At 39.1% G+C, this 72,089-nt stretch overlaps 1 long non-coding RNA gene across 2 annotated transcripts; it reads right to left on the reverse strand.

The window, feature by feature from the left end:
• Positions 1–21,947: 21,947 nt before the first annotated feature.
• Positions 21,948–56,098, reverse strand: LOC128141293 (uncharacterized). Of its 2 annotated transcripts, none has more exons than XR_008234944.1 (4): positions 55,975–56,098; positions 43,092–43,159; positions 26,274–26,338; positions 21,948–22,232 (listed from the first exon to the last, which is right to left on the reverse strand). It is a non-coding gene; the product is annotated as an uncharacterized LOC128141293 (long non-coding RNA). The 2 variants fall into 2 exon arrangements; XR_008234945.1 differs by having other exon boundaries at positions 55,961–56,089.
• Between the last annotated feature and the right edge of the window lie 15,991 nt (positions 56,099–72,089).

Raw genomic sequence — 72,089 nt, forward strand, 5'->3', positions numbered from 1 at the left:
TAGTATTTGTTCCATTCCCGTTTCCTGGCATATAGCCCTTTTGTAAGGACTTCAGAGGCTAGTGTCTGTGCTAAAAAAGGCCATTTTATGTTTGCAATATGATCTTTCTGCCTAGAGTCATGCTAAGAAGGGGAATGATATATGCTGCAAAATTCTAACAGTGACACTTGGTTTTATTCTTCTCCGTACCTATGTAGCTTTGAGGGTTTTGCTCTGCTTATCTTCTTTGGAGGAACTCCCAATATATTTCCCCAAGGCAACCTAGGAGACCTGACATCTAAGTGGTAGAGCAAAGATACCAAAGTAGGAAGAAAAGAGGAAGGATGAGACTGTGTGAAAACATAATTAAATTATTAAGAGCAGATCCTCTTCTTATATAATGGCAAAATTCCCACTGAAGCTTTTAGAACTGCATTTTTTTCCAGTTTGTTCCTTTTTGTTCAAAAGTATTTGCTCATTAACTCACAGACTTATAGCACTTGTTCCGCACCATACTAATGGAGAGTAAGAAATTATGAAACATTTTTCTTTATAAGTTATGTAATGGTCTCTACTGTGGACATTCACATCCTGGAGTGCAATATTAAATTAGCATGAACAATCAAAGAGCAATCAGCTGGATTATTGCTTAGTTTACACAAAGGTTTTTTATTCATTCAGTGCAGAATGTCTTAGTCTGTACTTTTTAAACTAATACAGTTTCATTCGTTTCTCTTTACTGTACTCTCTTTCATGCATGTCCTAAAAATCCTCCTGCCATAGTGCAAACAGAAATCTTAATTTATAAACCATTATTTATTTCCAGCACTTATATAAAACAAAGATGTTCTTTTGTAAGCTGCAGAGTCCTTTATCAGGATGAATGACAGCAGATTTGAAAAGAGCGGAACCTATCTTTGTTTGCCTGTCCGTAGCTGAAGTAATGGCATAGAGCACTAAACCAACGTCTCTTAAGAGACCAAATAAATTTTCTTTCAGGATTAATGGTCCACTGCTAGTGTGAAGAAGATTAAAACTAGAAGCAAAGAGACAAGAGAGTCCAGGGTATCCCCACGGTTCATTTCTATGGAACTTGTTAGTGAGCAGAGCCAAAAAGTCAAGCATTTGGGTAAACGGTTCAACATGAAATTACTTACTGAATGCTATCAGACGTTATGGTCAAATACATCTGCTGCACAGTTAGGCAGTAGATACAGTGATTTAGCACTGCATACAAATCGTTGGGATTCTGTGTGTTGGTACCAACTGAAAGGCTGGCAGCCATAAGATTGCCAGTCACCAAGTGTCACTTCTTCATTTACATCACATTGCTATTCAGACAGTGGCAAGCAACCCCAAAAGTGAATTTATTACTGCGAGAAAGTCAATATTTTACAATAACTGTAGGAATTCTGGAGCAGTAATTTAAAAGACTACTCTGTGCAAACCATTTACTACTTTATACACATGTATATTGCTATTCATTGCCACGGATACCTACAATCAGAGTAATTCTGTGAAGCTTCTTAATTTTAAACACTTGATCTTTTACAAAGTAAACTGCCAGTGTTTAGTTTAGCTAGTAAAACTGAGTTGCTAGAGACCTTCTTGACTTTCCTAGAACAATTATTTACTGTACATGGTTCATTTGTCTCTCTCTTTTTAATTTTCTTGAAACAACATTTCATTAGGGTTCTTTGCCCTGAAATGTGCCATCAAGCAGTCAAATCAAACCATCCTATTTTCTTTTGAAATATCAGTCTTGCAAAGAAATATCTTTCTGAAAAATACAAGCAAGTTAAGCCAACAGAATGAAAAGGAAGGAATGCTCAGATTTTTTTCCAGTTTCTTTGTAATACATGAAACACCAACTGAACTTAAAATTTCAGTATCCTGTCAGTACTTTCTAATTATCAAAACCGAGAAACACTCTACTAAACACAAACAAATAAATTATATAAAATACTCCCTTTATCGACACTGTTTTTCTTTGGAAGTACAGAATTCCCTAGACTTGGCAAATATGTGGCTGATACTTGGCTTTCCTGTAATTCAAACATTACCAGATCACATGACTACAGCACTTTACCTACATTGAGTTGTCCTTATTTATGCAATTTGTCTCATACTATGGATGGACTGAGTCTTCTACTTGTCCTTCATATACATATCAATCAGATTTTTTTTTATAAATTGGTGACAGTGTATGGTATTTGGGAAAAAAATCTTCATCAAAGCCACAAATCTATCCAGCAACATTTGAATTCTATCCCATAGACATATTTCCTACCTGACACTACTTTTTGTCTCCATCTCAAAGTACATTTCATTAGATGTTTCTGCAGCTGCAATATAGAAGCAGTAAAAGACAGCAATAAGCCTTGTTTTCATTAAAGTTCTGCAATTTGTGAGAGGGTACATTCATTTCGTACAGAGAAGGGAGCATTTCTCAGCAACTAATAATGGTAGCTCACAAGTCTGATTATGTCAGTGCTGGCTCCTAGGAAAGACCAACTGATATAATTGATCTTGTAACATTTAAAGGCTCTTCACTTCAAGCGTATTTTATTGCTGCCTGGCTACAATTATGTTGACCAGAAGTGAGGCCAGCGCTGGGGTTCAGAACTCAGAGGAAAATCAGTTCAGCATGTAACCACTTCACTCCTAATGGCAGAAGTTGCATGGGAAATTAATTTTCAGGATCACATTAAGTCAGACTGCAGAAACTATTGTGGGATTCACTTGGATAAAATTGCTCTAGCTGCTGGAAAGATGAGTGTCAGTAATGATATTTATTAAACAAAATGAGTAACGTTTGGAAGCCATGGAAACCAGAGGCCTAAAAATGGGTAGATGCACTACTAGTGCAAGAGGGCACCAAGAGCTTTTAAGACGATCAAAGGATCTAAAGTACAAGGGCATATTAGATAAATTCATAAGCATTTTTATCCACCTTCTATCTCATAGAAGATAGCAAAGTAAAATTAACACAGAAAATACCAGAATGCATAATCAAGGAAATAAACCTCCAATCCTGTTGGAGGAGAACTTTTCCATCCTTTGAATATCAGCTTCAGTTAAGATTCCATTCTTTATATGATTGAAAGACCAATTTATTATCTAGAGAGACTGCAATATGGAGTAAAAAAAAACCAAACCAAACCAAAACAAAAAAGGCATGAAAATATCCTGGCTAGAATTAAAATTTGTGAAAAATGCAGAGAAGAAATATACAGAGGCAGTTCATAGAGGTGTTAACCATCTAAGTAAAACAAAAGATATTTGACAGAAATCAAATTAGAGAAGATAATGGAATAAAAAAGATTTACAAAGACACGTGGCTCTGAATGACAGGGGGTTGGTTTTCTTTTGTTTTTCTCCGGAAGACTGCTATACTCTAAATCTTCCAAAAACTCATATCCATATTTATCTTTATAACATATTATTAGTTCAATTGAGTAGTGGAACTATTTACATTGTGCAAAGTTAAGCCTTTAAGACTACAAGTGAGAGAGAGGTAAAAGAAGGAAGAGATACAAAAAAGCCCAGTAGTTATGTTTTCTAAAAGGACAATAAAGACCACTGCTTTTGAAATGCAGCAAAATATTTTTATTTTCAATTCTGCTTAAGTAATTCTTTAATAAAAGAAGAAAAAACGTTATATCACCATTCATATCTATTGTACAATGCAAAAGGAACAAATGAAAAAATGCATGCACACAGCTCTTTTTAAAGCAATGGTCCAGTTGTTCAGCATATCTTAACTTGGAAATGAGATCTCAGTTTCTTTCACAGAGCATTTTGCATTGCTTTATGGGCAATACAGCACTTACTACACTCAAACTACTGTATTATTAGTCATATTATCTGTAGGGACAGCGGTGACATGTACTTTGCCTTAAAAACATGTGTTTAAATGCAACTTTATGAATTGATATGACTTCAGAAAATAAGGAGCTAACAGATTTTGAAAGGCAATTAGTCTATTCAGGTCTCCTCTGCAGCAAAAGAGCAAAAAAGATAATGTTACTTCCAGCAGGAGCACTCAAAGTTAAAATGCCATCTACCTATGTTTCATCTGAGGCCATATTACAATATAAGGTGCAAATACTGTGAGAGTTAATCAAGCATACCTAGTATCTAATGCAGCTGACAGCTCTCTAAGATAATAGAAGTGGTTCATTTTACCCATTAGTGGGAACATCGTAAGGGTGAAAATGTCCTTTAATAGTCAACTTCCATAAATAGGCCATCTGTTTTCCATTAGATCAATATGAATCAGTACTGAAATAAAGCCAGACTCTTCCATTTGTTAACAGGAACATCCTTTACTATCCCTAGAATTACTTAGTTAGTTCACCTTTAAAAACTCAGAGCCACATTTATGTGGCATATTCCCTTTCCTGGAACACCTGTATTGTGTAGCATATCCATATATTACTGCACTGTAAACAGCTCTGTTCTAAACAGACACAAAAATTAATATATAAGTGTGCATGCAGGTAGGGAAGAAAGCAGCACCTTCAGCTGAGATGTCCAAAACTTGGTGGAAAAAAATAAGAAGCAAAAAGAAAAAAGGACATTCTGAATGGTACGATCACACCTCTCTCAAATTCTCACCTCCAGGATTTTCTCCCAGCTCCTAAAAGTCTTTTAATTATTTGGATGGGCAGGAATGGAGAAGACATTTCTCTTTTCTTCCATGTCTTTCACACGATGGCAACGTTAAGACGGCACCATTTAGAAGAGACACCAGTCCCATTCCAGTTCAGCTCTTGCAGTCAGAGTTGGGTGGATCTGCTTCCACTGTACAGAGGTGACTGTGCCCACATGGTGCCACAGATTTGCAGTATTATTTCTCCTTGGTTCACTCCAGGGAATCTGTAGTATTGTCTCCATGAAGAATGTTCTGAATAAATCTGTCCATATTATCAAGTGTCTCCTTGCACCCTGAAAACTCAGGCAGGTTTAAGGGCAATAGCTGTAAAAACATCTTAATAATATAAAAGACATAATCCATTTTTTACTTTGTTTAAGTCTCTATGTGAAGTATTTTTTAAAAGCTTTCTGCTTTGTTAATTGATACAGGATCAGAACAGGTGTTCTTTTCATTGTAATGGTGTTTTTTTGCCTGCATACATTACATAATTATTTTGTGCTCAGAAAAAAAGAAAACTCTAAGTCAAACTGATGCAATGCTTTCCATGATTAGTGGGGAACTAATTATATAAAGGTTACATGTCACCAACCCTTTCCATTCTTCTGTGATGTTCTCGTAAAATAAAGCCATTATACTAATCAGGTCAGGGGTTTATGATTATTTTTTATTTATTTCCCTAATGTTATCTCTTCAATGAATTCAACAGGTCCACTGAACAATTGTTTTTTGTAAAAACTGGATCCCTGCAAGCTAGGTAGAGAAATATATATATATTTCTCATGTATATATATGTGCATATATACATGTGTATAAATATATATATATATATATATATATGGCCACAAAGTGTAAGTAACTAAAAGTAGGACAAAAACAGAAAAGAGGAGATGCAGGTGATAAGAATGGAAGAAGTAAAAGTGAATGTGTCCTTCATTATTAGTGAAGAGATATTCATGAACACAGTCCTTTTTCCCTGAAGGAGGACAACCCTTATGAAGTAATGCAAAAAGTAACTAATTTTGTCATTTGTTGTAGCCACAAGCCACCAGTATGTCCTCCAATATCCTTTTCCGCTGGCCAAGCTGCAGAGGCTTAATCTGATTCATTCTGTGGTAACTTTCCAGACTGGCATCTGCCTCTGTGACAATGACGCCTGATTATTGTCACTCTCTGCTCTCAAGCTTGCAGCTGTTACTGTTGCTGTAACACGATTATTAAGTGGTTTAGGCAAACCTGATGCTAATGCCTGCATCCTTTGGTCTTACTACTTTTTGTCTGAAGATTACTTCAGATGTGTTAATGTAAAATCAAAGCCCATGCTGCAGCACTCTGGGAAACCTGTGCTGTGCAGAATAAGGAAGAGTTTGTCTTTCCTTCCATCTCTAAAGTAGACAAACTCTGCTTTTTCTGATTTGCCTCCCTCCCCACCCTGGCTTCCTTCTTGGACCATTTTGGATGAGGCAGCCCTTAGATACAGCATGCAGGTTTAAACATTGTCTGACAGGAAGCAGCTGAAGTCATTATTATACACCCCTTCCAATTTATATTTCAATATGGAACTGATAAACTTCATGGGGCAGCTCTTCAGCTGATGTAAGTCATCATTGCATCTTTAGCTTCAATGAACCTTTTTAATTTTACAGTAAAGGAGATGGCTCTTCTGCTGTTTACCATATTTAGTACTGCTATTCAGCAACTCAAGTACTGCTTTTGAAGCTCTGATTGAAATTACTGTTCATTACAGTCTCTGCTATTTTTTTAAATACAATCATCCACATAAAATGCACAAACATCTTATCTCTTCCGATATTATTGCATTTTAAGTTTTTTCTCCAGTAAGACTCCGTATGACATGATTCATCTCATTCCACATTTTAGCTATTTGCTTGGCCAGTGCTCTTAACTATTCTGCATTTCACAGCACAGTATTCTCCATTTTTTTGAGGAACCTTTGCCTCTTTTTCATTCCTGTCATTTTTAACCTCAGGAAGATCAATTCAGAAATATTGAGTTATACCCATCTACCTTTTAGATAAAACTGATATTTTCTCTAGATTGCTGCCATTTAGTGTGAGAACCGCCTCTGCTAACTTTGCCAACCAAAGTTTAGATGTCCAGTCTAATTAAGTCATCCAACTCCCCCTGTGACCTATGGAAGTAGATAAGTTGAAAGTTGACATAAATCACCTTTCAGGGCCATCAACTCCTCCCCATTGATTATACAGGACAAAGAGATCTAGGCAAAGGCACCATTTTAAAAACCAGCAAGGGAATGGAGTGAAAGTCTCCTCTGTTGCCCAGCAGTGCACTGGTCAGCGTATTTAATCAGGAGGGTTTTGTTCTCACCTTTCCAAAACCACTCAGCTGAAGTACGTCTTTTGCACCAAAGACATTAATGTAAATTGGAGGAGGTGGCACACACTGCCTCATTTAACAGCCCTAATCACTCAGTCACTGAGTCATTCTCATTTTTGTTAGCCCAGTCTTATGGAGTACTTAAATGTGTCAAGCAAAATGAAAGAACTTGTCCTGTTAGTAGAGCAGATTTTGACCTTTGTCACTGCTCCATTGGCTCCAGCTGCCTCAAGGAGCACTTGACGACAAATCTGTGTCATCTGTCACGACAGCTGCATCCACTGTGACATGGGAAGAACCCAAGATGACATTTTGTGAATCAAGCATTTTTCTAAACTGAGGCCACATGGCTAATTCCCACTCGAAGGACAGGCAAAAGAGTCAGTCCACTTCGGTCACCACGGTGTAACTGACCACGTGAAGATCATCCATTCCACCAGCTTTCTCACTCGAAAAAAAAAGAGCAAGCAGCTCCTCAGGACCTCAAACCCTGAAGTGAGCGCTGGTACCACCTCAGCCCTGTGTCCAGAGGGAAGATCTCAATCATTGCATTCTGCATGGAACAAGAAGCACAGTTTGTACAACTTTGGCCAAATTATATTATTTTTATTTTACAGTGCATGTCGCAGTACATCACACACAGAAGCCAAATTCCTCTGATTTTTAAACTTTCCTTTTTAGTAAGATTGCCAACTCTGCATGCAGCTAGACTCACAAACAAAATTCAGGTCAAGCCTCCATAATAAACAACATTAAACGCAATTGAATTCTTAAGAAAATTGATTCAGTGGCTGCTCGCACAGTCGACCCATTGATTAGCAACATCATTTTTCTAATTTTACTTTTTACATGCTTTCAGATTGCCTTTATCCACTGCAAAATACTTGTGCCAAATGAGTGCAGATTTTGATAGACAGTAGAAACTCTGTGATACAATAGATATTATTATTTTAATAAACTAGTCTTTTTCAAAGCAAACAAAATCTCCAAGTTCTTTTTGACAAATGAAAAAAAGTCTATGCAAAAAGGAAATTCAGAGCACCGCAGCTCAAGGCCTAGCCTCACTTAATAAAAACTCAGCACCATTACCACAGAATAGGCTCAGAACTGTCAATTTAATTCACTTTCTCTCTCTTTTCTAGAGCAATATGTTTATCAAGTAGGAGGAACAAAATACAGCTAAATTTGTTAATTCATGGAGAGGGCACAGAGAATGCAGAAGGCCTTGGTAGAAAGGGTAAAGCCTTAGAACAGTTCTTGGCCTAGTTGTTTAATCTATTACTTAATTCTGGCCATATATAATCTAAAATTTTTATATGCTTAATTTAAATAATTTAATGTAATCTATTCTGTACTTCTTATAGCCTATAAAGATAAGTATGGGAAATACAAACCCGGAAACTGTTAGATTAAATTCTGCAAATACAATTTGTCTGCTAATGATACCAGATGCCTCACATTTGTCTAACATCTCTTCTTAGATAACCACCACACGTTTAATCTCCTATGGCCATAGACACAGCTTTAGGGCAAAAAAAATTAAAGGTTCAATCTAGTTTTCATGTAATTAAATAACAAAATCCTTGTACATATCAAACAGAACAGAAGATCCTAGTCCTGAAAGGACAATTATCCTGCTTACTGTGGTCCTACTTACCTTGTCATGGTATGATAGGAATTACTCCTATCCCTCGGGTGAGCTGAATTTGCCATGACAAGATAGAAAGTTTGTATCAATTACACAATTAACTCCATACAGTGCATTACAGGATCAAGGCTTCAGTATTTTAGGGTGTAGGACAGGTAGGCATTACTCTTTTTAAACATGCAGCACAAGCATTTCTGACCTCAAGAATTTTTCATCCAGATGGAAGATAGAAAGTAAAGAGAGCGCTGGTGGACTCCAGAAAAATTTGGCTTTACTCTGCCACAAATTCTAGCTTTAGACAGCAAATTATGAGATGACAGCTCTCCAAATTCTGAATGCAAGGACTCTTTTTCTACCAAGACACTTTTTAGATACTTCCTAGTCTTGCTCGCATCAATGATACCTGACAAGTTACTTCTTTAGCTCCATACAAGGCAGGACCTCTGCTACTTTCTGCTTTGTCCTCACTCACCTCTGTTCCAAGAAATAGCAACACAAGCTCATGATAGTTTCTCAGAAAAGAGGAAGGAGGCAATTTGTGCCTACAACCCATTTCCTAGCTGGCCTTGCTCTCAGTCTGAAATTACTTAGCTATGCATCTGAAAACTACTTCAGCAGCATCCTGGGCAGGTACTGGAACAGTAAGAAAGCTCAGAGACCCTCAAGTTGGTCTTCAGCCAACGGACATTGTTATGACCACTTTTTGACAGATCTCATGAAATATAATACTTCCAATTATTTTGTGCCTTCTGTGTCTGAAGAGAGAAATTCAGAACAAATATGAAGGAAAGAGTGCCACCTGCTGTGACACCCATAATATTCCCTCCAGTACTCAAGTCAGGGAGAAGTCCAGAAGTTGAAATGCAAGCAGGATTAATTGTTCAATAGTTAACAATAATTAGATCACAGAGGAAATTATCACTTGTAAATTTATTGTGGAGGTACTTTTTGATTATGTTAAAGGGGTTTTTTTATTACATTTACATTGAGATATTAGATATGGTCCTGTTTTCCATCACACTGTAGTACACATGTCTTTGTTATGCTACTTGCTTTATTTTGGCAGACACTGAAACTAAACTCTTTCTGATGTGGCATCTATGTAGTGTGGCATACAATATGCATGTCCCTGTGTTTTGATCCTTCTTTAACTTTCTGCTGTCACAAAGACATTGTACGTATTTAGAGATTTTTCTTCTACACTATTAGTTCTGTCTTCTTGACAGAAAATTGATTTTTCTCATCCTAATACATGAACCAGAATAAATCTCTTGCCCTATTGCTCAAGAGCTTACACTACCATCAACCACAGCTTTAGAGCATGTCATTAGAGACAGAGACATTAGAATAACCATGAGCAGTCTGAAGCAGTTTCTTTATTATAGAATAAAAAAAAACCCTAGTTTTCTGCTGATAACAAGTTACAGACATCCATTCTTTGCTGCATTTACTGCATACTGTCCAAAGAAGTAAAAATGCTTTTTGCTCTTTGGAAATAATATTCAGAAATATATCTTACTGTAAATGGCATCCCATCATGCTCATCCTGAGGCAGGATGGAAACCCACATTTATTTCTGCATTCACTTCTTTTGAAGATACTTCAAAGTGCAATACTTAAAAATGACTGCTTGCATGGTGAGTTTTTACCCTAAGTTTACAGAGATAAATGCTGTTGTGACCTCATCACACCATCATCATGACCTATGATCCATTACTTTACGGAAGACATACAGTGACTTACACAGAGTATGCTGGTGGCTTCAGATAACTTGTTGCAAGAGAAGTGTCCACACCACATATCTACAAACTAGATCTATTATTTTATTGATCTGTCCCTAGGAAACTATTCCAAGACTGAATTTGATTACTGTTGAGCTCTCTTTCTCTGCAAGTGGACACACAAGTCGGGTATATAAGACATACATGCGTGGTGATGCGTGGTGTTGCACGACCTGGACTACCTATGCTACAGTGTGCAAGGCTACTGGGGGCTTTAGCCCACTTAAACTCCCACAGTAAATCTATTTCTGTACAAAGAGAAACTTGTAAGGGTTGCTGCTTCTGACACTGCTGTCGTGGAAATGAATGTATGTGAAAGACACTGTCTCTAATAATATCAAGTCATGCATGTCATGATGTCAGGGCTTTTGCTTATTTTTTAAATGTAAATTTTATGTAGTGAGCCAGAGTGATTACCAAGGCCTCACTTTCTGAGGCAAAGGAACATTTTATGTTGCTCCTGTAACTCACAGCTGACTTAAAATTCATTGCAGCATCCACTATGGGTAAAAAAATGAAGTGACAGACTAAACACCACCAACATTGGTACTGTAACTTCTACCCGTCAAAGGCAACAAGGGAGAAGAAAGATGTTTTTACTCTTACAGTGGTCTCTAGATTTTTCTAATTTATACACAGACCAGAGAATCAGCCAGAGAAGAACTTCAAAAGACGAGTTGAAACCCCTTTTCCTAACCATAATGAGCTTTTCTTTGACCAAACCAAAGAATCAGGATCAATTCTGCAAAACAACTTATATTCCCCCCAATTATATGAAGGTTGGATACATTTCACAAAAGTTAATAATGTGCCTTTTGTAATACATCCTTTCCCAAATCCATTGGCAGTTAAGGTAAATTCTTATATTTGTGGAATTTTCTGTAATGTTTTTAAAAGTATAATATTTCAAACTAAATTGATTTGACTAACAAGCTTTATAATTAGTTTATTTTGTAAGTGATAGGATTGCTAGAACTTCATAAATTAAAAATTAATTGGTACTAATGTCTAATATGACATAAACCAAACCTACAAAATTTGGATTGCCTTAGTATTAGTATGTTTGGCCTTAGAGTAATGGGTTGGTTTTAAAAAAATATTATTTTAAACTATTCTTGTAGTTTTCTATCTAATCAAGAGCGGCTTCTTTAGAAAATACTAACTTACAATATAAATAAGCTGATTTTACATCATTTCTTCTTCCCCTCTTTCAAGCATCAAATTTTGGTTTATTCCACAAAATTGATCTATTCTTGAGCATAAATCTCTTTCTTCGTTCTTCACAATCCCAAGCCCACAGTAGATCTCTATTAATCTCTCTTTTTGTTGTATACAAAATTACTTAGGGTATCTAAAGCAATCAAGAAGAAAACAATGTTGATTCACTCAATAGGGGCAGTTTCATAGCTATTTTCCTTGCTTTTAATTACTAACTAGGGAGGATTCTTTGCTTTAGTATTGCTGCCTATGCCTGATTTTATCTACCTAGCATAATTATTCCACTGATATACATTAGTATGGTATAACAGCCTGTGTTTAGTGACTGAAAAGATCTGCAAGCTAGAAGACACTTTGGTGAGATCAGTCTGATTCTACACTTTGAAGATGGTTATGGGGAATGGGGTAGGGATCCACAAAGCATAGCACAATATTTTTTCTGTAGTTTTTTTCAACAAAGAAAATTTTGAAATGAAATTAGACGCATCTTCATAATGAAAAAAAAAAAAAGAAAAAAAAAAGAAAAATAAAAGAAAGAAAAAAAAAAAAAGATAAGCCAGTATATTGATCCTTCACTTGATGCTAATACATGGGGAAGAGTGAAATTCTACAACCAACCACAGTTCTCATAGCTGTGCCCAGCTGAAACCTTACTGATCTCAGAGGAGCTCCACTCCAAGTATGTAGCTGAAGAATCATAACCACTGAATGCAGTTTAGATCCATTTACAGGTGCACACTCAGATAAACCTTTACCACATTTCACACTAGTACCTAAAATAGTTTTGAATTATAAAAATAACTCAGCCTGGTAAGTTAATGTCACATATTAAGAAGGTTATTAAGTTAGAAGGTAGCACTATTTACAGGTATTCTCCCAGATATCAAAGCAATATAAAATACTAACCACATTTTTTCAACTCTTTTATGTTGTCAATTATTTTAATATGTTTACTCCTGAAACCACTGACTATAATATCCAGTTTTCTAAATGGACAATGAAGTTCATTTTCCTCCTGTAAAGACTATCCAAATAGGATTTACCTTCCTCTAGAGAACTGGTACAAACCTTATGAAAATTCCAATGTTTTCCTTGACCCCAGACATGCATGGGATTTTAATTTGAGTTATTTATACATTGTTCCATTTTCCTAGTATAACACAAACCAGAAATTCCACATTTAAGTCATACTGCGTATCCATATAGGCAGAATTACAATGTATTTGTAGATTCAGAGTTCTGCTGAAGATTTTATTGCTCAGAATACTTGCTACACAGTTTAAGTTTCAGACAGTTTAAGTTTCAGACGACCAAGAACTGCACAACTGCATAACTGACACGTGAATGATCCCAATGAGATGTACTTACATAAATCAAGACAGCAAACAAGGTCCCATTTTCAAACTTGGGTGCTTAAAACAATGAAGAACTGCTTTAAACAACATTTATTCAGTAGCATTTCTAAAAATCAGACCTTGTAGCATAAGTCTTCATAAGCATTCATGGTTGAATTTTGCTAAATTTTGTTTCAATGCTCTAAGACATTCTAATTTGAATGTTTTGGCTTATGTTATTCCTTTTCTGACTGTGAAGATAACCTCTGTGCATAAATGCTATTGAAGCAACTCTGAAGCTCTGAAGTTTTAAAAAGATAAGCTACACGGGTATTTTACAACTGCTGTGTCTGTAGGAACACCAACCCACTGTGCTTTGAAAGTTCACTTAATTTAAAGTTCACGTGATCTAAAAGGATACTTTGTCCAAGTGAATTTCAAGTTTTAAAGACACAAGTACCCACTAACTTACTTGCTTCTAAGAAGCTAGAAAGGCAGTACTTTCTACTTGCTTCGGATGAAGGCGTGCAGCCCATCACACACCGAGGCACAGAAGTGCCACCTGACTTTACAGGCTGCTCTGCCCCACACATTCACCGGCGCAGGATTTGCCTCACCTACCTCTAGATATGCATGTGTCTGCATGTGAGCTACGTACTGTAGTCTCCCTTTATTGTCAATGGAAAGAATCAAAGACTCTTTAGGACATGACTAACCTTCTAAAGTAGATGACCGAAATAGGTCAGATAAACCATGGCCTAAAAGTCTGTTTCTTGCCTCTGGTGGGTGACTGCCTCAGTTGTAGTTATCTACTGTTTAGGTATCTATATTTGATGAGACTAATCCCACCCGTAACAGCAATTAGTGTTTGACCTTTAGGTATTGTGCATTCTGGTGCACTGTGTAATTGTAAAGGACATGGCTGCAGCTTCCTTTTAATAAGGCAGTAAGACTATTCTTAATTACTCTGGGTGCTAAGTGCCTTTTCTGAGGAAGAGGATAGACTAGGAGCCAGTGGAGAAGAGAAGAGAAGCAGAGTGATGCAAAAAGTTTAGAGATACTAGAGAGGTATGCACCTTATCTGGGCATAAAATCAAACAGTAATAAAGACTAATTTAATCACTTGCCTTAGCTGATGAACATCTGGATGAAACCTTGAAGGCTAAAAGGCAGTGCATGCCCTTTCTGAACTGATCTGTAAAGCCATTACTGTCTTCTCAGGCATGTATCTCTTACAGGTCCTCTTCAACCACAACACGTCAGATGTCACTCAAGCAGGATACTTCTAGATGTAAAAGAGAAAGAATTCTTGGCAGTGCACTCTCAGTGAAGTCTCCTTAACCTGAAATAGCCCAAATCTAATGCCCTTGAGGGCATGCTGTAAGAGATATCTTTTTCAGAGAGCTGCTGAAGCGGCAAACTTGAGCCAGGGGTGATATATAGTGAAAATGGAGAAACTTTCATCTTCATTATTTATCTGCTAAATGGTGATTGAATATTATGAGATGCTGTAGATGGCTATTAATTTCAACACACTGATTGGTTCTTTTTTTTTTAAATACTTATCAAGAACATCTAATGTGTTAAATGGAAGTCTTTTGTCACTTTACAATTTAAAATCAGCGATAAATATGGCCCCTCCTGGAAGACTATGGCTGCAATGTTGGTACAGGAAAACAAATTATATACCTCTAATATGACAAAAATGCGTTACTAACATATTATACAGCCTAACGTGGCAAGCTAACAGATGTTTTTACTATCCATTTAATTTTCTGTTCTCCACCTATCTTTTGATCCTGCAAATACTTCCATGTATACTTAACCACTCAAAGACTCTTCCTAAGCATTAAAGCTATGTTTATTTTACTAAACTGAGAAACAGTCCCAAGTTCCCTCGTGCAAGTGTACAATTTAGCCCTCCTCAAACTCCCTATCTGGAGAGGAGAGGAGGGCAGTAACATGAGCACTGTCTTCTCCACGCTTGAGCACGCACGTGCACGCACACACCCGCGTGCACACACACACACAGAGTGGCTTCCACGGGAAGAAAACCCGCACGGCACGGTCACTGCGCACTCTGCCCATGTGCCGTGGACACGAGGGCACCCGGCAGCTGAGGGTGTTCTCAGCCTGAAACTGTTTGCGTGACCAGAGCTGAGCACATACATTTTCAGTGCGGACTGCAGTGAACTGGAGGTTTAGCTGGTGAACGCTAGGCTGTTAAAATCCATAGAGCCATTAGTATATTTTCCTACATTTACCCTAAGGCAAATTTCACATGGGGATCACAATTTTCCTTCTATTGGTAGAGTTAGTGCCTAACACATTGTGCGCTACTGTAAGTGAATAATTACACAACTTTCAACCGCAGATACCCAGAAAGTTGCTGCCTAAAAAGGAATGTGGATCTGTAGACAGGTCTTAATCATGGTTCTCTGTTTCACTCCAACATCTTTGAAAACAATTCACTTGTTTGTTAAAAAAATGAATTTGTACAGTCAAAATGCTATTTCAAGTATTCTGTCCTTCTAATTAGCTATTCTTTCTTCTAAAGTAAAATCTGTGAAAAACAAGACCTCATTCAGGTAGGACTTGTCACCGTGATTCTGTGGTGTCTCCATTCCTGCCGGCATACTGAACTAAGAGGCGTCAGGCTGAGGCATCTATACACTTACTCCTGTAGGTCTGCAGATTGCTGTACCTGTGTTTCGGGTTTGTGTGGCGGGGGTTTTGTGTTGCGGGTGAGGGTCCGCAGGGCCGGCTCCTGTGAGAAAACCTTCCAGAATTTTCCCCAGCTCCAAGCCAGACCCGCCGCTGGCCCAGGCCGAGCCCCTCAGCGACGGCGGCAGCGCCTCTGGGAGAACAGATTTCAGAAGGGGAAACCTGCGGTGAGTAGATTAAGATGTGAGAGGAACCCCTCTGCGGGTACCGAGGCCAGGGAAGGAGGAGGAGCGGGGGAGGCCGCGGTGAGGCGGCAGGCTGTCCCCCCCAGCCCATGGAGGGGAGCGGGGGAGCGGAGGGCGCCCAAAATGGCCGCGCCTCCGTGGCTGAGGCAGTCTGTGACTGAAGGACTGCGCCCTGTCTGCGGAAGGGACCCGCGCTGGAGCAGTGGGTGAAGGGCTGCCTCCCGCGGGAGGGACGGACCCCCCGGCGGAGCAGGGGCCGAGCGCGGAGTCCTCCTCCCCCTGAGGAGGAAGGAGCGGCAGAGACCAGGGGTGAGGAACCGACCCCAGCCCCCGTCCCCTGCTCCCCTGGGGAGAGAGAACCGGGAGTGGGGCTGAGGCGGGAGGGCGGGGGGGAAGCTGCTCTCAGGTTGGGGTTTACTTCCCAACAGCCTTGGTTTGGTTTGACTGGTAGCAAATTAAATTGATTTTGTTCCTTCCCCAAGCTGAGCCTGTCTTTTGCCCGTGACCATAAGCGGTGAGTGATCCCTCCCTGTCCTTGTCTCAGCCTAGCAGCTTTTCTTTGTATTTTCTCCTCCTCATCCCACCGGGGCCGGGGGGAAAGAATGAGCGAGCGGCTTCATGGTGTTTTGTTGCTGTCTGGGCTTAAATCATGACAACCTTCTGCATTAAGCGTCATGTGGTTTTACGGGTCTGTTCATGTGCAAGGGCCTGGAGGAGGGCAAAAAGAGAGGAGAAGCAGACAAAGCAGAAACAAACAGAAAGCATTTAAACAATACTAAGTTAATATTAGAAGTTAGTATAAAATTGTAAACTCCTCCAAATGGTAGAATTTGACCCCCAATAAAATCAATAGGGAGGGGTGTGTGTGTTTGTTTTCTTGCTAAGATTGTTTGTTGCTAAGATTTTGTGGTTGGTTGGTTGTTACTAAGATTTTATCTGGAGCTTCATTTGGACCCATTTCTACAAAGGCACCGTTGAAAAGTGGAGAGAGATTCATTCAGAAATAACAAGAATATTCAAGTTAACTGCTTCAAAATAACACATTAACGGGAACAAAAGAAAAACTTTGTTTTCTTTAATATTGCAAAACTACTGAGCTATTTTTGCTGGAATTTTCCAAAATGATTCATCTTAGAGTAGACATCTGGCATGGGGGATATCAGCCTGAACAGCTTAAATATGGCAATTATAAGGAACTCAAAACAGGGTCTCAAAGGGAAAAGTTTTGGTCAACCTTAGCTAAAAGCATTTAGTGGAACTAAAATAATAAGAATCTGTAAAATTAAAATCTGTATAGCATATAGTTGAATAGACCTGTATGGTTTCCTCAAGGCCTATTCATGTGTACATAATTAGAGTACTTGGTTAGAAAACTGCCTTTGAAAAAAATCTTTAAGCAAAAGACTTAAAAAAAAAACAGTGAAAGCTGTCACTTTTTAGAGCACAGCATATCTGCTCCTTCTAAATTTATTTTCAGAGTTCAAAAGACAATCATTGACTAATTATCTGCCAAATGCAGTACTATTATTTGAATTGTAGGCATCTTTACTTAGTTGAAAAACACTTTTATTTCCTTAATGGCTTCTCTAAACTTCATTATTTTGTGCCATTTTGTAATACACTACATAAAAGCTCTTGGATACAATAAGAAAAAAGAATTTTCCATTTATCTTGGGAGTCAAAGGCATTTTAAACTTTAGCACAGGAATGCTATAGGATGATTTTTTAATGGAGGGAATTTCTCTTTGAGTTTTTAATAACTGAAAGTACTAAGAGTAAGGCTTTGGAACCATTAATGCACATCATTTTCAAGTCAATCTGAACCTTTTTCATTGAGCTATTTCCAAAATCTCTTCATTGGGACACAGAGATACCTTCTGGGCATTTAGGTCATGTGTCTTTGAACAATTCACCTGGTAAGAAGTATCAAAATTAGTGTGATCTCACTTCATGAACGTTACTGTTCTTTTTCAAAACCTTCATGAAAATAAACAGTTGGTTTTGTAAACTTGAAAGATTTGCAGCTACAAGCATTCATCAGTTCCTGTGTGCCTCCTCCTGTCATTCTAATCATGTATATAGATATGCTTTGGGAATTTCTAGATCTTTTCTGAAACAGTAGCTACTTTAACCAACACATCACCTTTTACCCATGCTAACTTCATGTTTCTTAGAAAAATATGAACCTATTGAACAGCTGATGCTTATTTTGATATCCAGTTCTTGTAGGCTGGAAATAATGCCTGTATTTGTGAGACCCAGAAGACTTGTTTGGAATGATAATCTGTCAATTTGATATACAGCTCTGTAGCAGAAGCTGGTTACTTCTAGTATCCAGGATAATCTTTTCACTCACAAAATATTGAGAGAGACTAAAAAGCCCCAGCAGCACTATCATCTTAAGCAGAAGAACATTACTAAAATAATGACTTACTTGTCTACCTGTGAGGTCTCTAGGCAAAAATCAGTACCTTTTTCTTTTTTTTACACTGGAATAGGAAGAAAGGTTATGAAAAGTGAGTTGTGTTGCCTTGGTTTGATTTGGTTTTACCAGGTAGATGCTTATGAAATATTTCCGCTATGAAATAATAACCTAAATGTCTCTCACAAATCCTCAGCACTTTTGCTCAGCTGGTATTAAGGCTCTTGAACTGAAAGAAATAGGATGACTGCTTCTCCCAATTTAAAAAGGGGAAACATCACCAGAATAAGCTATTTACTAGGGCTACAGTGAACCAGCACACTATACTGTGTAGGAAATGAATTTTAATTTTCACAAAATAGCTTAATAGGTTGGTTTGCTCAGCCAAGTAATTCTCCTGGTTAATAGTTTTTCAGGAGATTTTGCAATTACAGATGTATTGGAATTTATATTCTGCAATAAAAACACAAATGTTTTTTAATTCAAGACCTGGTTAAAGCAATTTTGGTACAGGTGTAACTATTGCAGCATTTTTCCAGTGATTAAGGTGTTAGGTGGATCCCTTAAGATTTAAAATGGATCCAAAATATTCAAGATAAGATTCCACAAGAAAAGTCTTAGGTTTTTTCCATCTTAATCCATTGATATTTAAATACTAGAAGTACATTATATTTTCAAGGTGCTATTAAATCATCTGTGAAACCTCCTCATGGAAAGCTTTACAGAATCTCAACTACTGAAAACTAGGAAATAATTGTTGTTCCAAACTTTCATTTTTATATGAATATAAAGGCAAAGCATTGATTATTAATTATTTTTAGACACCAAGATATCTGAACATGTTTCATACTGGCATGTGGATTTTTGAATGCTTTCTTAATTTCCTAAAGCTTTCTTAATAACTTCAAGCGTGGGGAAACTTTTCTCTCTCCCAGGGATACAATTATATAATCACAGTGTGTGCTTTTACTTCCATCTTCAAATGCTCTTTTGGGTTTATATTCAGACTTCATCTCATCCTAAAGTAGATGTCTAAAGTGGGCCAGGAAAACATTAAATGTGCCTAAGGTGATTAGCTCAGATGTGGACTTCTGTGTTATAGGTGTTTAAAGTTAGATGAGACAAATACTTCTCTGAAACAGGCTTACTAGGTTCTCATATCCTATTAAGAGGAAGCAATTTTTCCTGTAATTTACTGCTGCATAAACAATTACAGAATTCATTCTTCTGACCATTGTGATACAACAGAGTATATATAGAGATCATGTGCATAACACCATATGTTGGTTTTCCACAGTAAAATGAAAGCATCCAAGATGTTTTCATTTTATGTGTTAAATTAGGGCCTTGAATTTTTTTTTTCTTTCATCTGTGTTTTGCTGACAGTGATGTCAATAGTATTTTGGAATGTAAGGTTTGTTTAAGCAAGGAATGATACCTGCATTTCACAAGAATTCAAGCTATACGCAAAGCTGTTCCAGGAAAATAGCCTTTAAAAACAGCACAAACTGGCAAAACTTTTCTTGCATTTGCTAAAACTTTTAATATGCCTTCATTTTCCTAGCCTCTTCTCCCCTCCCATACATTTCTGATTAAATGTAAACCATTCAGTAATTATAAATGGCTTTGATGTCAGGTGTTCTCTGTTCATACATTTCTTCGTAAATTTGCTGAACTGGGCACATTTGGGATATTAATGCCTATTTTCTTTCCATGTACATGAAACGAGTGGCCTTTTTTCCTACCAGTTTCTTTAATATTGTTTGCTTCAAAAGAATGAGCTTAGCTTTCTCAATATTATTAAATTTTGAATACTATCCACCTTTATAACATTTTTTCCTCATATGCTGTCATTTTCACTTGTAGAAAGTCTCAAACAATATATCACTGTTTTCCCATTTCAGTAGCACAGTAAAATTTCAGTCAATCTGTTTGCATGAATTATTGCTTACCAAGGGAACAGAAAATCAGTCACTTACTAACTCCTGAAATCACTCAGGTTATGTAATACAATTTTATTTTAACTAAGAGACGTGGAGTGTTTCAAGACACAGATGCCCTAACAAAAATGTCTCTAAACTTTTGCAAGGTTTTGTAATTTCCCCAGTGGTCATTACAATAACCTTGTTTGACTTTAGTTAATGCACTTCACATCAGGTTTCAATTTCTCTGCCAGCGCAATGGCAATAACAATGCCTCCTTTCCCTTGTAAAGTATTCTGGGAGCAACATGTTAGAAGTCAGTCAAGAAACAATAACCAACAGCAATAAATTATTATCAAAAGTAATAGCTGTCCTCCACATAAATTGATGTAAAAACTCAAAATATGATTAATCTTTTTCACTACAAAAATAATTTTGCAGAAGTCTTAATTTGGAAATTTTAAATTGTTTTGTTCCTGTTTGGCAAGAAGTTTTCTCCCCCAGAACTGCTATAGCACCTGTTAGGAACTGTTATTCAGGTATCTTGGCTATTTAATGATGTCCCTCTTAAGACAGTTTTATTGGCCAGGATTACATTTCCCTGAACAGTATGCTCATAATTCATCACAACAGTTCAACCTAAAGCTTCTCAGGTATATCTATAGCGAAAGGCCTCCAGCTCATCAGCAGGGGCAACAACAAGCAGACCCTTCATCTCCTACCCCAAAACTGTTTGAGGTCTACTAGTCAATATTGCTTACTAAGACACAGCCTGAAATGAAGAACTCTATTCATTACTTCCTCCAATATAAACTGAAAAAAGCTGTTTAGGAAATTGTATTTTTATAATGCTGCCCTGACTTCCTTTGGCACTTTTGAGTCCAAGTCAATGAAAGGGCTACCAAAAATCCACAACAAAAATTGTTATCAGAATTCTCTGACTCAATTCACAATTTACATAGTCCTAGCTCAGAGCACTTTTAAAATGTTAGATACTTTGGGAGAATTAAGTGGAGGAATATCTTGTTGGTGATCCCTGGTATCTTAATTGTAAGTGAAGAATTAGCTGCCTATTACTGTCGTGTTTTGCCCAGAATGGCAGAAGTTTGGCTTCTACAAAGCTTTCCTACAGGAAGTCTCCTCTTTTTCTTAAGTGATGCTCAGACAGGACTTTTTGTATCTAAAATGACACAGCTAAAATGACAGGCATACATCCTAAATTTAGGCATCTAACAGGTGCCTAAGGGTGCCAACTCATCTGCTGCATTTAGAGTACTTTAAAAGCTATCCATCTAAATCAGCCATTATATCAGGGGATGGGGAGGAGATTCTGAAGTGATGCATCTAAAACTATCATCTTAAACATTTATCTTAAGGAGGGGTGTAACTAGCCTAGTCTGAGGCCAGCTGGATTGTACCTAAAATTAGGTGCTTAGCTGCTCCAGTTCAGGCATTCTGAGTCATCCTCTGAATCACCCTGTTCTTCAACATTGGACATATACAGTGTATAGAGAAAAAAAACTTAAAATGAAATAAATGTTCAGCTTTTAAATACTTGCAGTCATGGCAAATATATCCACATCTGAGTAATCTTGTGTAGGTGGCATTTAGTCACTTTCCCAGAGAGGCCATGGCTTTGATGCTATCACCAAGGAAGCACATGACTCTGAGAGCAGAGGAAATGAGATGCTTCATCCCATATATTTGAGGTTCCTTATAGCTTTGCACCTTCCCGACAAAGGACGTTTCAGAGGAGGATTCAGCCTGGCAGTCATACCTGTGATTCCAGGGCTACAATGACAAGGAACAATCCACAGAAATGGGCACGACTAGCTGTACGGATTCACTGTGACTGCTCAGAGTGGTCCTGTAGGCACTGACTCTCACACTGTTTGTATAAGATCAGTGGTGGATGGCATAATTGCATTTTTTTTCCCATATTTTCAGTGTTGCTGGCTTCATTTTATCATTTCAGAAAACATAAGTTCTGGTCGTTGTTCACATCTGCAACAAAGAAGGAATAAACCTCAATCAAAAATGGTATCAACGTCTGAAATACCTAGTTAGTGAGGTTTCCTTATGTGGGATAATAGAAAAAAAAATCTTTTTGATTATTACTGTGTTAGTAATCCATTCTGAAGAACGTGACACTCTCTTTAGCACCATCACTTCAGAGAGACTGTGAACTGAGTATGCTACAGAGTATTACTTATTTTTTCTTGTCTTCAAGTGGTATCTCTAATATGACAAGAACTGCCTCCTGATAAAATCCACAGAACCAAATTCAAATGAATCATTATGGAAAGAACGACTTTCTATTTAGATTGGCCAAAGTTCATAAACATTGAAGCTGTTTGAAACATAGCCAGGCATTAATTAAAAAAAAGTCTGTAACAGTGAGTCAATTAAGATAAAAGATCAATACAATTTGAATGTTAAATATGTATGTAAGTGTGATTGCATGGCTGTATTGAATGTAATTGTTATTAATAAGTTAGATCTTTTATAATAAATGCCATATGTAGTTAATTACTAACTGAAATCACAAAACTTGGAATGGTAATATTAGATTGACAATTCCATTAACCTCAGCAGGTCTCTCACTTACGTGGGTGCACGGTGTACCCAGGGGCAAACGTATATACAGTCTTTTGTTCTCTCCCACAATATCAATTGGAGGAAAACCAGAAACTATTAAAAAAACCCAAAACAGTCTTCTTGTGCACAGAAGAGAACTATTTAAAGAGAAGAATGGCTCTGTACTCATTAGGCATAAAAACAGATTTCAGATAAGGATTTTTGAACATTGCCAGATGATGACGTATCTGTGTCTAGGACAGCGTTGAAGTCCCACATTTGCTCAGAAAGAATGGGTAGAAAGACCAGGGTGAATTTCAGTAGTGTATCTTTCAGTTTCAGTTTAAAGGTGTTTGGAAAATACTTCATGTTATGAACAATGAAAATCAAAGGTATCAAAGTGTTTTAATACACTAGGTCTTTTTTTCATCCCCCGGGAGACTAACATTCACTTCTGATTTATGATACACATTAAATTAGTTTGGTAGTAGTCTCCATTTATTCCCTTGTCTATATGTGTCTGGATCCCAAAACCACTAAGTAATTTTGTGTGATTGGCAAGCTTTGCTCAGGAGAAGCTCTGGACAGGGAAAGGGTGTTGCAGGTCACTACTGACCTGAACTTAGCAGAACTTAATAGAGAAAGCTCATAGTGTTTGCCTGTACTTAGCATGAGTCTAAGGAGAAAAACTAGTGACCGACCAGAAGCCCCTGAATTCACCGTAGATATTATTGACCATAACTCACTGTATTTTCCCTATTTTTAAAGTCTTTTGGTATTCCAGCTGATTTCATTAAACTCATGCTAACATAATAAGAGCAAATTTCTTTAAGACACATTCATAAAAGCAGCATACTTCTGCTCTTTTTTTAGGTTTGTTACTTTTGCTACTGGCACGAAGTGTGTTCTGCTATCCATAAAACACATGCAGCTGATGTCACCTAGTGTTGTAGCAAGATTGTTTTGTTATTTTTATTCTTGATTGTACCTATTGTACCTTTATTTTATTTGTAGTCTTCCAAGGTCTATTTCATTTTCCAGTACTGGGAAAGTATGCTTTGTGGTTTTGTGAGTTTTCCCTTGCAGGCTTACGGCAGAAATAGCTTAGGAGAGCAGAGTTTTCCATCATCCACCTTGCCTGATAACTGAGACATTTTGGAGTAGTTTCTCTTGACTGAAACTTTCAAGTTCAAGTAAGTTTAGTTATTAACTATTCACTAGTTGGTAAAGTTCAACCACTCTTTGTGGACAGCATTTCTTTTTAACTGAACAACCCCAGCGAAAATCAGGAACTCACAGATACTAAAGAACTTGGCCTGGTTCTAATGTTGTATATGTCTTGTTCATCTTTCAGAAAAGGTTTGTCCATTTTAAGTGTTTGCCAGTGTAAAAGATGCCAATCTCCACTTGACGGGCAAAGCTTTTCTGTCCTTCAAGTGGATCTGTTAATCTTATTACACAGGTAAAGGAGCCATTGCTAGACAAGCAGGGGTTTCAGAAAATCTGAATTTCAGAATATCTGCTATTTCAGCATAGCAGCCTGGCCAGTGTGTTCAGAGCAGCTGCGGAGCATGGAGCCAACCTTGTCACACAGTGCCGCTGACAGGTGGGCAACTCCGCACAGTCTGAAAGTCTTTAAATGTATGGCTATAATCAGCCCTTGCCCTTGAGTAAGTTTTGTCTATATAAAATATTGCGTTCTCTCCATAAAGAGTATTACAAAACATATTAATCTTGTCTTGCAGTCAATTTACAACAGAGAAAATGTCTCTTTTCATCTGTTGGAAAGGGCAGATGCAGCAGCTAATTTATGCAAAATCATTGCCTGGTTGTGGATACAGGGAATATGGCTGTGACAGAACCCCTTTCAAGATTCTCCTTTTAGGACTAAAAACATTATGTCAGAAAGATCTGGTTTGGTCACTAGTTTGGGCTTTGTCACAAACAGGCAGGAGGTGTGATAATGAAACAAACACTTGGTTCACTCTCTTCACTTGGAATTGAGGTTATTATAAAAGGATTGTACAGGATGAAGATTTCAGTGAATACTGAATGTGAGAAATCTGAATTTGTATGTGAGAAAGACCTCCTTTTTTTTTTTTTTTTTAATTGCTAAACAGTCAAAAGACTTCCAAAGCATCACACTGTCATAGTAACAGAAAGAAGCTTTCCAGAGACCTGACTTATTTTTTGGTAGCAAAAACCTGTTATCCTTTCTTCTAGGGAGAGATTGATTATCTTAAATTACCTTAAAAGTAGGTACCGCTGCTATTACATCTTTTCTTCTTTAGAGGAAAGCAACAACAACAAGAATATGATGTGTACAAAGTAGCAGATAAGGCTGCATCTTTGTAAACCATAAAAATAAATAGGCAATTTAAAAAATATGTTTCGATACTGACAAAGCAGAAAGGTATTTAGTGTGATACTTAAACCCTGCTGCTCCAATACCATGACACGTGCCTGTATTTTTAAAAACATATTTACAGCTGGCCTAAGCTTGCCTACAGAAAGAGCTTGGTCTACCAGCACCAGTAATAATAAACACAGCCACAAGTTTATCTGGGGGGACAGCTGTTGAAATGCTCATATTGCCACCGGCATGCACTATTTGTAGGGAAAAAGCAACATGAGCAAGCAGAAGTAGGTCTGAAGGAAACCAGACCCTCACAGTATGGTGACACAAATGGAGAAACACCTAGTTCAGCTGGATGGAGAAACAGCATATAGCAGAAACTGCCAAGAGCTTAAACAGAATTTTTTTTTTTGTAATTCCAGCAATGATAGTCTATGGCAAAACATCTACAGAGCTGCCCCAAGTAACATTTTCCCCTCCCTATCCGTACAAGTTGTGGAGCACATACTGACAATGGTGTTTGGCAACTCTCAGAGAGAAACTGCACTATTAGAGCACCTACCATTCACCGAAGAAGGGGACTCTCATAACTCCATCTTTGCCTCTTGATGAGCAAAGATGGGCACAAAACCCAGCTTTGCCTATGCAAAAAGTACATATATAGCCATCAACCGTGTAAATGGATATATTTCTCAGGTAAGACATGTACCCATTAGTAATAAAGTTTCACTGTGAGAATTTCACAGATTTTATGGGTGCCTTTGAAATGCTCTGCCTGATGATTAACTGCAGTATTTCTAAGAGGTTTGAACTCGTAGGCAGGATATGTATGAATAGCAAAAGTTAAAGTCAAAGGTACGTATTTTTAAAAACACAACCCCCTTTGTTTTCTGACTTGTTTCTCTTTCTTTCAATCTTGAAGTGTTTCATACTAAATTTCCCACACATTATATGTGTTTTGACTTTTGTATGGTTTTCGTGGAAAGACTAGATGCTGAGATTTGCAAACATCAAATATTTCATTAGAAATAAGTAAGAAAATAGTAAATAAAAATAAGAACCTGAAGTATTATATGAAGAAAAGTTAGACAAGTTGCAGCAGACTACAATACCTTAAAGTCACAGTCTTCATGGTACACAGGGACTCTCATATGTTTTGGTAATTAGCAGGAGTTTCCTATATGAATAACAATAAATATGTGAATGCACCCAATAAGACGTAAGAAATTGTATAAAAAATGTGATTTTTTTTTAATCTGATGCTCAACATGAAGCAATTATAAAACTATAACAAAGCTGGTACAATGTATTGCTGTGAGATTAAATAGTCTAGTGATGGAGGAAGAGTAGACAAATTACTTTTAATATTGTTGTAAGATATGACAGCAATTATTAGGACTGTTCAAGCCCATTCCTTAGATACTTCCTTTGTTACATATCTAACTTCCTTTAAATTTCTGGAAAATTTAGATATGCAGCTTTCTTATATATTGGGACAAAAATAAGCAAGACTGTACCTGTATTAAACCTGTCTTCAGACGCTGCATTTTTTATAACACCTTGCCCAATAGGACCCTTATATTTGAGTATAGCAATGAAATACAAATACATAAGTAAACCAATGTATGAATACATATATGAGTAATATGCTAGTCAGGATTGCTGCAGGTCAAAAGAGAAAATCTAATACTTTGCAAGGAAATTCTATCCTTGCTAACTGATTAATCTTTTGGTTCCACTTCCTCTCTTCTCGTTGATTGAATGATATTTTCTGGAGCATCTACAGCTTCATGCTATACAAAATGGAGAATTGTTAAGGTACAGCTTTCTTTTCATTTCAGTTAATTTAAAAAAGAACTTCTTGCCAGCATATATTGCCAATCATGTTAAAAAGAATGATATTTATGAATGCAAATTAGACATGTCAAAGAATGAAGACATAGAATAATGTTAGTCAACATAATACCTCAAAATACTTACAGATGAAGTAAAACAGGACAAAGGTAAAACTATTTAAGAGGTAGTAGTATGGGGATAGCTTAACAATCTAGAAAGTACACAGACACAGAAGAGTTGAAAATGTGTCTCTTTTGATGTATCTTTATAATATAATCAACTGCAATTCTCTTCTCAAGTCATTTTAATCAGAAATGATTTTTCATAGCCTAAAGTCTAAAAGAAATCATCATACCAACTGCTGAGTTTTCTAAAGTGCAACTGGACAGCCTAAGGGGGGGAAGAATAATGTGCTCCAGTGGAGCAAGTTCTAAAATACTCTATGGCAGATGGAGTTTTCTCTGGAACAACTAGATTACAGACTACAATTTATTTTAAATGTGTGCTGTGCCTTTTTAATTTTTTTTTTTTTTATGTTCATGGTCCTTCCTTGTAAAAAGGACATGGAAAAGATTTTAATTCGATGTTAGAATGCACAACATCACATCACTTATTACAGGCAGAGAATGTAGCAATTTCTGAGTTAAGACTGCCTGATGACTTCTATTTTAAAACCCAATTTTCCATTCCATTCCATATATCTTTGCCAAAATATAACCTAGGGCTGAAAGCATCATTATTATCAGAATTTCCACCATTATTATTGATATTATGAGAAAGGGAATTTCAAGAGAAGAGTTCTGCCATTTTTCAGAAGAAGATTGGGCAAATGTTGCTGAGATGTTTCAGTGCCTGCACTCTATAGAGGCAAGAAGATCACCTTATTTCATTTCTACAAAAATCTTCCTAAAAATGATTTAATAGAAGTTTCCTTCTCTGTGCTAAATATAGCATGTATCATGAGGTGGCATAAAAAATATTGGTTTGCGCATTTGCAGAGTTTTGGGGCAATGTTCTCTGTGACATTTCCTGGAATTTAAATCCTTAAATATGAAAACTTAATAATCATTAAGTATATTGTCTTTCATGCTACTATGTGAAATAGTTTAGGGGGAAAAAAAAGTGAATGGGCTTCTAATATTTTTATCTCTGGTATAGTTTTTGCATTCCTATTCTATGGGTGGGCTATTAACTGTCTTCAGTGACTTATGACCTGGACTTACTGAAATGCACTTTATTTATTTATTTTGCATACCACCCATCTTCACACCACTGTAAATGAGGTGTTAACAGAGCTGTGGGACCACCACTTCAGATAGCCTGTTCCCAAGGAGACAAGGCCAGAGGAGGTTATCCGGAGAATTACTACAGAAATGGCTGAAGCGCAGCCTGCCATCTGCTCGGCGGGGGTCCCGCAGGAAGGCGGCAGGGGAACTAAAGGCACCGAGGTGGCAGTGGTCCTGCTTTGGTCTTGGAGAGGCAGAAACACCTGTACAGGGTTTCAGCCATATGGCAAACTCAGATGTAATTTCCAAATGTAAGTCTTCAAACCAATGAAAAAAGAAAAATGTATAAAAGCATGTTAGCAAAAATGTTAAAAAAAAAAAACCAAACAAAGCCAAAAAACCCAGCCCTACATGGAACCTAAGGTGATGACAAAGAAACCATCAACATGAACATCATATTCCTCCCACCAAAGAACTCCAGATGCTCATAAATTGTTCTGACACCTCCCACTGCCACCGCCAGAGTGAAACCACCTACCTTAGGACCTGTAGGAGCATGGGAAGGGTGAGCATAACACCAGGAAAAGGGGAAGAATTTAAGTGTATGTATAACAAATTTAACTCCATTATTATTGTTTCTTTTTCTGTAAGAAATAGATCAGGACTAACAGTGATCAGATTCCTAAGATTTCAGTTATACTATTGGTTTACTTTTATATAAAAGTGTGCTGCTTCTTTGCCTGTGAACAATATTTTGAGCACAGCACTAAAGACCCATTGATTGTGGTGATAAATACATGAAAAACAATCTGATTCCCCTCATTCAAGACGCCAATAGGTGCTACTCTAACTCTGAATTATCTCTGCCTTTGGCTAACTGGGAGATGTGTAGTTCTTTCCTCCCGAACTGTGATGTGTAGGTTCTTGCCTTTCATATGCTTGTGAAAAAGAAAACATTGGACACCGGTCTATCTTGTTATATTTCTAAAAAGCTAGCCACAAATATGAGAAATATAATTTAGGATGACAAGGAAATTAACTTCTTTTTCTTGTTTGCTGTTTCTTAGTTTGAGCACGAATCAAAAGTCAAATGGAGTCATTGAGGATAATGATCCTTCTCAGGGGCAAAATTCACTGCAGTTACTTAAAGACCAGGTAATTATGCTTGAAAAAGCATAGAATGAATTTCAGCCCCCAGTTCAAAAGCAAGTCCCAGAGCAACACTACAGCCCTTGTGCTATCACAACCTAAATCTATAGCCCGAGGAGCTATTATTGTCTCTTCCATGGCACTTAAGAAGTTTTCCGTTTTCTTTTCCTTCCTGTGAAACTACAAAATTGGCAGTCAACTTCCTCCCTTTTTCCTTACGGGCCCAAGACTGGTTGAGAAGTAGCATGATAAAATATGTACTACAAACGGTGTTCAAATGCAAATTTTCTAAATAATACAGCATCTTGTAAGAGTGGGGATAATGTTCCAGTAAAACAGAATCTAAAATGTTCTAGAAAGAATTTATTAAATAAAATTAAAAAAAAATTAAATAAAAAAAAAAGAGTTGGTTTTGAGCTAAGACTGGTTGACTTTTTCTAATAAAGCTCTGCCATAAAGGGCAATATTTTCACTACTGCTCTCTAACTTAGTTCCCATGACCACTTCTCTTGACTGACTGTATTGGAACCCCAAATTCATCAGCCCTAGGTAGAAGGTAGTCTGAAACAGTCACCCTTCTCTTGAACTTTGGTCCACAGTAAATTAGTCATAAATAACAACTCATCTCAATATATATCAAAGTGATTACCTTTGAGATTTTTGCAAATACCATCGACAGATAAATGTCTGGAAGCTTAAAAACACATTAAAGTGTTTTAAGTGCACTGAAAACTGTGAGAAAATATATGCCTTTACTGCATTATTGTGTCAATAACTGTACAGAATACAGTTTTTTAAGAGTCTGTCATGCAAGTCATCTAGAATAACTGCCCTTAAGTAAGTTATCAAAGAGTAATAATTATTTTCTCACCAGTGCCATATGTTACACTTCTAACTAGCCACAATGCAGCAGGCTGAGAATAGACAGTTATAAATATCCTGCAGAGTATCTCATTCCACTATTGTCTCTCTAAATGAAGGACAGAGCTCTTATAATTGGGGAATGTAACCTCTAGAAAAAGAGGCAAAACACATTCCCTCAGGTAACTCCGACCCCGTTATTCAATCACTGAAATGAGGCAATATAACTTTCAAAGCACCTTTGCACCTGGCAACCACAGCATCGTTTTCTATCAGGAATCAGCAAGCTTTAAAATGTGCTGGTTTATATGTGAACAAATTAGCATGAAATGAAGCTTGTGGAAGAGATGCTACTAACTTGAAAGGTACAGTAATTTTTAATATAAACTTATCACATCAGCTCCATAACAGCACACCTTCCAAGATGACACCGTTTTCTTATACAGATCACAGCAGAAAAATACAGCCTAACTCCTTTTTGCGCAGAAAAGCTGTCACCTCTGAACTAGAAAAGCAGCCATATTGTACCACGGAAGTAAGGGTAAATCAAGGACAGAAATGTTTTGTTTTGACTAAAACAAACAAGAGGATATCTCAAACAATAAGATAGCCATCTATACCTATGCCTTGATGTGGCCAGTGAAGGTCAGCTTTGTATGTCCTTCTTGAGGTTTATCTCAGATAGTGGTCTGAGGTTAAAACTCGCTTGTCTCTGTTTGGATTTTACATGTAGATCACAATCTTGATTTAGCTTCCTTGAGCTAAAAAGACCCCTATTTTTGCAGTAAACACTGTCTGAAGCAGTGTTTTTCATTTACATGAGATGCCCTTGGATCTTCAATAGCCATAAAGAAAACTGGCACGCTGAATGTTCGATCTTTATCTGGTGAACAAAGATCGCATTAGATCACTCACACTTTCATATCTGAAACCAGAATGTGGTAAGAGAGTCAGACCCCAAACCAGGAATCAGACTCAGTGCTGGGTGACTGAAGATGGTAAGTGTATAGGGAATGGCAGGGTGGTTTCCCTGACCATATATCCTTTTCTCAGTATGCACTACTGGCCATTGTTGGGAGACCTTTGCTATAAACCGGCATAGCATTCTGACTTTCTAATGTGTATGCTTTTAGGAAGAAGAAAATACAAAAAGTGAGGTGTGGAGTTCATCTTACCTAAGTTCAGCTATTTGAAAGCCAGGCATCTGGCTTAAAGCTGGTTGTCTAGACTTCCTCTGTAGTCAGTGGAAAGAGAGATTCAACTCCAGAAGAGTCTATACATGGATATTTAAAACGGATAGGCCCAGAGTTGTGCAGGGGTGTCCCTTTCTCCCTCTCTTCATCCCTCTCTCTTCTCTCTACTTACAGAAACCTAATTTCTACCTGAATTTTAATCACTGATTTCAATGGAAGCTGCATTAGGCCTAATTCACCAAAAAGTGTAAGTGTGCATCTCTACATTCATTCCTTGGGAAGCACTTTTTCAATGTAAAAGGCATTACGTTAAGATTTGCATTATGTGTGTTAGCACTTCTGTGATGGGGCGTCTTTTTTGGTGGAGTATTTGTTCTTTTTTGACAAAACAAAGTGAAAGCAATAGTTAGCTGGATACAGCATCCCTGGAAAAGTAGTATACAGTGTCATGTAACAATTTTGTACTTCAGAACTTCAGACTCAATAGGGTAAATCTAGTACTCTTACTATTCCAAGAACTGCGCATCTATTTAGCATGATCATCAAATTAAAATTATTTATTTCTGACAGCTAAATTGAGAACAAATAAATGTTAATTTAATTTGTTACACTTTTCTCCATTTGGGTGAGACTCGTGAGACTTTGTCTTTGCAGTCTGTCAGACAAGCTTGCCCCAGAAAGTCCCTGAGACACCAAAAAAATTTGTAGATGAGATAAAACAGGCTTCCATCAGAATGCAGAAGAGCTCCTAAGAAAGAGTTTTTAAAGCCTTTCCTGATTGCTGTGAACTAAACATAAGGTTTATCATATAAACAGAATTTCAAAGCAATTGGCAGCTACTGAACAGATACCAGAGGGTTATTAAAGTGGTAGGTAGTTGGAGTTGAGCTAAAGTGGAGATAAGCCTGGACTTACAGAATTTATACTTAGAATGATCTTGCTGAAGACTTCAGGGCTAGCAAGTGCCTAGTGGGCTTAAGTTTTTAATAGGTTTAAATAGCCCAAACTGAAACATATGTGCTCCCCACTATGAAAGTCCCCAAGTGCTAACTGAAGTGTGAAGTATTTCTCAGACCTGACTCTACTCGTCCACAGTGCTTTTCTAGGCAAAATGATTTTAACCTGACTTCAAGCTGTTTGCAGACGGCACATACCATGTTTCAGGCCCCCAAGAAAGGACCTCCAGCTATCTCCTCTGTCTGACAGCGGACACCTGATACATGAGGGCACTGAGAAGGAAAATGGGATATGTAGATGTGGCAGGCAAAGCACAAACTGGGACACCTGCACTGTATCTGCAGCCACGGAATTGCATCTTAGTGTCAGATTTACAGAGAATGGAAATCTAAGGATAAGGCTTGGGTTACTCCAGGAATGGACTCAGCAGCTGCCCGCCAAACAAGAAATACAGGCAGGCAGTAAAAATGGCTGCTTCTGAATTTCACTATAGTAGTTACCTCAGTGTTTTGACCAGCGACAGGAAACTGTGGCTTTCTCTTTCATCAGAGAACCTGAACACCTGTACTTATACAACATTTTGAATGAAACAAGCTTCTTCAGATGTCCTTCTGTTGCAAACAGAGCTTTGCTCTAAGCCTGCCTTCCATTCCAACTGCTGTGGCTTGCCTTCAGCTGCCTATCTTGGAGCCTGACTGAGGAAATGAGATATCCTTCAACTTTCACAACACAGTAGTTATTGAGATTCTTTTTTACAGGATTCACCTTGTACCTAGCAACTTCTGAACCTTTTTAATTTCTAATTCATATTTTTCTTAAATCATTGCCACTACTCCTGCCCCTTCCTCAGCATCTGAAACATTCAAATTAAAACTCAGATATTTTCTATAAATAATATGTCAATATAATTACTAGATAAAATTTGATGACCCATTCTATACGTGGAGGTATTTTTACATAATCACTCTGATTTATTCTTATTTTAAAATTTACGAGAAAGAAAACTATTACAATAAAATGCCATATGTATTGGCAGAAATCTACCTACATGTTTAACTTGGTTGGAGCTTGTGGTAGAGCCCATTTCATTTCTGATTTAGTTTAATTCTACCTTACTTCGATCTGACTACTGCAGATGAAACTACAGGAATGCAACAGCTTTCCAACACCGTCTCTCCAGCACACACTTAAACAGGTGAAGGTCTCTAGGAAGAGCCTTGCCCTGGTGCACTGTATCTCCTCCCCCAAAGCAGAGCTTTGCTTTTCAAGTTGGTGCTTTAGGCAAGAACTTTCAGACTTCTGGAACATATCCTTTTTCTGTGGGCATGTCTATTTTCCACTCACAGTTCCAAGCAGTCTGAACAGACTACAGTGTGACTGTGCAAGTAAAGGGGTTGTGCCTCCCACCGAAGCAAACTTTGATAGAGTACATCAAGAGACATTGCATGGGAGGGTTATAGTACGTACAAACTTGTTGTGAAATTATATGGATCGGATATCAAACAGCACCTGAGAAAAGGGGTGAATGAGGAAAACCAATGTCCTTTTGTATGAGTAAGAAGCTCCTAGGCATAACAGCAGGCGATTCTGTAACTTGTAGGACACTGTTGGGAGCTGTTAACATGTGGCAGGCAAACACCCCAGCTGTGAGCCCTGATTCAGTTGCAGGACTGCACAGTGTGGACACACTGCCCAAGACCAGCTTTGATGGTGGTTTGCGTCTCAGTGCGAAACAAATAGATTAGTTCAAATGGCAGATCAAATAAATATTTGAAAATATTTTTTGTTACATATTAATCCAGAATTCTTAAATATTCATCTATAGATATGAGGTTTCTCTTATGCTCAGTACCAAGAACATCTCCAGGAGAGAATTCCCTCTTATTGTTGTCATGATTTAACCCCACCTGGCAACTAAGCCCCACACAGCCACTCGCTCACTCCCCCTGGCAGTGGGATGGGGAGAGAATCAGCAGAGTAAAAGTGAGAAAACTCGTGGGCTGAGATAAAGACAGCTTAAGAGGGAAAGGAAAAGCCACGCATGCAAGCAAAGCAGAAGAAGGAATTCATTCCCCACTCCCCACGGGCAGGCAGGTGTTCAGCCATCTCCAGGACAGCAGGGCTCCATCATCCCTAACGGTGACTTGGGAAGACAAACGCCATCGCTCCAAACGTCCCCCCTTCCTCCTTCTTCCCCCAGCTTTATATGCTGAGCGTGACGTTGTACGGTGTGGGATATCCCTTGGGTCATCTGTCCCGGCTGTGTCCCCTCCCAGCTCCTTGTGCCCCCCCAGCCTGCTCGCTGGTGGGGGGAGAAGCAGAAAAGCACTTGACGCTGTGCAAGAACTTCTCAGCAATAACTAAACCAGCCCTGTGTTATCAGCACTGTTTTCAGCACAAATTCAAAACACAGCCCCATAACAGCTACTATGAAGAAAATTACCTCTATGCCAGCCAAAACCAGCACAATTGTAAATGAACACTTGCTGCAAAATTTAAACCAATGTAATTCAGTTCATGAACAGAAACTCATGGAAGTTTGTGTCCCACTGTATCTGTTAATATTCCTATTTATTCAATACATGTAGTACTTCATGATCAGTTAATACCATGGTGAATATAAAGTAAATGTTAGTCTGTTTATGCATACAACGCATACATAGATTTTATTGAGTTTATTTAGGTGGACAGCTTTAAATATAGAGTCTTATAAGTTGACATCTGTCACGCATGAATGGCAGAATAAAGTATAAAGAATGAAAAATTTAAGTGTGAAGTTTTGCAGTGCATTTCAAGGAAGGAAAACATCTAATGGAATAAAAACCGCCTCATACTTCAAGGGTGATTTCATTACTGACCTTCTGTTAAAAGTTCAGTCACTTAGAAAAAGAATTTGAAAATTTATTACTAAAATAGTTTATGGTGATATCTAGTGCTAGATTTTCTACATTTCTGGTGTCATAACATGCAAAAAATGCTTTATAAACCAAACAAAGTGTGTATAATGAAGGAATCTTAAGTGGCACTTTTCCGAAGATGACATTTATACTCCTAGGAAGAAGCTGATGGTGTAAAGTTGTGCTCCTTGCTCTGAATGGAAGAGAATTCTATTAAGACCACAGGAACAGATCAAAATGCTTGACTAAAAAAGCAAACCACTGCTTTTCATTTGGATAGTCTTTATTATTTTGTATACTGTATCTCCCAATAAAAAATACAACACTAAATAAGATGTTCTATAGGAAAGCTCCTACAAAATACTAATGGAAGCATTATATGCATTATATTCAATATGTATATATATTAATAAGCACTAAAATGTTGTTGGAGCTCTTTTACTGCTTTTTTTTTTTTTTTAGGAAAAAAATCCGTTAAACTAGTTTTAATTGCTGAGGCTTTTTAGCTTTGACAGAAGCATGTAGTCTACTGGAACAGGTTTCTCTTCACATTTCTCTGTCAAGCTTTTATCTGGAGGGAGATACAGCAATATAGCTTAGTTTCTTGTATCCATTTAAGTTATAGTATCTCACTTGTAAATACTCCCAATAAAACAGCTTAGATAATCAAAAGAGATTTCCATCTTTCCTTCTTCTTAGCCCTGAAACTTTTCGTTCTGAAAACTGAAGTCATAAAAGTTTTCTATTGCAAATTCCTATAAGAAATGACCTTTTAAATATATATATCTAACATGCGATTAAACAAAATAAATCAATAGCTTGGAAAGGGGCAGAAAGTAATTTTTCTAAAGGAGCACAAGATCACGCATTTCTCTGTAGTGACAACATTTATATGCATTTCAAATTAATTGGAAGTTATCCAGCTAGAATTTAATACAAAATTCATTGACTTTTCTTTTAAAAAAACCCCCAAACTAAACTCAGTATCTTAATTGTTTTCCTTTGGTAGAAACATGCATTTTTGCTTGGGTTTTTTTCTGATTTTATACTATGGTTTGATGCTTAAATGAAAAAAATATCAGCAGACCTGGAATCAGTTTTTTTCTGACTTTAATAACTCTTGCTTTTTAAACCAAAAAGAAAAAGAATATTAAATAAAATGTAAATATTACCTCCAGTAAGAATTTGTGGATGCTTTTGAAAATTAAGTCCTTATTTAGACATAAATTTTTAGTACTGAATGAAAATTGAGAATTTTTAAATAATTTTAAAATTGTCCTAGAACTCCATGATTTTGTTTAGTTTTCACTTCTGACCAGGTTGTTATAGTCTGTAGATGCAGTTAAATCTCTGTACATAAAGTTAGCTCTTCATTTCCAAAACTTATGCTGCTATCAGTAAATTATAGAGCTAAACGAGTTTTTAAAGAGATGAGTCAGTATGACCAGAGAGGAGAAATCAACAGAATGAGGGCACAAAGGTCTGGATGAACAGGTGGTGGAAATCAGCAATATTTTTATTGTTTAAAATTAAAGATAATCTAAATACAAATTTCTAACCCCACAAATAAAGATATATTTGTTATTATATGGTAAGTTCAGTAAAAAACATGAAAAGTCATAAAATCATAGAACCATAGAATGGTTTGGGTTGGAAGGGACCTTAAAGACCATCTAGTTCCAACCCCCCTGCCACGGGCAGGGACACCTTCCACTAGACCAGGTTGCTCCAAGCCCCATCCAACCTGGCCTTGAACACTGCCAGGGATGGGGCAGCCACAACTTCTCTGGGCAACCTGTTCCAGTGCCTCACCACCCTCACTGTGAAGAATTTCCTCCTTACATCTAATCTAAATGATTAGATTAAAGCCATTACCTCTTGCCCTATCACTACATGCCCTTGTAAAAAGTCCCTCTCTGGCTTTCTTGTAGGCCCCCTTTAGGTACTGGAAGGCTGCCATAAGGTCTCCCCAGAATGAACAACCCCAACTCTCTCAGCCTGTCCTCTTGGGTGAGGTCGTCCAGCCCCTGATCATCTTTGTGGCCCTCCTCTGGACTTGCTCCAACAGGTCCATGTCCTTCTTATGTTGGGGGCCCCAGAGCTGGACACAGTTCTGCAGGTGGGGTCTCAGGAGAGCAGAACAGAGGGGCAGAATCACCTCCCTCAGCCTGCTAGCCACACTTCTTTTGATGCAGTCCAGAATGCGACTGGCTTTCTGGGCTGCAAGTGCACATTGCTGGGTCATATTCAGTTTTTCATCCACTAACACCCCCAAGTCCTTCTAGGCAGGGCTGCTCTCAATCCAGTCATCACCCAGCCTGTATCCATGTTTCGGATTGCCCCAACCCATGTGCAGGACCTTGCACTTGGCCTTGTTGAACTTCATGAGGATCGCATGGGCCCACCTCTCCAGCTTGTCAAGGTCCCTCTGGATGGCATCCCTTCCCTCCAGCGTGTCGACCGCAGCACACAGCTTGGTGTCATTGGCAAACTTGCTGAGGGTGCGCTCAATCCCACCGTCCGTGTCACCGACAAAGATGTTAAGCAGTGCCAGTCCCGATATCAACCCCTGAGGAACGATGTTTGTCACTGGAACAAGTCAAGCTGAATGATTTCTCTTCTACCTGTCAATGTCTATAAATTTGACAGGAGTGAACATGGAGGGAAAAAAACCTAGGAATATTAATCTGATTTCTTTTTCAGACAGTTTAATTCATTTATGCTTGCCACAGAACATTTTCTGTTGCTCTCCCATGAATATCCCAATACTTCTATAGGAAGTTCTTGGCACCAGCTGATCATCAATTCATATCTTGGGGAAAGTTGGTCAACTTTAAAATTTTATCTTAAAAGCTGCATATCACACTCTTATGAATGAAAAATCCCTAAACCATGATTAAAACTCAACAGAAAGCTGAGGTACAGTCTCAAGGACTGGTTGACTTTTGTTTTCACTTTTTTAAAGAATTTGGCCAGTAAGGTGGGATTTAGAAAAATTATTTCAAGTGAAGAGCTTTGGAATATTTTTTACTAGGTCAAACTGCAAAACCACAAAATCTTTCATCTATGTTTCCTCCGACAAAAATGTTTTAATATAAGAAAGTACCAGTGTTCTTCTCAGTAGCACATTGTATATCTGTTCATCTGTCTGTTCATCAGTCCCTTTCCAGGAACTTTTGAACCCTCAGGTCATTTTCGACAAACTTGGAATCCCATGAAGTTTAAGGGTAACTTAGTGAACAAAAGAGTATCTACATGGTTGTAGTCCAATGAACATCTCGGGAAAATTCATGGACTGAGGTCGTGACAGTTTGATGAGAAAGCAAAAGCTGTGTGCACAAGCAAGGCAAAAAGAGGAACTCATTCGCTACACCCCATGGGCAGGCAGATGTCCAGGCACTTCGTGGCACGCAGGGCCTCAGCATGCCTAATGGTTGCTTGGGAAGACAAATACCACCACCGCAAATGTCCCCCCTTTCCTCCTCCTTTCCTTCCCTTCTTGCTGAGCACAAAGTCAGACCTTAATACCGTGTTTTCCGTTCTAAGCACAACATACGGGCCAGCCCTTTGTTCAGTTTGGGTCCGCTGTCCTCCCTGTGATCCCTCCCAACTTCTTGACAACCCTGAGCCAACTCTTTTTCCAAGAGAGGTGAGGCTGGGGGGAAGAGAGAAAGCCTTGATGCTGTGCAAGCACTGTTCAGAAATAACCAAAACTTCGGTATGTTACCGGCAAGGTTTCAGCCACAAATGCAAACCACAGCAGGATACAGGCTGCTGTGAAGAAAGTTAACTCCATCACAGCCAGAGCCAGTATAGTTGAAAAAAACTGTCATGTACTTGTAAGGCGTATGTTTCTAATAATAATTTTTAACTGTTAATATTTATTTTATTAGTTTAAGTGGCAGGGGTCTATGCTGTGGTGCTAAAAATCTAAATCCACTGGCAACCTAGAGTTTTATATGACATAATTTCAAGGGACTGATATTAAGGAAGGAGTTAGTGTGCTGATTAGAAAACCAGAAAAACACAAACATAAAAAACCAAAATTGAAATAGTTAGGAATGCTGCAAATAAACTCCAAAATTTTCACAATTAATCCTGCCTTGACAACATTAATCCCATTTTTTGCATAGGTATTATCTTGTAGTCTCCAGTTACATGATAAGATAATTAATTATAGGCCAGTTCTTTACTCCTTCGCACCAGGGAAAATGATCATTTCAGTTGTGTACATGAACTGTCTACTCCCATTTACCCGTGTGCGTGACTTCAGACATTGGGTTCTGGTCAACAGGAGCTGACCACCAGTTCTATCTGTCTGCACAGGTACAGTAGGCAGACGCTTTGAGAAAATAATTCCAGAGTGAAGAAATGGCATTGTTTCTGATTTCTACTCTGCCAATAAATACAAATTTTGTCATTAATAACAAAAGGCCAGAAGTTTTGCATTGGCTGAGAATACAAGGCCTCGGGACTTGCTCATGTTTGTCCCAGCCTACGCTTCTTTTGGCTATGATGGCAATTGTCTACAATTGGTTTGGTTTATGTTAATTTTAGCTTATAGTGGTAAGTGTATATAGAATAAGAAGTGATTTGCAAGTGTGTAAACACAGGATGATAACAGAGGTCCCACACTGCAAATGCAAACCATGATGGTCCTCACAGGAGTATAATCTTGTTAAACCACTGTAGAGGTAACAGAAAGAACAGAAACCTGAATGACTGAGAATCAATGAAGAGAAAGCTGATGTATGCAGACAGTGTTAAGAAAAGCTATATAAATAAACCCAAGCAGACTCCCAAGACCATGGGAGGAGGGAGCCCTACCACCAGCATCAGACTGTTCCTGGAGAAGAGCTCAGGGAGCTGATGACTCCCTCCAGCCCTTCTCATGGAAGAAGGCTGCTACCATCACCCTTGGGAGACTGGGAGGGAGAGCACAGCACCAGACAAAAGGGGCAGCTACTATAAAGGGTTTTCTTTATAACTGTTTTAGCACGTTATTGGACTATGAATCACAACACTATGGTAACTGGAGTAAGAATTACTCTGTTGCATTTTGATTAGACTGTCAAATTAGACCGTCAAATTGGACCGACGATGAAATCTTGTATCTACATGTGTATTGTATGTTCCCTTTTGCCAGTTATAAGACTTTGAGTGTGACAGCTGAAAAATGGAGAACCCTGGCCTGCTGCTGTGGCTGTTTCCCTTGCATGAGTGTTCAAACTCTGTGGGGAAGAATCTGCTTATGGGAAGCTGGAGGAGGATCTCCCCAGAACTGTCCATCTCAGCTCTACCTGTATTTCTTGCTGCTGGCCTTCCTTTAGCAGACTTGGCCACAGCTAGACCGTAGCCACTCACCCTTCGGGCAGCACACGCTGCTGGGGAGCTGGGAGCCGTTTCTGCTAATTGTTCAAAACCAGACACAGGAATCAGTGTATTAAAAATGTTAAATACTTTAAAAGACTAACCCTGCAATATCTTCATCTAAATCAACAAAATTAGTGGGTCTTTTGACTTTGTTTTTTCTATACCTTTGCTCCCCATCTATAATACCTGCAAATTCCTCACCTACATTTTTGAGCTTCAGTAGCAGTAAGGTTTAGTGTTATAGAAGAGCATTTGAGAAAATTAAAATTGACTGTAAGTAAGATCTACACTCACAAATAGAGCAATGCAAAATCAAATTATCAAGAGCCCTATATATTCTAAATATGGAATTACACTGGGGTCCTTTAGAATAAAACTATATATTATCCCATTACCATAAGGGAACTCAAGGCTATCAGCTCTTAGCTGATAGCTATCACAAGGCTATTATTACAAAGGAACTCATATATACAAAGTAAGCAAATGAAACCAATCTTAAATCTCACGAAGATTGACTTTGCAATCTTAATAATCCTTTTTAATGCAGGATTTGCTTTTAATCCACTTTTGTCTTAATTAAGCCAAGAAAACCTGCACCTCTTTTCTGGGCTACTGCACTGCAATTCTTTTATACCTCTTGGTTGTATTATAAAGGCCACTACACATTTCACAGTCCAAATCTATGACTGGTTTGACTTGAAATATATATGAACATTTTCAGAATATCTTATCATGTGCCTTTTGTTTTTGTCTCCCGCAGTATTGTTATTTATTCAGTGCTTTTTTATTAGTGTCAAGTGATCTTTCCATGATCACAAACTATAAAATCTTTTAGGGAAAGAAAAAAAAGTCTACCAGGTGGCAACTGTCTGCGAGTACTTTCACAAATACAAATCATATTCTTGCTGTGTTATCAAGCTATGTCCTAGATGATAAATTCAGTCTCTTTCACAGATAACAAGTCTTCCTGCTCAGCAATTCTAGATGGGTCTATGAGGTCTATGACCTCTGAAAATACTTGTTTCTGAAGTCTGGCAGAGAAAAAAGGACTCCTGGTCTAACCTTGGAGAAATACCACAGGCCACAATCACTGATTTTTGTAATACTTCTGATACATTAAGTTAAAGAACAGGTTATTTCCAAAAACAGAGATACCATTTTCATACAATATCTTTGGCCTCTAGAAAAGTAAGCTGTGACTCAGGGGATCAGAACTAAATTAGAAACTCCAGAAGACCGTAACTGCAACCAGTCTTGGACATGTAGCTAGGGAAAAAGTAGAGCAAGAGAAACAGTTTAATCTATCTACCAATTGCCATGAGACATGTCTGTAGCAATGCATGTACCAGAGCTGGTTATCAGGCCATGAAGGGCATGTATCCAAGGGAAGCTGGATGCATGGCCAGCCTCTGCATTGACTGAATAGAAGAGGAAAGCAGAAAATGTTAATGGGATCTAAACCTCCAAGGTGGAAAAGAGAGGATGAAGAAAAAGAGGAGGCATAAAGGCCTAGGCTCCTGAATCAAACTGCCTTGAGCTTTCTGGCATAAGAATTTTATTCAGGTAAGTTAGCTCTTTTGGACAGTGGCACAATATTCAGAACTCATACTATCCCTTACTATTCCGTCCTACAAACTCAAGGAGTCAAGCATCCTTTTCTGTCCTCATTTTAGGTGGTGATTATCCACCACAAATGAATTTCCCTACCCAGTTCTCTTGTTTCATTAGTCACTTCTGTGAATCATCCCCATGGCTCTTATTGGCCATTCCTGCTACTTCAAGTGCCAGGCTGCCGTTCCTTGCTGCTGCTCCTGCTTTTATGGTGCAATTCAAGCTGTCAAGTGCTGTTGTGCCACAAGTTGTTTGTGACTTCTGTAGTAAGCCACAGGCAGAAAGTTGCCAGAATACAGGCCTCCTTTTTCAAGAGGCGAACAGAGCTCTTTAAGACAATAGCTGGAAATAGAAAGAAGGAAACGCTCATGGTGACAGATCTCAAAGCACTGGGCATATAGCTAGGCAGAAAATTCAGGAGTCAGAGAAATGTGGCCCTAACAGTGAAATGAGATATAGCTTGGCAGAACAAAACTGATTGGAGAAACAGATTTAGAAACTGTAAATATGACAACTGCAGTTAGGCAGGGAAAAGAGGGCTATGCCCACTCTTTGCAAAGAATTAGGCTTACCTGAAACAGAAAAACAATATCCTCACCTATTTCTCCTTCTAAAGCCCTCCAACTTCCAACAATGACTTTAACATTCAAACTGAAGAAAGAGCATTGCTACCCTACCTGACCCAACAAGTAAACACTGTTCTGTAACAGCTACAAGAATTAAACCAACTATACGAAATGATACAGTTTGGTGGAGAAGCAGATTCTAGTAGCTTTTACCTACAGTTACAAAATTACTATGTCTGAAAAACTCACACCTTCACTTACAGTTCATTTTCCAGCCATAGTTCTGCTTTCTTCTCCAGCTATCTTCTACACCAAACAAGCAGGGGGCCCTGTGGAAAACACAATACTAGTTGTGTAATTAAATACCTCACCACATACACATTTGCTGAAAACTTGAAAAACTTATGAGACCAAAAACTTTTCTTTCGTTTACAACTAAAGTGACTGGTTTAATAAGATACTTTTTTTCCCCCCTTGAAATACATTAAAAAAAAAAAAACAAACCACCAGATTTAAGGTTCAATAAGGCAATTCCCATTTGCCTTTTTTTTGTGTGATCTCAAGAACTTTATTTTAGCCAACATAAATAATGTCCTAGGAAACATAGCTTTCTCAAGAAAGAAAGAAAGAAAGACCAAAATTACATAGCTATAACATTATTCTGCCATTGAGACTTGAAACCTGAACCTTTAGCAATATTGAGACACAGGCCTGAACATGTTAGCTAAGAGCAAGTGAAGATTTAACTGAGAAAGAGAGAAACCTCAGATACAGTATGTGCCTGGGCTGAATAGTGAAGAATAGTGATCTGCATCTTCTCTTTTCCACCTTCAGAAGGTAGAAGAAGTTAACGGTGAGCCAAAGGGTCTGGAGGAGGCTGGAGGAGTAGGATTGGGAAGAGAAGCACGCAGTGAGAACCTGAGAGAAGGACTCCTGACATTTGCGCTGTCAGGTGCCCTAGGAGATCCCAAGCTTTGTCATGTCCCCTGCTGTAGCAGGAGTGGTGGTGGTGGCCTCGGTCCAGAGCTTTGGGGCATTTTTTTGCTGGCCCACAGCCAACACTTGCATGGTTCATGCTAACTAAGGAAGAAAAATGACGATCCCTTCGATTAACTCTGAGGAAAAGCGTGAACCAGATTTTGAGGGACAAGGAAAGGGCACTTCCACAGTTAAAGTTCTCTCTGATGAATATCAAAAGGCCTGATGCATACATTGGAGAAACCTCAGCTTCTCAAAATAATAGGTATGCAAATCCTTTACAGTGAAGAGTTTTGCGCAACCTAAATGTAGGGCCCACTACTAGCTAGTCATTCTGTCTCCTTTTAAAAAACTCTCTGTATTCTATATTTTTCCCATTTCCTTAATTTGTTTTCTGTAGTGGTGGTGGCGTTTTTTTCTCATTAAGCCATTTGCTAGGATATCCCTCCCTTCCCCATTCTCTTTTCAGCTTGCAACTGCACTATTAAGTGAAACTGATCAGCTATTCACTTAAGTAGAGAAGACGTCATTCTCTCAAATCCCACCTTTTTTCACCTCTTACATATATGCATACATATTTTTGTTAAAAAACCCTTCTTGACACAAATTAATATGAGTCTTCCAATTTTGAGGAAAAACTTCAGAGTTTCATTCTGTTCAAATTTAGTTGAAAAGTTTCTGTGTTAGTTTCAATGAACACATTTTTATCTTCTTTAATAAAACCATGTTAAAATCATATATTTCTCAGTCACATACGGTTGTTTCCACTGACTAAAATGGTATCGCCTGATTCTGACAACCTTTTTTCCTCAGGGACTCGGAGACAGCACATCTCTGGGTGCACGATTATGCTTTTCCTGTGAAGGAGAAACAAGTGCTACAAACCAGGATGCATGCTGAGCATATTTTGCTTTATTTACACCCAAGCACCGGTATTTAAAGGCGAGAACTAAAAAGAGGATAGGATAGGCTCTTGCCCATGGAAACTCACCCAGAAACAACAAGTGGTTACCAGAAATCATCCCTACTTCCACTGCAGTCAACTGGAGCCACAAGCGGGCAGAGGATATCCCTTGGCTCTTGCAGCAACTTTCCCCTCCATGAGTCTTTGCAGTACAAAAATGGCAACAAGTCATGTTTTCACTATTGTAAAACATGCTCTCCCAGCAAGGGAAGAACAACTACAGCAAAATATGACTGGTTTTGATCTGGTACCATAAAAATTATTCTCAAGCTCCACCTGGTGGTAGGAAACTGGCCCGTAAGGTCCAGTCCTTCATTGGCACAGAAGGTAAACTTTCTCCTAGGTTCAATTGGTCTAATTTGTAATACTTTGCAAGTAAATGCCCGATCTTTGTGGGAATGGAGCAAATTACTGTGGTGTTAATATTGTCAATAAGAGATGTCAATAGTGATTCTATGGACTGTACACACAAGACTGACCATTTTCTTTTCCAGTTCTAAATAAATTGTATGTTCCATAACACATAGGACTTACATCAATTTACAGAACAAAGATGTTGTACTCTCTGCTGTTAACAGCACCATAATAGTTTCACTGCTACTTTTTGGAAAATCACAACAATTCTTAGTACAGTAGAAAATGCTAACTCATGCAGTCTCAGCTGCCCTGTACATATTGATGGCTTTGTCCTGTGAGACTGAAGACATCTACCCAGGTCCTTCTGGAACCACAGCTCATAAATTCTCTGAGCTACATTAATTTAATTTAGCACACTGTGTGATCTGTGCTGTCTTTTAAAAAACAATCTTAAAAGGCAAGGTACAAATTTTGTGGTAGGGTTTTAAAAATTACAAGGCAACACTTATAACCACAAAAACCTCCAATATGATTGTTATTCTCTCCTCTGACCACATAGGTAAGGACACAGCAGGCTCCTCTCTCCACATCAGCACACCAACCTCGAGGAGCTGCAGTAATGTAAGTCTGTCCCAGAGCAACAGGGAATGAAAATGGCCATTGTACGTCCTCTTTAAGTGCTGGAAAAGATGAACATGCTATTACAAGTTCTCTATAGTATGTTATTTTTTCAAAGCACGTTACAATCTGGTGATGAGGCAAGAATCTAAATCTTGTCTTCAAAAGCCCAGAAGACTGTTTTGTCTTATTTTGGTTTTTTGTTGTATTGTTTTTTTTTTTTTCCCTTTAGTCTACCTGAGCTTGTGTTTGGGTTTGGGTTCTTTTGTTGTTGCTGTTTCGTGGTAAGTTTTTTCAATCCTGTAAGATGACTGTGCACACTGCCTCTTTTCCCCTCCCGAGATCATATTAGTATTTATTTGTATCAGCAAACAGTATCAGTGCTCTGCACTACAGAGTGAGCAAGCTAATGCTTCAGTAAATTGTTGCTGCCTCCTGTTACATCTGTTCTGCTCTGTTCACTAATTGTCTGTCACAACCACTGAGCCACGGTGCCAGCTATGCTGCCACTTCCTCTTTGGTCAGCTTGTCGGCTCCTATTAATCTGAGCCCTGTTGCTTTTTCCACAGCCAATGTTTTTGCACTCTGGATATAATGAAAATCTATTACCTTGGTGTTATATGAAAGTGCCAAAATTATAATTCAAAAGGGAAAAAAGTTGATGACTTCTTGTGTGAAAGTTGACAGTTTCTTACCACAGCAGTAAATTATTTTCTTTGATGCTGCTTCACTTTCAGGACTATATATATCTTTATGTATCTTTCAAATCTGTTGCTATATTATTAATAATTATTAATTTATTATTATTTATTAATTATTATCATTATTATTATATTATTGTATTATATGGAAAGGAGCTTCCAAAATCAAACTTTGTGAATGTGACAAAAGATCTCAGCATAAGAAGTAGTGATATCCACAATATGACCATTTTAAAGGTAAGTCAGGAGTGTACTACTGATTTTTATGCTGAATTTTGTCAGCTTTTTCCCTTGGGGGAGGAAGTTGTTCATCTGAAACTGATTTACGTTTGCTAGACTTGATAATTCTTCCAAAGCAATTATATTCTCCACATTTTAATTCAGTAGCCCAGACCACTGAAATGAAAGATCATGTCATTACAGATATAGAATCATAGAATCATTTAGGTTGGAAAAGACCTTTAAGATCATCGAGTCCAACCATTAACCTAGCACTGCCAAGTCCACCACTAAACCATGTCCCTAAGTGCCACATCTTTTAAATACCTCCAGGGATGGTGACTCAACCACTTCCCTGGGCAGCCTCTTCCAGTGCTTGACAACCCTTTCAGTGAAGAAATTTTTCCTATTATCCAATCTAAACCTCCCCTGGAGCAACTGGAGGCTGTTTCCTCTTGTCCTATCGCTTGTTACTTGGGAAAAGAGACCGACCCCCACCTCACTACAAGCCCCTTCAGGCAGTTGTAGAGAGCGATCAGGTCTCCCCTCAGCCTCCTCTTCTCCAGACTAAACCACCCCAGCTCCCTCAGCCGCTCCTCATCAGACTTGTGCTCCAGGCCCCTCACCAGCTCGGTTGCCCTTCTCTGGACACGCTCCAGCCCCTCCATGTCTGTCCTGTAGCGAGGGGCCCAAAACTGAACACAGGACTCGAGGTGCGGCCTCACCAGTGCCCAGTACAGGGGACGATCACCTCCCTGCTCCTGCTGGCCGCACCATTTCTGATACAGGCCAGGATGCCGTTGGCCGCCTTGGCCACCTGGGCACACTGCTGGCTCACATCCAGCCGGCTGTCGACCAGCACCCCCAGGTCCTTTTCCACCGGGCAGCTTTCCAGCCGCTCTTCCCCAAGCCCGTAGCGCTGCATGGGGTTGTTGTGACCCAAGTGCAGGACCCGGCACTCGGCCTTGTTGAACCTCATACAATTGGCCTCGGCCCGTCGATCCAGCCTGTCCAGATCCCTCTGTAGAGCCTTCCTACCCTCCAGCAGATCAACACTCCCTCCCAACTTGGTGTTGTTTGCAAACTTAGTGAGGGTGCCCTCGATCCCCTCATCCAGATCATTGGTAAAGATACTAAACAGAACTGGCCCCAGCACTGAGCCCTGGGGAACACCACTTGTGACTGGCCACCAACTGGATTTAACTCCATTCACCTCAACTCTCTTGGCTCAGCCATCCAGCCGTTTTTTTACCCAGCAAAGGGTACACCTGTCCAAGCCATGAGCAGCCAGTTTCTCCAGGAGAATGCTGTGAGAAATGGTGTCAAAGGCTTTACTAAAGTCTAGGTAGACAACATCCACAGCCTTTCCTTCATCCATTAAGTGGGTCATGTTGTCATAGAAGGAGATCATGTTAGTCAAGCAGGACCTCCCTTTCACAAACCCGTGCTGACGGGGCCTGATCACCAGGTTGTCCTGCACATGACAAGTGATGGCACTCAAGATGATCTGCTCCATAACCTTCCCTGGCACGGAGGTCAGACTGACAGGCCTGTAGTCCCCCGGACCCTCCTTCTGGCCCTTCTTGTAGATGGGCATCACGTTTGCTAACCTCCAGTCAACTGGGACCTTCCCGGTTACCCAGGACTGCTGATAAATGATGGAAAATGGCAGGTGAGCACTTCCACCTTTGGGTGGATCCCATCCGGCCCCAGAGACTTGTGTGTGTCAGTGCATATGCATATGCGTGTTCTCACACATATGTATTATCTACATACGTATGCATCTGTATACATACATCTCCATGTATATCATCCACAGTGATAGTAAGAACCATCCCAGGTTTATCTTCAAGACCCATTATCAGTATTGGTTTCCAGACTATAGTAAGCTGAGAACACCCCTTCCCACCCAAAGTTCTGGAAAATTAGGTCAATAAAGCTCCTCTGCGTAGAGTTTCCCGAGCTCCTCTTCTTAGTGTCTGGAAGAATATTCAATATGCACAAGGCAATGTTAAAAACTTGTAGGCAGTTTTGAGTTCTGCAGAGTCCTATAAGCGTAAGAGAACCTACTTAGTTTTTAAAATAAAGTTCCTTTTTAGGAGCTGGTCATCAGCCTCTGTCCTGGGACTCTGAAAGTAAGGATTGCCATGCATGCTGTCTATTCTGTTGCAGAACTCTGTTTTTGCATTTCTATATGGAAAGAAAATAAGTCATGGCTCAGTGACGTCCCTACTGCTTCACGCACTGTATGAACACAGGACAAAAATGCTGTCTGTATTCAGTAATATTTACAGTCTAGTTTGACACACATGGCTAGATAACTACTTTTTAGATCACTGGAGGGGTAAACACAAGGAAAAGATACAGCCATCATGACAGATAAATGATCCTAGTGCAAAAAGATCCTTGATGGTGTCAAGTGTTTCATGGGCACCATGGAGACTTTTAAAGGTTTTGTGTTTTCTTATTGTAAAAAAAGTAAACTTAAACACACACATACAAAAATATTAAAAGAATATAAGCCTGCTAATATTTATAGAAAGTTCCTTCAAAAATACTTAAGAAAAGTGATGAATTTCACAACAGCAAGCCAATGCGACACGAGTTGACAGCTTAACAATACTGGTTAGTTTGTAGGTAGTGCTGAGAAAGGCTATGGAGAGTCTTGAAAGAGGAGGAAATTAATTCTGCAGAAGAGAAGGAGACCAAAGAAGAGAAAATGAGAGAGAACAGACTCTGAACAAGATAACAGAGATGGAGAGTTACTTCACAGGGATCAAACACATGAAAAAAATTACTGCAGGGAAAGTTGTTACCAAGCATCCATCGTACTGTCTGTATGCATTTTCTTCCCCTCCAAACTCCAAGATAAATATGAGATATTTATCTGTGTTTTATGCAAGAGCGTGCTCACCAGAATAACTTCTGATTCCCAACAGGGTTCTACAAGGCAAGGCATGCACATGGACCATTACCTCTGAGCAGCTGAAATGTAGCAGAGCAGCAGTGTATTGCCCTGAAATTGTTTGTCATGCATTAAGCTTTTAACAAAACGTAGACGTAATATGTCCCTTAAGGAAATGAGAGCTCAAGGTCACACGTAAGTTACAGGACTGAGAGACAGAGTGATGTTCTCACAAGTAATTAAGAGTGGCTATGGCAGATCTTCCTTTTTTTAGAATAAAATATACTTTTATTTTTTAAATTACACACAGGGGTAAAATAATAGAAATACCATTTCAGAATAACCGAAATAATTTTGCTTCACAAATTTCTAAGTGTCGCTTCATATGGGAATCAAAGTGCTAAAGCTTCAGGGCTAAGCATATGCTCCCAGGTTATACAAAGCTGGGGGACACTTTCCCCAAGCAGTGGATCTTGGCTGTCTGTGCTATCAAATCCCTCGAACCATCCCTGGCCTTGCTGTCGCCTGGATGAATTGGCATGCTCCCAGACAGTTCCTGGGCACAGTTCAGGGGTTAGGATGGGTCAGAGACCTTTACCAGACCTGCTTGCAGAGGTTTATCCCTATTTTGACCCCGGTGCCGGAGAACGGCATGGAACACCTTTAGTCTACTAGGAGGCGTTTATTCTCAGAGACCTAATAGAGGAATAACAAGGCAAAACCATCTCTCTGTCCACCCCACTCCCCTGAGCCATGCCCACGAGCAGGGAGCTCCGGCGCTGGAGTTTCGGGATTCGTGGCTCTGTGGCAAACCTCACGGAGCCTGTGAGAAACCCTGGCCCCACGCTCACCTCCACAGCAATCTGCCTGACAGCTAGACTTTCAAGACGATTTCCAGCCTGACATAGAAATACAAGACCTGGAGAGTAACCCTGGCTCCAGGAGTCCAGTAGGCAGGGTTATTTTGAAAGTTTCTGTGCTTTAGTGATTATGACAGTTTCTTGCACGTTCTATTAGGAATGAGATGACTTCATGATCCCTCTTTATTTGCCCCACAATAAAAAAACAAGTATGTGAAAATTCTGTGATTAGGGGCCAAATATTAATAAGGCATTTTGCAGACTGGGAAACAGCTGTCCAGTGGTCATGCCATTATTGACAAGGTTAGCATGGATTTTGATACTCTGCAACACTGAAAAAAAAAAAGAAAAAAAAAAGAAAAAGAAACAAATTCAAAACCCACCACACTTACTTACACAAATCAAATACAAAGACATCAAAAATCTTTACATCTGCTTACTTATGTCAGATAAACTTCTGTTTGAACTTCTGATACAAAGCACATACACATACACAGAAAAAGCAAGCTGAAAAAATGAACAGTTTTCAGACACTCAGGATGAAGTAAGGCTCATTATATAAGTAAGTCAGTCATGCATTCTCAAGAAAAGAAGCCCACGTGAATGAAAACATGATGGAATAGTAAAGAAGAACAAGTTGGAAGACTTGACACTTCATTTCTGGAGGACCTGGGAGACCAATACCTTAGTCTGTGTAATATTATCCACATCTATTCAGAAAGTACGACCTGAAGAATGAGTTGATATACATCACATTTTCTTTCAAGTAACTAAGTTGTAATGCAAAATCTGTAGACAAGATCACTGATTTTTTTCCTCCTTTAAAAAATGTGGTATTATGACAAAATTTATCTGAAACGTAACTTCAATTAAGTTATAGTTGGGATGAATTCATGCCTGTGCATTTACTTATTTAAATTGACATGTATATTCTTTTAAATCTTTTCTTCGTTCTGCTTTGCAAGTTGAAAAAGAATTGCATTACGCAGGGACAACTTGATTATTTCAGTTACTGGGTTCTTGTGCATTTTGAAAAGTAGAATCCCCAAATATTGTCTTTCCTATTTTGCTGGTTAAGCGCTTAGATTGCCACAGGGCTGGACTGAAATTGTTCAGGACATGATGAGACTCTGGATTTCCTTGAGCTTTATCAGCCAGTCAGAATTCAGGCAAGACAGCCAATATATTAGAATGAAATGTCAATTACAACGCTCTTCACTGTTACAAGTTTCTGAGGATGACTGGGAAGTAAATGCATGATGGTTGGAGAAATTACTTTCTTTGTAGTTTAGCTGTAATACTGGCAACCAGCAAAGGGAGAAATCTTATTTTCTGTTCAATTTATTTATGGGTCTGCACATCTGTGCAAAGCTCAGACAACAAGACACGCTTCCTTAACCACGCCAAGGTACCCAGCCAATTCCTACAGTAACATGCCTTGCTACTATTTTCAATAGGATGTCTTTCCATGTAAGAATTACTTCTTCTAATAAAAAGAGAGCAATGCCTCTAACATTCATTTCTCTTGCACAAATTGCTTCCACAATATTTATTCTCCCATTGAATTAACATTATCTTGGCTAGAAATTAGAATTTCTCTCTATTTTAATGAGATCTTTGCAAAGACAAGGTGTTAATCTGGAATGACCTTACTACGACATCTCTTAATTGTTGATGGCAGCAAATGAAATGTGAGTGGACACAGAACAAATTGCTTCATTAGTGATATAGTCTATAATACCTAAGGAACTGTAACCCACATTTTCAATTCATGGACCATTTCGTCTCATCATTTAACTCCCACAATGAGATTGCACTACCCATGTTAGCTAACAATATACTTACTTGTCACATTATGAGGATATGCTATTTAGCAGCTTATAGCAGATATTACTAATTGTATAAAATACTGCCTTCACTTCCGAACACAGAAAGATCAACATATATTAAAAATACGATGCGGTCGAGCATATTTTTAAAATATGATGTGACTGAGAACAGATGAGAAGGACACATCAACAACTGGATTTCTACTGAGAGATCCCTGCATTTGCCATGTATCTTATTCAGAAGTTTGCTTTTTCACATTGGCAGTAGGGCACCAGAGGTCTCATTGAAAAATAAAATTGTCAATGATCAATAAAATTATTAGCTATAAAACTCATCTAATCATTGGAAAAGAAGTAACATTTGGGTTCAGAGTCTGCTATTTATATAATTTCTGTTGAAGTGTGAAAATTATAATAGTAAAGTTCTTCCTGGGAGATATTTTGTTCAGCAATTTTGACAATTAAATGCATTTATGTGTGCGCGGCACTGTGTAGCTTTGTATAATTAACTTTCTTTTAAACATAATTATTAAATGAAATACTTCATGGCTTACCACAACCACAAAAGCAAGCACATAGAAAATAGGAAATGACAGAATCAAGCTCCCTTTGCAGCTTCAGTTCAGCATCCTTGCACTTATAATAAGTTCTTAAATAAAATTATGTAGAAAATGGTGACAAATCCAGAAAGGCTAGTTAGTTTTCATCTCAACTACAAATCATATTTGCTTTTATTACTGCTCTGTTTTTCATTCAGCATCCAGGCTGTGCACTGAATAAAGGAGATATAAAAATACAATGAGAACAATTAATAGATTAACAGCATGTATATATACAAAGGCCGAAATATGATGGTATATTTAATCTCAGCTGTGAGGGTAAAATATGTCTTAAAATAAAAGAAGAATAAGGAGAAGGAAGCTTGAAAAAGAAAAACTCTCTGCAAATAAGCCAATAATTCCATATTTCAGCATGACATTGGAAGTCAATAGATTTTAATTCCGGTCTTTTAACCCAGCAGCCTAGACCAAGAACTTCTGATGAGAAGCATAGCTGATGAAGGTGAGTTATTCTTTGTGTGGATCAGCTACCAGGGAATGGGAGGGGAGGAGAGAACAGACCAAATATCTATGAAGCTGCTCAACCATCCCATCTGAAGCAGATATATGAGGTCTTGCCGTGATGAATCCAGAATTATTAGCAAAACCACAATAAAGACCTGAAACACCTATCTTCTGGCCCAGCCCTGCTGCCCCAGTACCAAAGACGTGGTTTCAGCTGCTGTACTTCATCTGTAGATTAAGTTCTGTGAAGCTTGGGAACTTGCTCTGCACCTGAGCATGCAGAAAATTCAACAGCAGGCTTCTTGACAGCACACTTCTCTGTATATGAACCTGTGGCTTTCAGAGTCTAATAATTTGTTCCAATCTAACTATATTTCCATGAGCATAGAAGAAAAGCACCCTGACAAATGTAGTACTCCTGCTCCTAAGCCCAAAGGCACTAAAGCACTTCAAAGAAGCAAATTGTAATACTATTTTTAAAAGAAAATGTTTTTCTTCTCCTAAATTAATATTATTTTAAATGACTGAGACATTTTTACTGAAGCATTAAAATAAAATATCCACTCAAGATGTGGAAAAACTTACACTAAAATTATCAGTGTTTGGGGAAGTTATAACGGGCTTATAATGAAAACTATTATACACCAAACTTTACCTGTAATAAGTGTCATTTCTGCTATCCAAGCTCAAGATAGGAAGCATCTTATGACCTGAATAGCCATTATGGGACTATTGTTTTTTTAAGACACTGTGGTCTAGTATGTATAATAATTGAGTGTGCTCTCAGATGGATGGCTTAACCTGACTGCCACTGACTGTCCTCTTTGCACTCAGTAGTTCCTTTGAGACAAAACCAGGTATGGCTGAGGGACAGTTTGCTCTAGTCGGCAGGACTGCAGCTTGTTGTGGTAAGGTAATTAAAGGTTTGCCTTGTTCCACAGCCTCCGCAGTCCTCCAGGACCATCCCAGGCACCTTTCTACCCTGAAACACTCCCACGTGGCATCATATCGCATTTTGAGACCAAAGGCACATACTCTTACCAGTTCTCCATAAAAACCTTATAAGCAGACTGTGACATCTCTGTCTTCATGTATTTCAAAACGAAATGTCATTAAAGGCCTCTTGGGTCATAGGGCCACAGGGCAGAGCTGGGCCAGTTGATACGTAACATTGATGTGACCAGCCCACCGGAGGAGGTCACACGTGAGCCATCCTGTACCAGCCGGCCTGGGAGCCAAGGAGATCAATCACTGAGCAGGAGCTTTAGTAGCATTGGCATAGCCAGAATCCAGCTCGCATGGATTTAGAAAATGCACGGATGGTGAAAATATTCATTTTTCATTCAATCAGGTCTATGTGCATTGATTCAGAAAGCAAACATTTTAAAGTGGCTCTTGTCCTCTAAAACAACGCTGTTAGTGAGATCAAAAGCAGCCCGAGTAATAACGGTTAGCAGGAAAACTGTAGATGAGTAATTACACAAAAATCTATACACCTCCATGCAATCTCATTTGAAAACACTGTGGACAATTTTTTGCGATGGACGTCCCTCTCTCTCTCTACTGGGGGTTATAAACCTTGGAGATTAAATGAAGGAAAGAGGGAAATGAGCCATTTAGTTCTATTAACTATTCTAACCTGACATGTATGGAATTGTATAATAATTACTATTGAAAGGTAGAACACATCATTTGGATAGGGCAAAAATGGTCGGGCAATATCAAACTACTTCTGTTAATTCAAAACGGACTGTAATCTCTTAGCACTGCCAATTTTGAGAATCTTGCCAAGTCGCTGAGGAAGCTGAATCAACAAAAATGAATTTTTGATTGATTAGGAGTAAGTCATGCTATTCCGTTCTTTCAAACACAGAGATATTGAGGTTATTTAAAGGTTATTAAACATTTTCTTCTGTGTGTATTTGTCACCTTAATATCATCGACACTATTCAAGAACAGAGGTTTCTACTATAGCTCATGAAGCTTTTGAAGTACAAGCTGTGTATTTAATGATCAGTTTATATTGTGAAGGTCAAAACCCAAAAAGGCTAAGTCCAAAATGTGATTATTTGCAGTTGACTGTGTGTCCCATTTCTACCACTGTTACTCAGACTGCTAGTAAACATTGTAAGATCTAGACCTGCCATATAAATTCAAGCAACCAAAAATTTTAAAATTTAGAGGTATCACGCAAAGTGCCTCAAGCAACTTGAATAAAAGAGGGTCTACTCACTGCAGGATGTCAGAATTTGGCCCTGTCTAAGTAGACATCAGGTTAGTAAAGACATTTTCAGATAATAACCCTATCTCTCTGCAAGGTTATAAAAATCCTATTAAATATCACTCTGATCCTCAGGTACAATAAGAAATTAATAAAAATAAAAGTCAGAATTGACTATGTAGAGGAGAAAATATCCCATAAATGAAAAATGACCCAGAACTTATAGGCCTTGAGTCATTTCTCTAACAGCTGCAAAAATGTCAACAGCAGTAAAATATAAAAAGCCAGCAGTGATTTCATTAATAGTACTCTGCTACACTGCAGAGGGGATTGTGTTAGCATACACTCGAAGGACAGACATTCCCTTTAAAATTCAAATACGTGAACTGGAACTTTTCCTCCGCTTCAACCTACCTGCTGTTACTTACACAAGTGAAACCGGCCAACTGGAGATCATTAATCTGTGGTCTCTCCGAATCTTTCATTTTCTCAGTGAGTGGAGCACAGCACGCTGGAGCACATTCCACTCACAGCAAGAGCATCAAAGAGTCCAGAGACTCTGGTGTAATGATTGCTGATTATGCTAATTCTGCACTTACAGTATCAGTCGAAAAACATCCCCCGCACCACTGCAGGCTGAGAGCCACTGTATGTGTGTCCTTGAGCTTTTTGTTTTCCAAATGTTAGTGCCTCTGGTTAATAATTTAGCCTGTCTTTAAAGCAGCCTCTGAAAAATGGAAAGCAAATACACGGGCTGTGAAAGGAAAAAAATAGCACTGTGGTTAAGGTACTAAATGAGGACTCTGGGTTCAATATTTAGCTCTTCTTACAGAAGCCCTGACCGACCCTGACCAAACCAATAGAAGTGTGAGAAAAACACTTAACTGAGGCATGAGGAAACTGTCTTGTCTATTTAATAGCAAGTTGCCTGAGCAAAGAGGTTGTCTCTTATTACCCACAGGTATGGCACCCACACACCAGGGCATCAGCAGGAACCTCTGGATGCTACTTTAATACAGTTTTACACTATAGCAAAGGTCAAGTAATATTTTGGGATGCAATAAAGTTAACATCGTAATGTCCAGACTGCCTGAAAGCAGCAGAAAGCATACAGTTGTCCAGTCACATAGTGAAGCAGAGGTGGCTGGGACATGGGGCTGACTGCAGTGCTCTGGCCACACCTTTCCCTTGCCAAGGAGCTCTCCCATTTAACACCAAAAGTCCAATATGCTGATAGAGGCTAAAGTAATCAAAAAAGTTGAATGCCTGAAGAACTGGAATCCTAGCGCAACCTGGAAGGATTTCTAATAGCTAAGATCTCATTAAAAGATAGCGTTTGCATGTAAAGCCAGACAATAGTGAAATAGGCCTTGTAGGTTGTGATTGACAGTGCACCTGCACTCTCCATCCACTAAAGACCTACAGGTTTATGGTTCAGTGGCCAAGGACATGACACAGCTTAATTTTAAACTGCAGAACTGCAGCACAATACTACAGTTTCCTTCTCTTGTTTTTCTTCCAGCACAGGTGACCTTATTCCATCAGGATATCGACAATGAATGCAACTGTTTCAGATATTGTTATTGAAGTTAATTTCTGGTAGAAACTCCCTGTGTCCTTCTAGGCAGCAACAATTGTTGAATGTCAACCTACATCTGTACTAAATATTGTGAAAGTCGAGAGTCTTGTAGTGGCAGTTTGATAGGCAGAAGGTACTTTTCATTATTCTCTCTTTTGTGTCACGTGTCAAAAGACGATAAAGATATCATTAAAAAAAAAATATGTATTCAGATTATCTACTATAGTTGCCTAATTTAGGCAGAGACACTGCACTCTACTGTTTGTACTTGAAGTGAGTCTGGCAATCCTAAATAGCAGATGGTGTGAAATTCTCATCTTTTGGTCTTAGACCTCCAAATATTTCTGAGAGTTACTTTGGCACCTACTATAAATGACATGAATAAAACCTCAAGTTTAATTTAAGAGTTTTCTTCTCAAGGTGCCCAAAATAGCATAATGTAAACCTCCAAAGAGATGGAATTAAACAACCCTGTTAACTCCAGAGCACGCTCTCCAGCTGATCAATAGAACTTGAAAATATAAACACCGCTTTAAGACAAAACCAGAATGCTTTACAATTTTTCAAGAGAAGGCACCAAAGACAGAGGGAAGGATATTTCATGTCCCAGCTGAGTGGCAGTTGTCACTATCAGACCTTTGACTCTACTTGAATGGAGACATGCCCCTCTTCCTTTGTTTTCATCCCCCTCCCCAGCTTTATTACTGAGACTTCAAAGAGAGAAAATTGATCATTAAATAGCTGAATTACAGGAAAACACATAGATATTTCAAACTGCTAATTTCTAAAACTGAAAAATTTTATTTCCATGAAATTCCACAGACATGGAATCCAATGTTCACGTCCCAAACTTTTTCTGAGTTTTCTCAGTCACTGCTAAGAACTGAATCATTTTATAAACAATCTGAACTTCAGTTTAAAGTATGTTTTCTTTTGTCTTTTACCTCTGTTTGAGCAGAGGTAATACCTATGGTATTAGTAATAAAACTCACGACAGTAAGAATGTAAAAAACAAACCCTACAAAAGCCAAGATTTTCAGTTCTGCAAGAATACTGAAGATTACAAAAGCAAATAGGATCATCAAGAAGACATTTGCACACACTGTCACTAATCCTTCCATAACTGACAGACAGGTGATGAATGAGGAACAAGCTGCCTAACATAGCCACCTCGCTTTGCAATTATGTCATGATGCCATTAGAGTGGGTCGTTTCCTGGTATGGTCAGCAGTGAAAACAGAGGGAGACCTTATCTACCAGACTTAAGTGTTAAGATCACTATTTCTCCACTAAGTTGCATTTCTTGCCCCAAAGCATCCGGAGTGACTCAAACCCTTTAATAAAAGAATCTGCAAAGGGAGGATACATATATGTCACACAAATGCAAAAAGTGAGAGTAAAGTGCTCAGTTAACATCCCTTTTCCTGCCAAAGTCAAGGCTCATCTATTCTACCTCATCACTTTTACCTGACAGGAGACAAAGTTTCTCCCATTTCAGTTCAGATACTGAATCGTCGCTGATAATCAGTTAGTTTCAAGAAAACAAACAAAAACTGAAGCAAACAGGTCTCCCTGTTCCTTCCCTACAAAAAGGCTCATCTGACCTTTAAGACCTCTGGAGTTGTGAGGGAGTATCCCACAATAAACATCCCGGTGTCAGGCTCTTACTGACATTAATCACTGCCTTTTCTCTGTATAAACTATAAATGTTAATGTCAAAAACTCCTATGTCCATATATGAATGTATATGTCTATATATGTATGCACACATATACATAGATATGACTACCTTGCATAGCCTAACATTATTATAACATCACTTGTAAATGTGACAACTTTCGGGAACATTACAAAATCTCTCTCCCACCAGCTGAGCGACTAAACCCTGAAATCCTCTTAAATTCATTCCTCCCATGCAACAAAAGAATCAAAGAAAAACACTAAAAAAATGTAATGGAACATATTTCATTAAGCCGTAAGGTGCTTGCAATGCAACAAACTATAGGACAATCCAGTCTTGAGATATGTGAGATGATTTTCACTCTATCTAAAACCTTTGGTTAGATTCAAGCCTAGTACACTTTTGTCTCCTGCAATTTCAAATAATTCCCACAAACTACATAAAGTGCCTGCCAGTATGTGAATTTTAAAGATATTAGAGTGACTGAGAAGTAATAATTGCCTTGCTATTTTCTTTCCCAGTCTCTTAGCTAAAATAAAATCAAAATTTTGTAATCTATTTCAAATAGGCAATAAGTCTCCCATCTCCACTATTCTCTAAATCTTTAATTTTGCCAAAGGAAGAAAGCAATGCAAAGGCCTTTATATGGTAAAGATCCTAATGCTCTTTCCCTCAAGACATCTTTGAAAGCCCTTGAAAACACCACATAAAGGGGATCAATGAGCCTCTGATAAAATTCTTCAGCCATCCTCCCAGCCCCAGGGGGAAGTTCCCTTTCTCACTGGTAGAAAAGCTATACGAACATCCATCTTTTCTTCTGGTCTCTCAAGCAAGTCCTGTTTCTCATTTGCCAAAGCTTGAAAACCTGCAGTTCTTTTAAAAAAACCTACTGCTGAAAAGGAAGAATTATTTATTCCCCAAAGAGCTTGCTTGTAGCTTTTCTGAGCTACCCTCAATGTGTTAGCAGGGTCCCTGCAGGCCTGCCCCCAACTATGGTGGCATAGCCCTACTATCTCCCTCTACATTCTCCTTGCTTTATATCCCTTAAATAAAAAAGAGAAGCCTACCCAGCCTTTCATCATCAAGGGCTTTGTAAATCTAGTTTTATCCTTCATTTGCTTTTAAATTTCCCCTGAATTCCACACGTTCCATATCTCTCAGCCAGCTATGGAGATTACTCAAACAACTAAATACTACACGTTCTCCAAAAGAAATGTGGAAAGGCCACCAGACTCTCCTTAGCCCATCTCTACTTTCCAGCTGGGAAGCATAAAATCCCTAATCTTTTTCTTCTTCCATGAAACAATCTTTTCTCTTTCTAACTGGAACTGTATGACTGAGAAAGCAGCTAAGGAACTACCAGTAGGAACTAACCCAGTCAGGAAGCAATAGCCTATAGGCTTCTGTTAGACTGAAGAGGGCTCACAGAGGACATATACTCTTTGGAGAAATTTTCCAAATGTTTACCCAGTTTTCCTCTGTAAAATTCTGTGGTGGGTTGACCCTGGCTAGACGCCAGGTGCCCACCAAGCTACTCCTCCTCCTGAACTGGACAGGGGAGAGAATACACAATGAAAGACAAGAGACAAGAACAGGGAGAGATCACTCACCAGTTACCATCACGGGCAAAATGGACTTGACTTGGGGAAATTAATTTAATTTATTACCGAGCAAATCAGAGTAGGGTAATGAGAAATAAAACCAAATCTTAAAAAAACCTTCCCCCCACCCCTCCCTTCTTCCCAGGCTTAACTTCACTCCTGATTTCTCTACTTCCTCTCCCCGAGCGGCATAGAGGGACGGGGTATGAGGGTTACAGTCAGTTCATCACACGTTTCTGCCACTCCTTCCTCCTCACACTCTTCCCCTGCTCCAGCGTGGGGTCCCTCCCATGGGACACAGTCCTCCGTGAACTTCTCCAGCACGGGTCCTTCCCACAGGCTGCAGTCCTTCATGAACTGCTCCAGTGTGGGTTCCTTCCCCGGGCTGCAGTCCTTCAGGCACAGACTGCTCCAGCGTGGGTCCCCTGCGGGGTCACAAGTCTTGCCAGAAAACCTGCTCCAGCGTGGGCTCCTCTCTCCATGGGGCCACAGGTCCTGCCAGGAGCCTGCTCCAGCACGGGCTTCCCACAGGGTCACAGCCTCCTTCGGGCAACCCTCTGCTCCGGTGTGGCGTCCTCCCCGGGCTGCAGGTGGAGATCTGCTCCACCGTGGACCTCCCTGGGCTGCAGGGGGACAGCCTGCCTCACCATGGTCTTCCCCACGGGCTGCAGGGGAATCTCTGCTCCGGCGCCTGGAGGACCTCCTCTCCCTCCTTCACTGACCCAGGTGTCTCACTCCTCTCCCCCGGCTGCTATGCACAGCATTTTTTTTCCCCTTCTTAAATCTGTTCTCCCAGAGGTGCTACCACTGTTGCTGATGGCCTCAACCTTGGCCAGCAGCAGGTCCATCTTGGAGCCGGCTGGCATTGACTCTATTGGACATGGGGGAAGCTTCTAGCAGCTTCTTACACAAGCCACTCCTGTAGCTCCCCCACTACCAAAACATTGCCATGCAAATTCAATACAAATTCAAAGGTTTAACTAGGTTGCCCAAAAAACACTTTACCACATTTTCCCTGTTGGTAGACTCAACATCCCTAAAGGTAATATGTTTCTCTACTGCTCAATATAGCTTAAAAATTGCAATCTCTATCAAAAATACCTGTAATTTGTTCATGAAAAAGAGCCCTTGATCTTCCAGTTCCTATTCACAGAAGATTTCTGGTTATAAAATATAATCAAGTGCTTTGGTCCAAGTTTTTACTCATAATTAAAGCCCCAGAATAACTGACTATATGCTAATATACATCTATGTTAACAACCTCCCTGAATGACTTTTATTTGCTTGGGAACCTTTTCTCTTTTTGATGACTTCATTATTTTTCCTCCCAAACAGAGCTGATCAAAGAATTCTACCAGGTGACAATTTCCTGGAGAATGTGGTCGATGAGCACAAGCTATCTCATAAATAACAATCTTAGGTTCAAGAGGCTTTTGTGGAACTGAAGACAGGATCTGAAGGGACAAAGAAACTCACAGCGGGTTCCAGGTATGTCTGCCTTAAACACAAAGACCCCAGGAGTAAGTGTGTTCCCATTCAGAAACCAGGAGGTTTATCTCAAAACTGTTTTCTAACAGACATACCCACAACCTGAGAACCCTGCTATGGGACATAAATTTAAAATAATATCAATTTTTCCAACTGGAACCCAAGGTTCTCCTTGTTCCTGGGCAATTTCATTATGCCATGCAGACTTATATAAATATCAAAATAAAAAATATATAATTATCTATGCATGTGAAACTTTGCGTGTTTGAACAACTGAAACCCTGAGACAGACTCCAATTCAGGAAGTTTTATCTCAAAGTGCTTATGTCTAGTAGCACTCTGTTCTGTATTCCCTAACACAAATGAGTGTCTTTCATACACAGGTCCCTCCTTCTGGTCCCCTTTGTTCAAGACAGTGAGATAACCTACTGTTGCAAGAACTGCAAAAAATTTATGCAGTTCAAATGGCTGCAGATCATGTTTAACTACTATATCCCTAAATTTTTACAAACCTCTGCTTTTTTAATTTTTACATTTCTTCTACTACACAACTGAAAGCTCTCCCTTGTCTACAGATTCTGCTGCAACCTCTTTGCCAGCTTGGTGTTTGAGATTTCCACATCATTAGTTGTACCAAATGCTTCTTCCCTGTTTCTTTTCATGCCCTCTCCTTCTCTTTAATAATTTATCAGACCTTCTTCTGCACATTTTTAATGCTCATGCCCCAGTCCTGGAACATTCTGGCTCTCCATCTTTCCACTCTGCTTAACATGTTCACAATTCAGTATCATTAAAGGATGAGATCTGTCCTTCCCCAAAAGGTGAAAAGGCCTCACCACTCAAAATATTGGTCCTGTTCAGGACATCCCCATATCCTCCAGTTGTTCTCTCCAGCACAGGAGGCAGAACTCTGTAAATGGAAATAAAACTTTTCTCAATATGCCATGCCCAAAAAACTGCCTATGAACTGATCACTTTCCACGCATTTCATTTCTCAGTATCTTCCGTACTCACGCTTGTGAAACACAAAGCATGCATTTCTTCACCATGAAGGGTTTGCATCTTGGGGCTGCTGTGTGCTAAAACCCACTTATACAGGCCCTCAAATTATGCAACACTCAGCGTTAGGATGTTCAGAAACACCACAGACAAATCAGGGCTGTCTGAAATATCCACAGTAACAAACCTGGAAAATACGAACAGTAAACAGATGCAGTTGTATTATTTATCTAGAAAAGTTCAGAGGTACCTTTTAAATCACATTGAACTTTACATCTTGAACCTTACACAGAAATATTACTGGGAGGCTGCAGAATGTTAGCAAACTTAGTGAAGAGTATGTTTTATGTCAATTTTAACTCTAGAAGAAAGTTGTCATAGGCTTAATAGAAAACTGAAATATAGAATTAGATGCTACATCAAGGACCACTTCCTACATCTAAAGCATTCCCAGAGAAACTGTTCTTACTGTAAGAAGACAAATTGACAGGGATTTCTCAGGTAGCTGGCAGATGAATTATGATTTTGCATGTAAATCTCTGCAGTTTCAATAACTGGGACTACACATATGCCTGCTGTGGTATTCTAGGAAAAAGTTTTCACTGTGAGAGGTCCTGATTGAAGCCTCAACCATCACTGGCTATGGATATCCACCTTGGTCATCTCTAGGGCGACACATTACTGGCATAAAACCGCTTCAGGTTATTACCTTCTGATGTTATTCCTCAGGTACTCATTTCTTAGATTCTTTTGTCTTGCTTCACCAGAACTAGGGTTTCCCTTTGTATTACTAGATGCAAAAGAATCTCTACAACATTTAAAAGTTGATCTTTCTGGGGAATTTATTTGCTCTAGAGTCGATTCCTGCACGAAGTACGTGATTAGCATGATGCATGGAACACACTGAAGTCAAAGAGCTCTGCTGAGGTGGAGGAGACCTTTCATGTCTTTCTACTCTTAAGAAACAGAGAATTCAGATATTCACTTCCACTGTTTGTGTTTTGACCACATTTGCCCAACCCATCGAAAAATGGCTTCCACACATACCTTTGCTCAGAAACTGAATCCCCATTCCCTTCGCTTTCCCTTCTCTCTCACCTTCACTTGATTATTGAGCAACCTCATAATAACAGTAGATAAAACAGCTAAGACCTGCATAGACTGCAGTCCTGCGTGTTTACATGCCAGCACCTGTGCCTGAAATCATCTTGAAGGCAGAAGCAAGTAAGGAAAAGAACCTAGATGGTGCTTCTCTTCTCACCATATGGAATTATTCTGAATGGTTGAGATTGGAAGACACCTCTGAAGATCATAAATACCAACCCCCTTATTCAGAGCAGGTTGCCCAGGGCCATACCCCATCAGGATCTGAATATTTCCAAGGATTGAAACTCCACAACCTCTCTGGGCAATATGTTCCAGTATTTTACCAACCTTGCAGTATTTTTGTTTTCTTATGTTTAAATGGAATTTTCTATATATTTCACTTTGTGCCCATTTTCTCTTGTCTTGTCACTGGGTACATCTGAGCCAGTCTGGTTCCATCTTCTTTACTCCCCCCATCAGATATTTACACACACTGATAAGATGCCCTTGAGCCTCCTCTTCTCTAGGTTGAACAGTCCCAGCTGTCTCAGCGTCTCCTCATACAGTAGATGCTCAAGTCGCTTCGTCAGCTTCATGGCCCTTTGCTGGACTGGAGCTGGTATGTCCTTGTCTCTCTTGCACTGGGAAGCCCAGAACTAGACCTAAATCTCCAAGTGTGCCTCTCCAAGACTGAATAGAGGGGAAGGATCACCTCCCTTTACCTGCTGGCAACAGTCTGCCTAAAACAGCCCAGGACGCCGTTGCCTTTCTTTGCCATGATGGCACATTCCTGTCTCATGTTCAAATTTTTGATGACCAGGACCTTCAGGTCCTTCTTTGCTAAACTGTCTTTCAGCCAGTCGGCCCCCAGTGTGTACTTGTGCGTGGCGTTATTTCTCCACAGGGGCAGCACTTGACATTTGCCTTTGTTGAACTTCATGATGTTCCTGTCAGCCCATTTCTCCAGCCTGTTGAGGTCCCTTTACATGGCAGCACAATCACCTGGTACACGAGCCATTTCTCCCACTTTTGTTTCATCTGCAAACTTGCTGAGGGTGCTCTCTGCCCTATTGTCCAGGTCAATAAAGAAGATATTAAAGACTACTGACACCGGCATCAACCTCTGGGGTACAGAACTAGTGCCTGGCATCCAGCCGGACTCCATACCACTGATCAGAACCCTTTAAGCCCAATAATTCAGTCCATTTTTTCATCACTTTACTGTCCATTTTTCTAGCCCATACTTCATCAACTTGTCTGTGAGGAGGTTATGGTAGACAGTGTCAAAAACCTTGCTAAAGTCAAGCCAAACAAGATTCACTGCTCTCCCCTCATCTACTGAGCCAGTCATCTCATCATGGAAGGCTATCAGGTTGAACAGGCATGATTTCCCTTTCATAGATCCATGCTGACTACTCCCAATCACCTTCTTGCTGTCCATATATTCAGAAATTGTTTCCAGATTAGTTTTTCCATCAGTTTCACAAGGTGGGACTGACCAGCCTGTAGTTCCCTGGGTCCTCCTTCGTGCCCTTCCTGAAAACAGAGCGGCATTTGCTTTCTTCCAGTCCTCAGGGACCTCCTCTGATCATCATGAGCTTTCAAAGATAACTAAGAGTGGTCTCTGAATGACACTGGCCAGCTCTGTCAGCACTTGTGGGTGCATCCCATTGTCCAACGGACTTGAGCACGTCCAGTTTATCCAAATGATCCCTAAACTGCACCGAGGATAAGCCTTCACAGCCCCAGACTTTGCCACTGCTCTCAGGGACTTGGGATTGCTGAAGGCAAATCTTGCACTGCAAAGACTGAAACAATGAAGTGATTGAGTACTTTGGCCTTTCCATGTTGTTTGTCACCAGGTGCTTTCCCCATTCAGCAGCAGGCCTGCATTTACCCTAATTTTCCTTTTTTTTTGCCACTGATGTACCTGTAAAAGCCCTTCTTTTTGTCCTTCACGTCCTTTGCCAAATTAGGCTCCGGGTGAGCTCTAGACTGAGCGTGAAATGTCTTCTCAATAAAACTGAGAATTAACAATGTTAATTAACAATTAGCAATAAAACTGAGAAACTAACATACAACAGTGTGTGTGAAAGGCTTCCAGTGCATGGAAACATTTCCTGGCATAATTTAATCTATGGTTTAAGCATAGTTTTTGTGACTCAAGGTGACAGAATATGTACCTGAATGTATTATGGTATAACTCCACAGTGATACTCATGGGATGATACCAAGTTACATCATATGCAGGTGCAAGACTACTAAACATTTTATTAAAAATGAGGGGGGTATGTATATATTGCTCTGACTACAGTTCCCTGTTGGGACACATTCTTTATTCTGTAGGGTCTAATTCAAGTCCCTTTGAACGTACTGGCAGGATGTTTACCAATATTACATACCTATCCTAAGGTTGGGGAAGGTTTCTTATCCCAGAATACACATCGTCATACTAATCACATAGTTTATTTACTGATGGTTTTAGCCTTCCAGGCCTGTCCTGCTTTCTACAGAGCAGAAGATGAATGAGACACCTTCTTGCCCTTTTTACCACGAGGTTAAGTGTTGGAATAAGACAGGTGTTTGCCTTTCACTCTGTGCTTGGACCTACTTATATTGACAGTGAACTCTTGGTAAAACATCACGTAGCACTGACAATATTTTAACAGGTTCATACAAACTCGTGGCATTCAACGCTATGGTGCAAGTATAAAAACAAGCATACACACACACACAAAAAAAAATCCCATGTACTCTTGGGTTAAGAATCCTTCAAATGAAAACTGGAAGGGTCAAACTAACTGTTACTGCGCGCCCTGCGTGACCCCACTGAAAATTGAATGTTGCACAGAGCGAGCGCCGGTGCCGAACTGGGCCTGGCATATCTTCAGAGGTACACGTTACATCTGCCCGTAGGTCAACCACAGATCTTCTCTAATTTCAGCTACGGCTCAGCTGCATCTCCTCAGCTTTGTGAACAAAAACACGAGCAAGCCTAATTCTCCCTGCATCCCCCGTGAGCTTCTTACAGCACCCCAGAGCATTCAGAGGGCAAACACCAGCACGCATGCAGGCTGCTTCAGCCAGTAACAGCACGTGTTTTGGAAGTAAGAAATACAGGCATGGCTCCGTTCCTGTGGAAGGCAGGATGGCAGGCTGCAGACCACTGTTTGCCTCCTGCACCGATGTGTATTCTGATAGGTGATTACATTTTCTTAAACAAACCTGTTTATTTATGTAAACAGTAAATTATGATTCCCTGTGATTTTTTTTCCAAATAGACTTCAGACCATTTTACACATATTAATATTACATTATTAATATCTTAATATTGTAAAGTTTTACAATAATCTAATCCTGAAACTCTAGGATTGTCTTCAAAATATGATGAGTCTTATTAGCTGAGAGATAAAGTTGGTTAGGTTGGAATTAGTAGAAATAGGCATTAGGAAATTTGATTCTACGCTCTCCCTTGCTCATAACCTACAGAACTTTTTATTGTTTTACGTTACACACCTATTATTTGCAATGTCTTTCAAGACAGCATATTAAAGGTCATTCCTGGATATAAAGTTATGACTGAGGACAGAAGAGAGTGGAGTTATATTATTTTTAAATAATGAGCAGACCTGGCTTAGGAAAAAAAAGATCAAGAAAGATATCTTTGTCACTATTCCATGTACGCAAGATGATTCAAACTACCCTGTAGTCAAGCGCTGCATTATAAGATAAATGCTTCCTAGCTGCAATTCTGTGGCTCAGTGGTGACAGCATTCCCTCCTCACTTGCAGCTGTATAATACAACCCTGCTCCTTTCATTAAAGCTGTAGAAATAAAAATGGAAGAACATTTGTCCTTCAGTTATTGCATGGATATACATAGAACATACATTTACCTAGATCTGAGTACTGCAGGGGTTTTATTTATGAGGACGGTGCAGAGGAGAGAAAGTGCTTGCTTTTTAAATTCGGTGAGGGCTAACAAAGCATATCCTGCTCTCAGGAAAAGCCAAGGACTGTTCTTTCCATACAGTCCTGAGAGAATAGGCAGAGAAGGCGAGGATAACACCCTCTCCATGGAGTAGCAGTTTGAGGAAGAGATCTGTTTTAAACCACTCAGTAGCCATAAATCCCCTTTAGCTTTAAACACTTGTCTCTGTAGAGCTCTGAAAGATATAATCATTCCCTCAACCTCTCCTGAGACTGAGTATTTTCTCTTTTCCCTAGGTTGGACAAATGAGCTAAAGCTAACCCATGGAAGCACTTCCTGACGTCCTTATTGTTGGTGTAAGCCCCAGCCACGTCTCAGTCCCACAAAAGAGTGAGAACCCTTTAGCTACCACTGCCACACACTATTTCCACAAAAAAAAAAAGAGATACGGAGTGGACATAGGTACACTCCAACAATTAAGTGCAGATGCAGGCAGAGCTAATGCCCTGGAATGTGTTTCTGCAGGGAAGTTCAGCATGGTAAGAAAGCTTACTTGTTTTCCACTCGCAGACTCTTACTTGATGTCTGTATCATAACAAATTACAGTAAATTATAAATGTCTTGCCTGGTTACGTGAATTAGCTATGCGCAGATGTACTGTGACTGAATAGCCGGAACAGCAGCATGAAGACAAAGTCAGTGGTGACTCAGTTCTGCCTTCTTTGTTACAAAAGTACTGGTTTTCTAAAAAGCCCTTCTTCAAAGGATCATAACATCACACAACATCCCTAGAAATTAAAAATGGGATAAAAGTTTCTTTAGAGCAAAATAACAATGTGTTGTCTTGGAGGTAGAATTCAAGATTCTTGCTACCTAAAGTTATAAAATTACCTACAAAACCATGATCTCCTCCACACTGTAGTGCTTTTTTTCACCCGAACATCACTGTCGTGGTTTAACCCCAGCTGGCAACTAAGCCCCACACAGCCACTCGCTCACTTCCCCTGGCAGTGGGATGGGGAGAGAATCAGCAGAGTAAAAGTGAGAAAACTCGTGGGTTGAGATAAAGACAGTTTAATGCAAAATGCAGTTTAAAGCAAAAGCCACGCACACAAGCAAAGCAAACCCAGGAATTCATTCCCCACTCCCCATGGGCAGGCAGGTGTTCAGCCATCTCCAGGACAGCAGGGCTCCATCATCCCTAACGGTGACTTGGGAAGACAAACGCCATCGCTCTGAATGTCCCCCCCTTTCCTTCTCCTTCCCCCAGCTTTATATGCTGAGCATAATGCCGTATGGTGTAGGATATCCCTTTGGCCAGTTTGGGTCAGCTGCCCCAGCTGTGTCCCCTCCCGACTTCTTGTGCACCTCCTCGCTGGCAGAGCATGGGAAACTGAAAAATCCTTAAATTAGGATAAGCGCTACTTAGCAACAACTAAAAACATCAGTGTGTTATCAACATTGTTCTCACACTAAATCCAAAACACAGCACTGTACCAGCTACTAGGAAGAAAATTAACTCTATCCCAGCTGAAACCCAGACAATTACAAACCACCTTCAGTTAAAGAAAGACATTTTGTCAGCAGTGGTTTGCTCTGAATGTAACAGAAAATATGAGAGACACTAAAAGCAATGAGTCTGTCTCAAATTTGCATGTTGTCTATGGGAGTCTTTACTAGACCTACAGTCATAGGAGTTACACGCAGAATCTATGCAATGTTTGGTAGTTCTACCCTCTACCAGTGTATAATTGTAGGCTGGGGCCAACTGGGAAGGAAAGCTACAAAAAAAATCTTTTTAGAAAAAATTTTGCAGACCTTTATACAATACTAATTATCATTTTTATAGGGAGTTCTGCACTCAGAGTGATGAAGCTACGGAAAATAATTAGCAAATTGAAGGTGGGGTTTTTTTCCATTACAGTGTTCAGAACTCATTTTTCTTTTTTCGGGTGTGTATATAATAGTTTCTAAAATATCCTGTCTGAAACTACTCTTCTGAAGTTTACTAGTTTCTACTTAAAAACATTTCTACTTAAACCCAGACCTTTAAGAAGCAGCACATAACAGATATTCATTCCATCTTAACTGGCTGCACTTGCATTTTACATGGGCGCACAAGTACTCCAGTCCCAGGAAAGATTTTACCATGCTAACGGATAAAAATGCTCTGCTGTTGTATGGCCATTTCGCTATCGCAGCTTGGAAGCATATGCACTGTGAAATATTAGGCCAAAAGGGAACAAAGGCTACAAGGATACTGATGTGCCATCCTGTCCCAGCCCATCTGCAGTGATTCCTTTGTAAGATGAAAGGATTTAGCTCGGGTTATATCTGTTTACTGTGACAGGAGAATAGGCATGCTTGTGGCGAAGAAGGAAAAGACTCCATTAGCATGCATACACAAGCCTGAGAGGCTCTAAATTTTCAGATGAAGAGTTACTATTCACATGAGATATTCTGCCATTGGTAGTGGCGTGTTTTCACGCAATCAGATATTACTGGAAAGCAAACGCATCTCTGTACCAACCTATGGTACACACAGTACCCATTTTTATATTTCTTTTTACTATTTTGTCTACCAAATAATAAAAAATATCTTTCAATTCCATTCTATCTGGCATGCTAAAAAAATGTTGTGATGGATAAAAATTATTTCGCACTGAGAATCTTAATTTACCAGCATCAACTCTGCAAGATATTTCTGTCAATGGACTGATGGAAATGACAGCAGGGCACTCACAATTCCACCTCATTTATATAAAACTACTGTACTGTACTGTGTTTCTTTAAATGGTAAAATAAAAGGGCTTCCTTAATGAACTTCCTAATTCTCACATGCTCTTTTAAGAAGCACTTGTGAACATTCAGACAACAGGATTTACTAGAGATGTTCCATTAGAGCAAGACGTCGGACAGGGTCAGTTGTAGCACCTGGCTGCTTCCAGTGCAGTCTTGGCAGCTCTATCCTCGTAATTCCAAATAATGCAGCAATTACCAACTGCTTTGTGGGTTGCTGTTGCGAAGACTTGTTAACCACAGGCCTTGGGAATCGCCTTGATGAAACTTCACGCTTTCACTTTACAAATTAACATATGGCTGGAAAGATTGGTAGGGTTCTTTATAAAAACTAATTACATGTGCAGCCTTCATATGACCTGACAGATTCAGAAAAGCAATCTAAGAGCTATGGATTTATTGTTTACTGTGTTTTTTAACCATCCCACACCCACAGCCAACCCTCTTTGAATGTTTACAGACATTACAGTAGTTCATGGTCTCCATCATTATCTCCCTTGCTGTGTCCTTCATACAGATCCAGTTTTACACCTGGACAAATATTCAGCTCAGGTAAACCAGTATAACTCAGGGGAAGCGAACAGATTTGATTTTGATTTGATTTAAACCAGCTGAGAGTTTGGCTCTTAATTGCACTCTGAATTTCTTAAGAAAGTCACTGATGTAGCTTATATAGTCTGCACAATATGGTTTGTCTGTTCCTAGATAAACGGCATCTTCTCTGTGTTGCTACCAGAATACCCTACCCTCCTAAAAAAATTATCCTAACCCCTCTGACTTTCCAACATGAGGACTACTTCCTCATTTCATTGTAATTCACATGCAAATATTCAAGACCCTGTAGCAAACTGTACTGTGTGTATATTCATTCTAACATTTTATCAGCCTGAACTATATATCCTGTTCTTCCCCTAGTGTATAATAGTACTGGAAAGATTAAATATTGATTTTCCCATATTACTTTAAATTATTTAGGGAAAAAAATGCATTCTTTTGAAATTATGGTTTTCAATATAGCGCAGTAGATTTTATTCAGATTTATTTTGTACCGTGTTTTACAGTATGAAAATATTGTGGACACTGAACGATACAGCTGCAGTACAGCCTTTGCATTACTGTGTTGACCATGTAGTAAGAACAGTCAGAAATAATCTGCTAATAAAATTGCATGGCTTTCAATCATGGAATTATGTGGTTGTTTTTTTTCATCGGATTCTACTGTGTGAAAAAATACTGCAGTTAAAGACATGGAGCCTGAATGCCTTTACCTGCTAATTGAATCTGTATGACTTAGGTTACTCAGTGTAATCCCACAATGGTCCTCGTATCCTAGTGTGCATCAGTTTTATTCAAAGACTATGCCTTGGGATAAAAGGCAAC

The sequence above is a fragment of the Harpia harpyja genome, chromosome 4, assembly GCF_026419915.1.
Source record: "Harpia harpyja isolate bHarHar1 chromosome 4, bHarHar1 primary haplotype, whole genome shotgun sequence".
In the NCBI taxonomy this organism is placed as follows: domain Eukaryota; kingdom Metazoa; phylum Chordata; class Aves; order Accipitriformes; family Accipitridae; genus Harpia; species Harpia harpyja.